Raw genomic sequence first — 72,089 nt, forward strand, 5'->3', positions numbered from 1 at the left:
GCCCACATTTCAGCCTCCAAAAATGTGGCATGTATTCAACCCATTTTTTCAGAATTTACAGTCTTTTTTGCGAGGTAGAATTTACAATCAATTTGATCTCTTTTTTTTGAATACAGTCCATTAGCTGGCCCGGGTGAACAAATAATGTAGCATCCATGCGCCCAATTAAGTTTTTCCTAAAAAATTACAGGCCATTTGCACTTTCTCGAAATACATGATTTTGTTGGGGTGATTCTAATTATAATGTTGGGGTGGGCGCAACAATGTTATCAAAAAATAAATAGGGGCTGAGCATTTTGTTATATATATATTAATAATAAGTGATTTATTATTACATTGTTCTTTAAATTTTACCAAGCTTTTGTACACAATCACCAAGATTTTCGTTGCCAAAAAGTCCACGATTTTATTGTTAAGAAATTATTTTTATAAGTTAATAAGATGTGGGATATTGTTTTCTTACATATGTAAGTATCTGTTAAATATATGAAGACAATAAGAATAATATATAATAACATATAAAATAATTTAAATATATATAATACAGTTAGAAGGGAAACATAAGTTGGACCAGGCGTTCCTATTCTTATATAGAAAAATAGAACATACCTCTGTGTTTTCTTCAAAGAAAATACATAAATTGGGCTGCCGATGTTTCAGGAAAAATAAAACCTTGGATGGGAGGTCCATGGGCCGGTCAATACATGACGGCCGTCAAGAAAATACAAACAGGCCTATGGACCTCCCATCTGAGGTCATGGGCTGCACATGTTAAAAAAGAAAGCCTAGACGGGGCAGCCCAAAACTGATGCGGAGCATCCTACGATCATCCCCATGTACACTTCGACTACTCCCCAAGCACCAAGAGGACATACGATGAGACCTCGACCATACACCATTGGACACAAGGTGAACTCACTCCTCTTCGAACCGTCACTTTCCACATATGAGACATGGCTACTACCTCATTCATGGACCTTGCATATACTCAGGTACAACCGAGACGACCATGGAGGATCCAAGGACCAAGGCCAAGCATGGAAGAGGAGAAGGAAGAAGAAGCAAGGACAAGCTTCTGGAAAGCCCGGAACTTCCGGCCTCTGCCCGGAACTTCCGGCCCCCAGACCTTCCGACCTTCCCGGAACCTCCGGCCCCGGAGTCCAGACCAGCCCCGAGCACACCAACTCTCTGGATAGCCCGGAACCCAGTCGGAACCTTCCCGGAACTTCCAGAGCCCGGAACTTCCGGCCCCACCCGGAACTTCCGGCCTGCCTGCGTGCAAAGACTCGGGCCAAGGGCCCATGTATCCCCCCTCTCACTTACCCCTTCGTGGGCTAGCACTATATATACTCCCCCACCTCCTCCTAGTTAGGGTTAGCGTTGGTTTAGCTCATTTGAGAGATAGACCTACGCTCATCCATATCAGATCTCATCCGTGCGAGAGACTGCGGCCTCTTCGGAGAAGATCCCCTTGGATTCAAGCCCCCTTTCTAAGGGAAGATCCCCCCGTGGATTCAAGACCTCCTCACGAAGAAGAACCGGTTACCTCTTGTATCGTCCGTTGTTGACTTTGGATCTTGTATCTCCCTTTGTGTTCATGGATCTAGCGCATGTGTGATCATTCTTGTTGGTTTGAGTGTTCTCTTGTGTTCCCCTCGTGATTTTCCCCTTGTTTCCCTCCTCGTGTTCTTCGCGGGATCCGCTCCTTTCGTGAAAGATCGGGCCACTAGGGTTCTACCCTACATCATCTTGGTATCATGAGCCGCGTTGAGCACGATTTCAGAGCCTCCCCTCTTTGTTTGCTAGCCTAATTTTTTTGATTTCGTACTAAATTCGAAAATCCCCACCAAAAATAGCCCCAATTTTTTTTGTGATTTGTTGGTTTGATGATGTTTTGTTGATTTTGATCCATGGATTTGCTTGGTTTCAAGTGGATCTAGCATCTCCCCAAGTTTCCCCACTTTCCATACACGAAAACGTCCCAATTTTGACCTTGGAAATCAAGTTTTTCCGCCCCCATTCTCAGATCTGGAATTTAGGGTTCGTCCCGGAAGAAATTCCACGACCCCCGGAACTTCCGGACTCCCCCGGAACTTCCATCCCAGCCCCGGAACTTCTGGGCTAAGCAGAAAGTTTACCCCAAAAATCCCCAGACTCCCCGCAGTTTTTCCGCGACCCCCGGAACTTCCGGCCACCCCCTGGAACTTCCGGCCCTAGGCCCGGAACTTCCGGCCTAACCCGAAACATTACAAAGAATTTCAGCATCAGCCTTCTTCACCGTTTTCATCACAACTTTTCACTCCGAACTTCGATTTGAGTGTTCTTTGGCTTGTTTTGAAGCTATCGACGTGCCCGAGGACCTCACCTTGGTTTCACCACCTTTTTACACCATCAAATTTTTTGCATTTTGGCATCTTTGCCAAGGGCTTCCACCACATCATCCGCTACACCACCGCAGACCTCCGCAACCTAACCAATTTTGTTCCCCATCGCATTAGTGGTTGCTTGAGGAGTGATTTGAGTCTGCTAAGGTGTCTAGGCTACTTAGGGACGATCGCTTCTTCATCGACCATCACCACTACTTCCACATAGGCTTGACCACTATACATTCCCGCCACCCCTACCTAACCCAATTTTGTTTGTGTTGTGAGTTGTGTCTCCTAAGGTGTTTCGGCTACTTAGGGACCGTGCTTCCAACTCCGACTCACATAACCCAATAACCCTCCATTTCCACATTGCCTACTCGCATAACCCATCATTGCATTGCCGCAATCCCATTGAGCTTCCGCAACACCACCACCGCATCCCACTACCACCATTTTGACATTTGAGATTTTGAGTTCACGGTTTTTCCGTTTCCTAAGGTGTTTCGGCTACTTAGGGACGAGTTTACATCATCTTGGTATCTCCATCAAGATCACCGCCACTCATCATCGATACGGACGGTAACCTTCATATCATCTTGGTATCGTGGTATCCCTCCATTGTATATTTCCTTGCCATTGCATTGATAACCCCTAGCCCATTTTGCATCACTTGCCTATTGAGACTAGCCATTTGAGTATTGCCGGCAACGTTACTTGTGCACATTAGTGATCATCGAGCTACACCTCCCGTTGCATACATACCATACAATAGGTACCATCTTGTTATCATATCATCTCGTGTGCCTCAAGTTTGTTCCCGCATATACACAATAGCTATCTTGGTTTGTGCATTGTGCAAAAGTGGCCATACAAAAAAAGAGAATAAAGCTTTTAAGCAAAGAAAAAGAGTGAACAAAGAGCTTGTAAGCAAGTGCCATAGCATCATACCACATTGTCATATAAGATCATCTTGGATCATAACACCGGGAACCATATATACATAGCATACTTGGGATAGAAGTCGTTGCATTTTTGTCTCCTATAGGTTGTGCACAAGTGTCGTATCCGCCTATTGAGCAATCGTTCTAGCGTCTCTCTAGAGTTGTGCAACAAGAGCATTTTCCATGGATTCCACATTTTGAGCTCATTCCTTGGTTGCACGACCCCATTTATCTATCCGTGTGTGTGTTTCCGTGTGCCACATATTTCTATTGGTCTACTTGTTACACTTGCGAATTTGTGAATCTCTTTCAACATTATTGACTCTTGCTAACATTTTGCGTAAAAAATTTTGTGCCACTATCCTCACCGAGCTCCACCATAAGCCTTATTTGTGTAGGTGTGAGAAACCGACAAGAATTGATACCAATTGTGCTATTTCCTTGTCCACATTGGAGTGATCATTGATCCACTTTCAACTTCGGTCAAGGTACATTTGGTATTCGTTCTTCTCTTTCTACCACTCACATTATTCTCTTGGAGTGATGGATAGGCAAGGCATTTCATCTCCGGTCTTCGACAACAACGACGGCGTGAACAACTACATCACCAAAGCTTCAATCTTCGATCTAGAACGACAAATGAAAGGCGCACAATCAATATTGCGAGAGCGCATCGAGAACCTCTCCATCGACATTCGCCACTCCGAAGCGAGGAAACAGGACTACATCAACAACAAGCTTTCCGCGCACAAAGAGGAGCAAGATGAAAGGATGGAGGAGATTCGGACTTTGTTGGCCAAACGTTCTACCCCTTCATCATCCTCAAGGCGGCGACGAGCAAGTCAATCATCTTCGGAGCGCCCAAGCGACACAAGCGCAAGTCGTCCACATGTCACCTCCAAGCATCATGTGCACAACGACGATGAACGACATCTACTACGAGCTCAAGCACGACAACGACATCATCAACATGAAGATGCTCAACAAGCACAAATGCACAAGTCCCAACAAGCCCTACTTCATGCCAAGTCCAAGCTTCATGAGCATAAGAGAAGACCGCGAGACAAGCACCACCAAGATGGAGATACGGCTACAAGAACCACTTCGGCATCTTCGCCAAGTGCTATCAAGGCATCTTCTCCTTTGGACGTACGGCATCTTCGCCTACTTCCCACGAGTACGCCTACATTGACTTCATCAAGTCCAAGGCGACAACCTACAAGTGAGGGCGACACTTCCATCTTCGGAAGCCCCTCAAGGAAGATGGCCGAGCATGGGAATTTTCCTTCGGTCATGGAGACAAGCTACGAGGTGCCACATCATATGGGCCTCCAACAACAAGACGGCGACAAGAAGGTTGAGCAAGGGCCATCCCCTTCGACCATGATGACGCGCACGAATCTCTTCAACAACATGAAGACGGCGCCCATATTGGACTCATATTCCGAGTCAAGCTACGAGACCGCTCATGAGACCTTATCTTTGGTCTTCGAGGAGAGTGATGATGTGCCATCTTCGGCCTTCATCCACGGCTACGACCACGACCACGACATGATTGAGCATGGAGACATTTGCACCAACATCTCTCCGACAACGACATGTGACGAGATGCCCCAATCGCCATGTGAGGAGAGCCACCACCACATGAGTGACATGAGTGACTCCACCACATGTGACATTGAGAGCATTTCCTATGAGAGGATGAGTGTGACCACCACTAGCCCCACACTTGAGAGCATGCCACACATCCTATGTGAGGTTGAGAGCCATTTGAGTGACTCCACCAACCATATGAGTGAGAGCATCCGAGAGGGAGTGAGTGAGCCACAACACTTAGTGAGTGAGGTAGTTGACACGGCACGTGAGGCCACTTTGATTTCTAACGACTTAACCTGTACTCCTAGTGTGTTTTCTTCTTTGGTTCTAGGTCTCCTGCATGACGACACACCTACCCTCGACAAGTACATACCTCCAATGGAGATGATGATGGCCATGGTGTACGATGCTACACCCCCCACATGGTTCCATCACGATGAAGATGACCACGACTTGGTCCTCGACACCTCACCTACAACACATGAGCGATGCTCCAAAGGTAACATAGGTGATGGTGCTTCTCTTGTCCCACTAATGGACTATTTTTCGAATGATTGCTTGCATGATGTTGACACACCTATACCCATGCTTCATGCTAGTGCCACTTCTTCATGTCATAACTTACCTATTTATGATAAATATGATGACGAGCATGTTGATTTGCCTAGTTGTGATGCCATGCTCCATAGGATATCATGTGAAAATTCTATTGGTCACATCATGTTTGACAATCCATTGAACTTGTCATATGCTATGAGTGAGATCTACCATATTGCATCATTTCAATCTAAACATAGTAGCTATGCATGCCCCATTAACATAAATCCCATTTGCACTTATGTCATAGATGACGAGATGATGGTCATTGGCTTTTGTTTTTCATGTATGATATTTCCATGCTTCCTTTACATGATTTGTGCAATTCATCTACTATGCCATGCCATGATCACATTGTTCCAAATATGCATTGTTTTGAATGTTGTCAATATTCTCCAAGTGATATTTCCATTAATGCTTATGAGGAGACCCCCATAGTTTCCTCATACATATTAGGAGATTTTGATGCATTCCATACATTGCATGATTCCCATAACTGCTTGCACCATATGCATTCCATGAATAACAATGCTCTACATATATCCCATGATGCGTTACACAATTTGAGCCTCCATTATTCTATACATAACAACAAACCTATTATGATGGATGACATGTTTCTATATCACGCATCTCGTTTATTTGAGCATTGCCTATTTTGTGCTAACAAACACTTGCATGTGCGCATCATGATGGATGATGTGTACATCTACCACGCACACACAATTTTCCCTTTGTCTTTGTTTTGTGTAGGTACTCACGTATACTCATCAACCTCTCAATCCCAAGAGTTGACGAAACGAGCTCTTGAGAGCAAAGATGACTTGGGATCCCGTGAACTATCCTTTCCACCACTCTCTTCGCGCAACGACTACGCGTATCTCTTTCACTTGGCTCTCACACGGCTATGGGCTATATACCGCTTCTCGCTTCTTGCTCATTTTACTGTGTTCACTTTGCATGCTATGCTTGCTTCTATACCTTTGCCATGCAATTGTGACCCTTGCTTGCATCTACCCATGATTCATCATTATGCTACTCCTATGTGTATTTTCATGCTTGGTGGAGATCCTTGTTGCTATTGCCATGTTTATCATGTGCCTCATGCTATTGATGCTATTTTGCTCATATCTTGCATTCATGCTTGTGCTATGTCATGTGAATTATTCATGGACACTATTTGCACCCATGACATGCTTGCCATGATTCCTTCTAGTATGTTGCATCTTCGCACTACTAGCTTGCTTGACTTGATCACCATGATTTCTTGCTTTGTCGCATCACCCATGTTCAACTCTTACTCGCTTTCTTGGGTTGATGACATATATGCTCGTGCCTCTCACATGATATATTTTGTTCATTGTCGCTTGCCTCCAATTGTTGCATCTAGGATTATTGATCTTGGAGACTTGGACACTTTACTTGTGATGCATGCTTGCTTGATTGCGCCTATTCTATTTGGTTGTTCTCACATCATATGCCTCCATACTATGAAATGCTCCCTTGTCCTTTCTTATGATGAGCATGATGCATCCACTTGTTGGGTATTTTACCACATGAATGATAGGTTTTGCATCTCTGATAACCTCATTTGTTTTTCCGAGTGTTTGTCATGTTCTTTCATTTTGAAGGATTCACAAGGCGATACCGTCATGAGACAATTTGGTCATGTGAAGGCATACACGATGTGCAACACCAACATTTGCGAGAATGTCCTAAAGGTGAACTCCTTACCTTTGAGCCATCCTCAAATATGCATATTGGATGGGTCACTCTTTCATTGTTGTTTCCTTCTTGTTGTCTACATGATACATCTCATGAATGGAGGAGCGACATGGGATATTGGCTCTATGGACCTTCAAGTTGAGGAGAGCTCGGACTTAGTGGATTCACCATCGGACCACCACTTCTACCACAACATTGAGCTATGGTACAAAACCACCCATAACAAATTTGCATCTTATGCATGGATTGACTCACATTATGATTGCCTTGTTGCATCTATGTCCATGTCATCCATGATATATGAGCGTGTGCATTTCCTTAGAAAATTTGTTGTGATCTTTCTTGATGGCATATTCATACATCATGATCATATTGCCCACCATCAATTGCATGATCACATAGTCACATTGAGCACCAATTACCATGTTCATGCTTTTGATACACCGTCTCTCTATGACATCATTTTGCACCGTGGTTGCATTGATCATATTCACAACACATTTGTGTGCACATTGATTGCATTTTCTCCCATGAATGCTTTGCATATCATTCTAGATCATCTTGATAAGCTTCATGTGCTTTGTCACGAACAATCTTGTTGCACGGACTCATTCTTACATGATGGACACTTTGTGTGCTCTAACCATTGTATTTCCGAGTGTCGTTTGTGTTTGCTCTTTTTGCATGTATACCACTCCGGCGACACCTTGGAGTACTTGGATTGCGCAATGTTTTCAACTCCGTCCAACTACAAGTCCATCCACAACAACCGTTTCCATGGTGATGAGGATCACGATCCGAGGTTAGATCTTTCCCAAGGGAGGGGAGATGATGCGGAGCATCCTACGATCATCCCCATGTACACTTCGACTACTCCCCAAGCCCCAAGAGGACATACGATGAGACCTCAACCATACACCATTGGACATAAGGTGAAATCACTCCTCTTCGAACCGTCACTTTCCACATATGAGACATGGCTACTACCTCATGCATGGACCTTGCATATACTCAGGTACAACCGAGACGACCATGGAGGATCCAAGGACCAAGGCCAAGCATGGAAGAGGAGAAGGAACAAGAAGCAAGGACAAGCTTCTGGAAAGCCCGAAACTTCCGGCCTCTGCCCGGAACTTCCGGCCCCCGGACCTTTCGACCTTCCCGGAACCTCCGGCCCCGGAGTCCAGACCAGCCCCGAGCACGCCAACTCTCTGGATAGCCCGAAACCCAGTCGGAACCTGCCCAGAACTTCCAGAGCCCGGAACTTCCGGCCCCACCCGGAACTTCCGGCCTGCCTGCGTGCAAAGACTCGGGCCAAGGGCCCATGTATCCCCCCTCTCACTTACCCCTTCGTGGGCTAGCACTATATATACTCCGCCACCTCCTCCTAGTTAGGGTTAGCGTTGGTTTAGCTCATTTGAGAGATAGAGCTACGCTAATCCATATCAGATCTCCTCCGTGCGAGAGACTGCGGCCTCTTCGGAGAAGATCCCCTTGGATTCAAGCCCCCTTTCTAAGGGAAGATCCCCCCGTGGATTCAAGACCTCCTCACGGAGAAGAACCGGTTACCTCTTGTATCGTCCATTGTTGACTTTGGATCTTGTATCTCCCTTTGTGTTCATGGATCTAGCGCATGTGTGATCATTCTTGTTGGTTTGAGTGTTCTCTTGTGTTCCCCTCGTGATTTTCCCCTCATTTCCCACCTTGTGTTCTTCGCGTTCTTCATGGGATCCGCTCCTTTCGTGAAAGATCAGGCCACTAGGGTTCTACCCTACATCAAAAACCCAGCTGATACTTGTTGCCCCAGTGATAATAAATGATACCTGCCAGCTCCCCGGCTTCATTGTGAATTTATCTCCTATAGTAACTACGTTGAAGCACCTAAAAATGTAACTATGTTGACAAACCCGTGGGCCCCAACATCAGTGTAGCATTAGGAGGAAGTATTTTTTCGATGAGGCACTTGCTTGCGTACGGCCATAGACCTGGTGGGTCCCGACTATCCGCCTCTCCACGTACAGCCCTCTCCAAATTCCTATCGTTTGTTCAACATGTTCACAATGACAGACAGCGGCGTCGCGGCGAGCGCACAAAGGCGCAGGAGGAGATCCGACCACCTGAGGAAGTGTCTTATTAGTAACGAAACAACTGAACTAGCCTAGTGTCCGAGTGACAATACCCGACAGTTGTTTCGCCCGGGTTCGATTCCACCTGTGCAGAGAAAATATCTCCAAAATTTTTGCCTCTGCCTTTATTGACATGTGGATCCCAATTTTCATCTACGCACACCACGTCCAACACTTGCCAAAACTTCGTCCCTCGTTTTCTCTGTTTTTCGCACACTCGACATTGCGTGGGCATTTTGAAAATAGCATATCTTTTTGACTGTGCATCATATGAAGATGTGCTATGCATGAATGTTGATCAGCATGATCTTAACTGGTGGTAGTTCCAGTTTCGACCATGAATAAAACTTCCAAAATGATGTTAACACTGTTTGAAAAGGCCGTGTTCATATAAATGCTATGCCACTGAAAGTGCAGTTTCTTATCTGAAACTAAACTTGGAGTTTCTTATCTGAAACTGAAACTTGTAGCTTCTTCTCTGAGAATCACATTGTCTGCACTTTTATACTCCTATGAAACTACATTTTTTAAGTGCTAAAAATAGATATCTAGAATTCATAAAATACTTCATATGCCAATACTGCAAATCTGAAATTCAAAAGACATTCATATCTGAAAGTACTCTCAAAATACACAACAAAAATCATAATTCACAACCTGCGAATACTAACAACCCTAAGCTCCTCCTGACAATTCACAACCTGCCCGACTATTGGGCTGGGGGGCAGTCCCTCCTATTCCTCGGCAGCAGAGAGCCGCCCCGTGAGACAATGTGAACGGCGAGGGAGAGGACGGCGGGGAAGCATCGTCGGGCCAACTGTTTTTCTCCTTTTGCAGTTGGGTTTGGTCGATGAAGACTCCACCGGCTTGCTCTGGCACGACACCCTCACAAACGGCACCCTGTAGATGCTCGATCCTTCAATCTCTAGTGGTTGCTCCATCTGGGATCGATACTCCCACCACCGCTCCCTCACGATCGGATTCGGTGAATCTGTTTGCTCCATGGCCCATAGGAGCAGCTCTATGTAGTCCCGCACGACTCCCTCCGGGAGTATCGCCGCCTTTTCACTCTGTTGCACATATTTGGCCATGGATGTCGCCATCGCCGCTAGTTCGTCCTTGTTGTCAAACTAAGAGTGTATCTCCAACATCCTAGCTAGCTTCACAGGGTCGCCGTCTGCGATCCTCACGTATCGGTTGTAATCCTCCATCAATCTACTTCTCCACAGCACCTTCACTCACCGGCGGTAGTTTTTGAATGGAAGAGGAGAGGAGCAGCGCTGGTTTTGGATTAGAGCGGGAGAGGAGCGACACTAGTTTTGGATTGGAACAAGAGAGGAGGGGCGGTGGTTTTGAAATGGAAGAGGAGAGGAGCGGCGCTGGATGTAGATTGGAACACGAGAGGAGGGGCGGTGGTTTAAGAGGAGAAGAGTGGAAGAGCGACGCTGGTCTTGGAAGTATTTTTTGTTTTGCGTATTTTGGGTCAAAGTTTGACCACGTAGTGTATTTGACAAGCAAAATGTGAATGCATGTCACTAAAAATTGTATCGTTTGGTTCATATCTGAATGTACTTTCAAATTATATTATTTTTGCAACGTATAACATATATTTTATTTGCGAAAATCATGGTCAATTATGACCCAGAATAAAAGGGAGACTAGTTAATGTGGGGTCTCTTTCGTAATTGAAGGGTAATTGATTTTGATTTTGATCCAGTCACATCGCGCCGGCCCTCTTGTCCAATCCTAAATCGCTGCCGCACGCTCCTCTCCCTCTTCTCCATTGCAAAACCACCTCCTCTCTTCTCCAACATCTCCATTCAAAAACCATCGTCTCGCCTCTCCCTCTTCTCCATTGCAAAACCACCTCCTATCCTCTCCATCATCTCCATTCCAAAACCACCGTGTCGCCTCTCCCTCTTCTCGATTGCAAAACCACCTCCTCTCCTCTCCATCATTTCCATTCCAAAACCACCGTCTCGCCTCTCTCTCTTCTCTATTGCAAGACCACTATCTCTCCTCCCATCTTCCAAACCTAGCACCGGACCACTCAGAAGGACATTTATGGAGAGGATGCTACAACGAATCAGGCAGATCACCAGCGGCGACCAGGAAAAGTTAGCCAGGTTGAAGGAGATCCTTACTTGGTTTGACAATGAGTGGGAGATTTCAAGGACGATGAGGGCCATGTGGCAATGTATGCGAAAGAGCGAGACGGCGGCGATGTACATGTACTCCTCGGCGGCAGTCACGCCGCAGTCCTTCGAGTTCATCGAGTACCTCCTCTGGGCGATGGAGCAGACAGATTCGCCTGAGGCGAAATCCAGGCGGAGGTGGTGGGCGTACAGGTCGATGGTCGAGCACCTAGAGGATAACGAATCGATTGAGTACGGTGTGCCGTTCGTGAGGGTGCAGTGCCAGCCGGAGCCACAGGAGTATTCGTTCTCCCACCGCAAGAGGAGGCCGGATGGCATGACGTCGCTTCCCCGCCATTCTCCACGGTTCCCTTGATGCTCGCCTCATTTCAACGGCGGCGGTAGGGTTTAAGGTAAGCTTCGCACTAACCTAATCTTCCACCTGCTCATGCTTACAATCAGTGTGACAGCTAGTGAAAATCATGCATACAATCAGTCTCCGAGTACTAGGCCAATCACCCTTAAATAGCTCTAGACCTTTGGGTCAAAGTTGTGACACTGTGTACAAATAAAGAAAAATAGATTGGTGCTTCTTTCAGAAAAGAGTACTCCCTAGAAAACTGACAATATAAGCTACTAGTATTTGGTTAGAGGATTTTCTGCCGAGAAAGATCCGTCCAAAGAGAGCGCCACGCATCCCACTGGTGGTGGTGGATGCCAATGCATGCATGGAGCATGGTTGGTGTCGGTAATTTTTACTTGGCACACCTCGCACTCTACATATATGCCGGTTCCATCCGTACATTTGTGTAGTTCCACCAAAATGCAGCTGAATAACCCTGTTTGCACAGATAATGAAAAAGCGGGATGATATTATAGTGGCACTAGTTGATGAAACACACAAAATAAATAGAAGAAAATATTGTGATAGTATCATAGTATGCCATGCTGCGAGGGCGAGATGGGCCCTACGACGCCTCATACAGCATGCCACGCCTCATACTGGAAATCGTCCCAAGTTTCCCCGATACACCTTCTGCCAGTGATGAACATCAGTGTACAGCGGCAGTACAAGGAGGGGCCTTGAGAGATTAAAATCTCTATTTTTGTGCAGATCAACTAAAATTAAGCACCCCGGTTTGCAGAAATGCTTAAACATTAACAATGGAACTAGTTGATGAAACATACATTAACAAAGAGAAGCACTTTCTTTATCTACATTGGACATGAAATGATAGAGAGGACACTCGCTCTATTTGAATTGTATTATTACTTCATTTTATCAGTGATAGTAGGGTCAAGCAGGTGGCCAACGAGGTGTACCGTGCGTCGCAAGGATGAAGGCCGGGGGTGCTTAGAGTGGGATGCTGAAGCTGGCTCTTTCAGTACCTATCTTCCCCCTGATGTTTCTGTGGTAGCATTTGGGTTGTAATCCAAACTTAGTCGAGCTGGTGCTACGTCCCCCTACCTGCCTATCTTATGTGATGAACTTGTCTCCTGCTAGTACTCAGTCCGTTCTAGTAGTAGTTGCATAACTTCCCGTTTACACAGAGATGTTGTCGGATAATGGTTCTCTATGGTTGGGTTTCTTTAATGAAATCAGAGGGAACCCCCTCTTTCGAAATATAATAAAACAGTGGCAATAGCGGTGCCAAAACATTGCCTCAAATTAATAGTCCCACTAGATTAAGGTGCAAAATAATAACATTACTGCTTTATCATGGCAGTGTCAAAATAGTAGCACAAGAGCAGGATCAAATGTAGGATCTTTGGCAAATGGTCAGAACAAAAAGGAACATACCTCGTGATGGGAACCATATCTGCAGTCAACGCCATCGTAGAAGGGATGACACCAGTCACCAACATGGATGATTCAACTCATGGGACCTTTTGGTGCAGTTCACTGCTACATCTTGAGCTTGCGTTGGTTTTCCCCGACGAGGAAGGGATGATGCAGCAGAGTAGCGTAAGTATTTCCCTCAGTTTTTGAGAACCAAGGTATCAATCCAGTAGGAGCCCACGCTCAAGTCCCTCGTACCTGCACAAAACGATACCTACTCGCAACCAACGCGATTAGGGGTTGTCAATCCCTTCACGGTCACTTACGAGAGTGAGATCTGATAGATATAATATTTTTGGTATTTTTGGTATAAAAATGCAAAGTAAAAAGTAAAAGCAAAGTAAAAGGCGAAGCAAGATTAAAGTAATGGAGATTGATATGATGAGAATAGACCCAGGGGCAATAGGTTTCACTAGTGGCTTCTCTCAAGAGCATAAGTATTCTACGGTGGGTGAACAAATTACTGTTGAGCAATTGACAGAATTGAGCATAGTTATGAGAATATCTAGGCATGATCATGTATATAGGCATCACGTCCGTGACAAGTAGACCGAAACGATTCTGCATCTACTACTATTACTCCACTCATCGACCGCTATCCAGCATGCATCTAGAGTATTAAGTTAAAAACAGAGTAACGCCTTAAGCAAGATGACATGATGTAGAGAGATAAATTCATGCAATATGAAATAAACCCCATCTTGTTATCCTCGATGGCAACGATACAATACGTGCCTTGCTGCCCCTTCTGTCACTGGGAAAGGACACCGCAAGATCGAACCCAAAGCTAAGCACTTCTCCCATGGCAAGAACTACCAATCTAGTTGGCCAAACCAAACGGATAATTTGAAGAGACTTGCATAGATAACCAATCATACATAAAAGAATTCAGAGAAGATTCAAAGATTATTCATAGATAGACTTGATCATAAACCCACAATTCATCGGTCTCAACAAACACACCACAAAAAGAAGATTACATCGAATAGATCTCCACAAGAGAGGGGGAGAACGTTGTATTGAGATTCAAAGAGAGAGAATAAGCCATCTAGCTACTAACTATGGACCCGAAGGTCTGAGGTAAATTACTCACACTTCATCGGAGGGGCTATGATGATGTAGAAGCCCTCCGTGATGACGGCCCTCTTCCGGCGGAGCTCTGGAACAGGCCCCAAGATGGGATCTCGTGGACACAGAAAGTTGCGGTAGTGGAATTAGGTTTTTGGCTCCTATTCTGGTCGTTTGGGGGTACGTAGGTATATATAGGAGGAAGGAGTACGTCGGTGGAGCACTAAGGGGCCCACGAGGCAGGGGGCGCGCCCTAGGGGGCGCCCCCCACCCTCATGACCGCCTCTTTTGTTCCTTGGTGTAGGGTCCAAGTCTCCTGGATCACGTTTGGTGAGAAGATCACGTTCCCGAAGATTTTATTCCGTTTGGACTCCGTTAGATATTCTGTGTCTCCAAAACACTAAAATAGGCAAAAAACAGCAATTCTGGGCTGGGCCTCCGGTCAATAAGTTAGTCCCAAAAATAATATAAAAGTGGAAAATAAAGCCCAATATAGTCCAAAACAGTAGATAATATAGCATGGAGCAATCAAAAATTATAGATACGTTGGAGACGTATCAGGCATCCCCAAGCTTAATTCCTCCTCGTCCTTGAGTAGGTAAATGATAAAAAGAGAAATTTTGATGCGAAGTGCTACTTGGCATAATTTCAATGCAAATCTTCTTAATTGTGATATGAATATTCAGATTAGAAAGATTCAAGACAAAAGTTTATATTGACATAAAAATAATAATACTTCAAGAATACTAACAAAGCAATTATGTCCTCTCAAAATAACATGGCCAAAGAAAGTTATCCCTACAAAATCATATAGTCTGGCTATGCTCCATCTTCACCACACAAAGTATTTAAATCATGCACAACCCCGATGACAAGCCAAGCAATTGTTTCATACTCTAACTTTTTCAAAACTTTTTCAATCTTCACGCAATACATGAGCGTGAGCCATGGATATAGCACTATAGGTGGAATAGAATGGTGGTTGTGGAGAAGACAAAAAGGAGGGCAAGATAGTCTCACATCAACTAGGCGTATCAACGGGCTATGGAGATGCCCATCAATAGATATCAATGTGAGTGAGTAGGGATTGCCATGCAACAGATGCACTAGAGATGTAAATGTATGAAAGCTCAAAATGAAACTAAGTGGGTGTGCATCCAACTTGCTTGATCATGAAGACCTAGGGCAATTTGAGGAAGCTCATCATTGGAATATACAAGCCAAGTTCTATAATGTAAAATTCCGACTAGTATATGAAAGTGATAACACGAGAGACTCTCTACTATGAAGATCATGGTGCTACTTTGAAGCACAAGTGTGGTAAAAGGATAGTAGCATTGCCCCTTTTTTGGGCCTTCTTTTTTTCTTTGGCCTTTCTCTTTTTTTATATTGGGACAATGCTCTATTAAATGATGATCATCACACTTTTATTTATTTACAACTCAATGATTACAACTCGATTCTAGAACAAAGTATGACTCTATATGGATGCCTCCGGCGGTGTACCGGGATATGCAACGAATCAAGAGTGACAAGTATGAAAAAATTATGAACGGTGGCTTTGCCACAAATACTATGTCAACTACATGATCATGCTAAGCAATATGACAATGATGAATGTGTCATGATGAACTAGATGGTGGAAAGTTGCATGGCAATATATCTCGGAATGGCTATGGAAATGCCATAATAGGTAGGTATGGTGGCTGTTTTGAGGAAGGTATATGGTAGGTGTATGATACCAGCGAAAGGTGGGTGGTATTAGAGAGGCTAGCAAAGGTGGAAGGGTGAGAGTGCGAATGATCCATGGACTCAACATTAGTCATAAAGAACTCATATACTTATTGCAAAATTCTAGAAGTTATCAAAGCAAAGTATTATGCGCATGCTCCTAGGGGGATAGATTGGTAGGAAAAGACCATCGCTCGTCCCCGACCACCACTCATAAGGAAGACAATCAATAAATAAATCATGCTCCGACTTCATCACATAACGGTTCACCATACGTGCATGCTATGGGAATCACAAACTTTAACACAAGTATTCTTTAAATTCACAACTACTCAACTAGGATGACATTAATATTATCACCTCCATATCTCAAAACAATTATCGTGCTTCAATCTTTTCTTAGTATTCAACACACTCAAAAGAAAGTTTCACAAATCTTGAATACCAAGCATATTATTATTAAGCAAATTACCATGCTATTAAGACTCTCAAAATAATTAAAGTGAAGCATGAGAGATCAATAGTTTCTTTAAAAAAAATCCACCACCGTGCTCTAAAATATCTAAGTGAAGCACATAGAGCAAAATTATAACGCTCAAAAGATATAAGTGAAGTACATAGAGCAAAACTACTTAGCTCAAAAGATATAAGTGAAGCACATAGAGTATTCTATCAAATTTTAATTCATGTATGGCTCTCTCAAAAGGTGTGTACAGCAAGGATGATTGTGACATACTAAGACACAAAGACACAAATAATACAAGACGCTCCAAGCAAAACACATATCATGTTGGTGAATAAAAATATAGCTCCAAGTAAATTACTGATGGAAGTGGACGAAAGAGGGGATGCCTTCCGGGGCATCCCCAAGCTTTGACTTTTTGGTGTGCTTGGATTATCTTGGGGGTGCCATGGGTATCCCCAAGCTTAGGCTCTTGCCACTACTAGTTCCATGATCCATCAAAAGAATTCACCCAAAACTTGAAAACTTCACAACACAAAACTCAAAATAGAAAACTCGTGATCTCCGTTAGCGAAGGAAAACAAAAGACCACTTCAAGGTACTGTAATGAACTCATTCTTTATTTATATTGGTGTTAAACCTACTGTATTCCAACTTCTGTATGGATTATAAACTATTTTACTAACCATAGATTCATCAAAATAAGCAAACAACACACAAAAAACAGAATCTGTCAAAAACAGAACAGTCTGTAGTAATCTGTAGCTAGCACAAGATCTGGAACCCCAAAAATTCTAAAATAAACTGCTGGACGTGAGGAATTTATCTATTAATAATATTCAAAAATAATTAACTAAATAGCACTCTTCAAATAAAATGACATCAGTTCTCGTGAGCGCTAAAGTTTCTGTTTTTTACAGCAAGTTCAACAAGACTTTCCCCAAGTCTTCCCAACGGTTCTACTTGGCACAAACACTAATTAAACACAAAAAACACAACCAAAACAGAGGCTAAATAATTTATTTATTACTAAGCAGGAGCAAAAAGCAAGGAATAAAAATAAAATTGGGTTGCCTCCCAACAAGCGCTATCGTTTAACGCCCCTAGCTAGGCATAGAAGCGAGGATAGATCTAGGTTGTGCCGTAGTAATAAGATAGATCGGTGAAGCTCATTTCATATTCTCTACGTTCAGCAGCAAGTTTTATTTAAGCAAAAGTAATCAAAAGGGCTAAATTTAATAGGACAGAAGTCCCCAAGATCAATTTTAGGAGGTATAGGTTCCTCTTTCGGCCCTTCGTATTGTACAACCAATTCACCATTATAAGCATTCTTTTGACAGAACTTTGTGAGTCTAGACTCAAGAGAGTATCCTATCTCATTATTTCGAATAGCCAAATCATCATTATGTTTAGAGATTCTATCAATTAAAATATTGGTTGGCACCTTTTTTCTGAGGTTTTCATTAAAAGCAAGATAGTCAGGAGATTGAAAGCGCATAATTTCTTCTTGATCGAAGAGGATAGATTCTATGGGAGGACGACCAGCGTCCACCCTATAGTGCGCAAAGATTTCTTTGGCTTCTTTTATTATAAATATGAATTCATGAGCCAAAAAGATAGTAGCGGCATGCTTAACAAAGGAATGCTCAATATTAGAAAATTCTAGGAAAACTCTTTGTATAGATGGGTGCATATGCATAAATTGCCTTTCAAGTTCAACGATAAGCATGGCAATAGCGTCCGCAAGACTACTAGTTCTATGGAGAATAGAACCGCCCATAGAGGGAAAAGCACCAACATAAGTAAATAAATCTTGAATAACTCCTTTTCTAATAATATTACCACTACCAATTCAAAATCTTTTTGTATGGTAGGTAGGGGGTTCTTCAGCAGGAGCATCAGAATTTTCCATGATATTGTTATCGCCCATATTGGCGATAACTTCCCCAATTTCAGACATAACGACAAGCAAGCAAAGTAGCAACAAGCAAACAAGAGCAAACGGGAAAAGAGGCAAATAGAGAGGGAGGATAGAGAGAGAGAGGGCGAATAAAACAGCAAGGGTGAAGTGGGGGAGAGGAAAACGAGAGGCAAATGGCAAATAATATAATGCGAGAGATAGGGATTGTGATGGGTACTTGGTATGTTGACTTTTGCATAGACTCCCCGGCAACGGTGCCAGAAATCCTTCTTGCTACGTCTTGAGCTTGCGTTGGTTTTCCCCGAAGAGGAAGGGATGTTGTAACAGAGTAGCGTAAGTATTTCCCTCAGTTTTTGAGAACCAATGTATCAATCCAGTAGGAGGCCACACTCAAGTCCCTCGTACCTGCACAAAATGATAGCTACTCACAACCAACGCGATTAGGGGTTGTCAATCCCTTCACGGTCACTTACGAGAGTGAGATCTGATAGATATAATATTTTTGGTATTTTTGGTATAAAGATGCAAAGTAAAAAGTAAAAGCAAAGTAAAAGGCAAAGCAAGATTAAAGTAATGGAGATTGATATGATGAGAATAGACCCGGGGGCCATATGTTTCACTAGTGGCTTCTCTCAAGAGCATAAGTATTCTACGGTGGGTGAACAAATTACTGTTGAGCAATTGACAGAATTGAGCATAGTTATGAGAATATCTAGGCATGATCATCTATATAGGCATCACGTCCGTGCCAAGTAGACCGAAACGATTCTGCATCTACTACTGTTACTCCACTCACCGACCACTATCCAGCATGCATCTAGAGTACTAAGTTAAAAACAGAGTAACACCTTAAGCAAGATGACATGATGTAGAGAGATAAATTCATGCAATATGAAATAAAACCCATCTTGTTATCCTCGATGGCAACGATACAATACATGCCTTGCTGCCCCTTCTGTCACTGGGAAAGGACACTGCAAGATCGAACCCAAAGCTAAGCACTTCTCCCATGGCAAGAACTACCAATCTAGTTGGCCAAACCAAACGGATAATTCGAAGAGACTTGCAAAGATAACCAATCATACATAAAAGAATTCAGAGAAGATTCAAATATTATTCATAGATAGACTTGATCATAAACCCACAATTCATCGGTCTCAACAAACACACCGCAAAAAGAAGATTACATCGAATAGATCTCCACAAGAGAGGGGGAGAACGTTGTATTGAGATTCAAAGAGAGAGAAGAAGCCATCTAGCTACTAACTATGGACCCGAAGGTCTGAGATAAATTACTCACACTTCATTGGAGGGGCTATGATGATGTAGAAGCCCTCCGTGATGACAGCCCTCTTCTGGCGGAGCTCCAGAACAGGCCCCAAGATGGGATCTCGTGGATACAGAAAGTTGCGGCGCTGGAATTAGGTTTTTGGCTCCTGTTCTGATTGTTTGGGGGTACGTAGGTATATATAGGAGGAAGGAGTACGTCGGTGGAGCACCGAGGGGCCCACGAGGCAGGGGGCACGCCCTAGGGAGGGCGCCCCCCACCCTCGTGACCGCCTCTTTTGTTCCTTGGCGTAGGGTCCAAGTCTCCTGGATCACGTTGGGTGAGAAAATCATGTTCCCGAAGATTTTATTCCGTTTGGACTCCGTTTGATATTCTGTTTCCCCGAAACACTAAAATAGGCAAAAAAAACAGCAATTCTTGGCTGGGCCTCCAGTTAATAAGTTAGTCCCAAAAATAATATAAAAGTGGAAAATAAAGTCCAATATAGTCCAAAACAGTAGATAATATAGCATGGAGCAATCAAAAATTATAGATACGTTGGAGACGTATCATTCACCGAAAATGAATCAATGTCCCATGAGCTAGCAGCTGCTTCTTCTTTTTTAAAGAAAAGGGCTCCAGCCCCGGTTCCATTTCCATCAGAAAATGAAACCCACAGATGTTCTTCTTCATTAGTTGCAATAAAATTGAGCAACATCAATGTTGGTCGTGAAGCTCCTAGAATGTTCAACTATAATTTGGATATCATTTGTGCATTTCAACTAAGATCAAGCGTGAAATGTATATCTTTGTTTGCACAAAAAAAAGTGGAAAGGAGGGTGACTAACAAGTGACGAATCATGCATCAAATGAAAAAAAGCATGTTCCTTATCTGAATGGCAATCATGCAAGGACAGTAGCAATTTCTAGCAGTATTGCTAGATATTAGTGTGGGCATTAGGATTAACTATGACAACCGTTAAATATGATATTACTTTAATGGTGCCATTGCTTCATTTTACCAGCAACATTACATTAACAGCTGCTACAGAGTCGCTATTTGGGCACGGGAGAGTAGGCGGACCAGGACAGTTGCATCTCTAACGAAAAGAAGCAACTTATCTTAATGGGAAATTTAGCAGGACATGAAAAAAAGTGCCATCGATTCATATTACTGGAGGCATTACATTGAAAACAACATTGGTTTAACGTGTCCTTACTTTTAATAGTTCGACTGCTACATTTTACCAGTGGCATTACATAAGAGCGGCTCGGGGCAACAAACATCAGAAGAAGATATCTGGGTTAGTCCCATTTTTGTTTGGTATATAGCCAACTTATATTGTGTGAGGCTAGCAAATCTAGTGTTGGACTTACACTGTTGACTTGTCCTCCAGTCCCCACTTTCTTTCCTTTTTCAACCAATGGATCGGGTTTATATTGAGTTTGTAATGCGTTTCCTTTATTTCCCTATTAGACCTAGAGACCAGTTGGATAGCCAGTCTCTGCTACTTTTCGCCCCCATTATTTCCTCTTTCGACCAAGTCCTAGATTCAGGTAACAAATCTTCCCCCACCCACCCCCTTTCTTCCTTGTTTGAACGAAGTACTACTAGATTCGATGCATGAACTAGTTTTACCTATTAATAGTAAAAAATTAAGGTGGTTTTCGAATAGCCGATCGATCCTATCTACGAGGGGGCCTGAGAAATAGTAAAAGATACAAATGCAGCGACAAAAGGAGCTCAGGAAGTAGAGGAAGACCGATTTTGAAGGAAGTTATACCTCAGGGTCACCGGGATGTCGCTAGGTGGGCGGCGGGAGGCCAGATCTGCCCACACTACGGCAGTGAGGAAGAAGGGGTGGGAGGCCCTCCCTCGCCAGCAATGCTTGGGAGAGAACGACAAGGCATGCTCATCGGGACGCGCCGGCAGTGGGTAAGAGCCATTGCCGAGGACGACCGCGTGAACGTTGCACCTTCTCACCTTCCCCGACAGAGAGGATCCGGCTGGATCTGTGACCAGCGGTGAGTAGAGAGAGAGTGTGTGTGGCCACCGCTGTCGTGTTTAGATCTGGAGAGGACGAGACAGTGTGAAGAGAGCAACACTAGCAAGCAAGCGCGGATGCTCCTACCTATATAGTGGAGTACTAGTTTTCTTTTGTCTACCGGCCAGAGCCGGCTTGACCTCGGCAATGACTGCCGAGAAGTCTTCATGCACGTGCCCCGGAGGCGCAGTTGTCGTCATTTTGATCTGAAGCACCAGATTATAACATATAACATGAAAAAATGCCACATGACAAGAAATCATAACCTCACTACCCAAAGGAGACAAGATGAATCCCGACGGACAAACCAGACGAGGATCAAAGCTCAAATTAAAGATAAACTCGTAGAAAAGGGGTCCGTCGATAGATGTCCTAATTAACATAGACGGCTTGACCTAGATGGCAGCCGAGTAGTCTTCGTGCATGTGCCCCCAATGACTAGCCCAACTCAGTTGTCGCTGTTTAACCCTCGCAGTGATCCAAAGCACATGACACCTAATTTTGTGTGAAGACAAGAAACCTTTTTTAGATTTCTCACCAGAACTACAGCCCTGTACAACACTGCCGGCACGATATGTAGACGATAGCCAATCCAGGCGTGTCTGCTGGAGTCTGGTCACATGCATGGACGAACTGATCTTCCGTGTCTTGCAGGGATCGTACAGGTACCAACGTATGTACTCCTACAACACTTCTCTAGTAGTATTATCGCTCGTCTCTCTCTTCTATTAACTCACCCGACATGTGTGTGCAAATGGTCGGTTCTCAATTGCAGTCCCACATGTGTGTGCAAACGCAATATGACGCGCGTTCCATTCAGAGAGCGGCGTGCCAGACGGACAGACCGTCTGGGGTGCGACGCGAACGCGACGAGCGTGCTGTATACTCCGTACATGTGTACCGCCGTTTTCTTGAGGCTTTGCTCCATGGCGCAATCCATGGATACAAAATTAGTATATTATACTATTTAAAAGTCGAGGGCGGGGCTTTTCCCGCGCGGTAGGCGGGGCAGTTCCGCCTAGTCGGTTCGACAGAGACGCGAGACGATGAGGGAGTAGGCTGCTGCAAACGTAGGGCTGTGTGATCTGACAGTGAGTTACTGCTGGACTGGTGGGGCCCGGTGATTTGACTTGCCATTGTCATTTTAACTGCGGCGCTACAACCGGCGTGAGTCTCCTGATTCCTGACCACATCCATATAGGTGCCTCTCCTGATGCTCCACCATGTAGAGGCTGGCTCTTGCTTGAGAGCCCACTCCTCCACTTTTTCCTTGCCTCTCTCTGCCACATATGCAAAAAAACTCCATGTAAAGCGGGCTTATAGCCCACTATTATACTTGATCCTACAGGTGGTAAGCCTGCCACATAGGCATAAAGTCTGATGTGGCAAGTTAATTAAGAAGAGAGAGAGACTAGTTTGGTGACCCCAGGAAGAAACAGTGATAAGCGCGTGTACCTAGATGAAGCAAACTTAGCAACAAAAAACAAAGCACCTATGCATTGGGGACTTGAGTTGCTAAGCCATTTAATGCCCATACCACCTAATCTAAGAAACATTTCATTGGAAGAGGTCACTCCTTGGCAAATGCAATAAATACTACCGAGAAAGAGATAGAGAGAAGTAAACAAAAAATACTCTTATAGCCAACCTTATAGCTAACCTTGTTGTATGAGTGACTAAGTGATGACTATGTATGACATGCCAACATCACATAGCCTAACGCGCCGTGTTAAATCTCCAAGGGCGCGACCGCGCGAGCGAGGCGACGGTCGTGGTAGGCGCGACCATGATACGGGCTGCTGGCAGCCCTTGGATCTGAGATCGAATGGTCGCATGCTAAGTTGCTGAAAATTTGCAGAATAACCCTCCAGGATATGATATTCACCCATAGGTCTAGAATCACACCATGCAACCGTTTGATCACAGATCCTAGGGCTCTTGGAAGCCTGTATCATGGGAGAATGGAAAGCTTCGTATCACCTGTAATTTTCCCGACGCTTGACATGGCATGGAAAGCCATTTATTTGGGCGTCGAGTACACATGACATCTAATTGGGCCCCCATAGTACTATGCATGAATCCATTTATCCACCAGGCAAGCCGCTACCCTGCCATTCGCACACACCCCCCACTCGACATTTTTACAATCGATAAACCACTCCTAGTCGTCTCGTCCTTTCACATTACGACAGTTCCACTAATCCTAACCCTCCTCCCAAATCCATGGCGTCCCAAATCTCCATGATCGGTGGTGAGTACAAGGTTAGAACCATCACCGGCGATGAGTTTGATGTCATCTACGCATGTTCTTCCACAACGGTGAAAGAATGCCTTGCTCGCTTCAAACGCATGTTCGAAAACTCAAATGATGAGTGGGTCGCTGGGCTAGATGTTGAATACACCATAGTCCTGGGAAGCGAGAAGAATCTAAAGGAGGTAGAGAAGAAGAAGGCCATCGTGATCCAGGTTTGCGTGCATGACTTATGCTTGGTCTACCACATATGCCATGCCGACGTTGAGTGCAGGGAATTTAAGAAGTTCCTGAAGGGCGGATGAGTCAAAATCGTTACTGTAGACTTTAGGAACGACAAGTAAATCCTGGGTCAGATAGGCCTCATTGTAGACGACCCCTTCGACCTCCAGAAGGAAGGGCTGGTGCCCTCCCTTGATCAGCCTTCAATGTTGACCCTGGCAGGAGCCATGGTCCATCCTTCGTACGATGAACTGAAGAAACCTCCACATACATTTCATCATGCATGGCAGTGGACTATACTAGATATAGACCACATCCACTACGCTGCAATGGATGGCTACCTTTGTTTCAATATCTACAAGGATTAGATGAAGAGCAATAGCCAAGTGTGCGGTTCAAGCAAAGAAGTATCACCCAAGAGGAAGAGAGACAAGGACGAAGTCGAGGACGTGGACGAGGACTCCGAGTAAGGTGGCAGTGTCATTCCTCATGGTGGTTCTAACGCAGTGTCTACCAGATTAGTTGCTTAGTTTAATTTCTGGTGTGCTTAGTTTTATTTGAAGGGTGTGTTGTGCTGAGCCCCTAGTAGAACTATGTTATGTGAAGGTTGTGTCGTTGCTCGTTATATTTCGTACATTTCATCTTTTAGTTGGTATAGTACTACCACTCGTTTCTTCACATTATATACATACAATATATATGGCCAACATCATATAGCCAAAAGTTTAGTTGTCAAAGAATTTCAAGGTGCTTAGTTTTGTCAAAGAATTCCAGGGTGCTTAGTTTTATTTGAGGGGTGTGTTGTGCTGGACACCATTAACTTATCATTGTGAGAATCGGCTTATTTTTGTCATGTAACATGGTCAACGGGTTTGACGTGAAAATAACAATGTCTAATGGCATTTCTGAGCAAACATCTAACTTAACGATGGCATTTTTTTAGATATCTAATTGCATTTTTGAGCAGGCATCTCACGGATCGATTGCATTTTTTGAGTATTTGTAACTTCTAATGGCAAAACTGAGTAGTGATACACAACTAGTGGCATAAATAATAAGAACGCAAGAAGTAAATAGGTATGCTAATTTCTTTATTTCTTTATACCTTTGTATGCGAAACAATATACGCTGCCTCCCGCCCAGATTTTCTTTATAGAGGCAACATAGAACTATATGAGTGCCCTGTTAAATTTTGGAATTATTTCGGGTTCGTTTGGCCTTTTTTATACATTAATTGAGTTTCTGGTCATTTAATGTGCATAGTTCAAATTTGAACTACAAGCACATGCTCTCGTGCACCAAAGTTGATTGAAAAATCACATGTGTGTCCTCGGGTGAATTTCTAGGTCCCATGCAAGAAATGGGAATGAAATTCAAATATCTGGGCATCGTGGTTCGGCCGAGAACATTGAGAAGGTTGGTTTTAAAATTCTTGTAAATCCAAAACACACCTGAAAATCATGAAACTTGGCATGGTGTCATGTCATGGTACTACCATGTTGTGGTAAAAAAAATTGCAGAATAGGAACAAGTTTTGGTATAAGTTTCTTGCAAACCATAGCTTCTCTCAAGAAGGCTCGTGGTTCTGAGAGGGAACGTGTCACCTTTGTGTGCATAATTCAAATTTCAAATACAAGCACATGCCCCAGTGCACCAAAGATGGTTGAAAAACACATGTGTGTCCTCGGGTAAATTTCTAGGTCCAATGCCAGAAATGGGAATGAAATTCAAACATCTGGGCGTCATGGCTTGACTGGAAACATTAAGAAACTAGGTTTTTTAATTCCTGTAAATCCGAAACACACATGAAAATCATGAAACTTGGCTTGGTGTCATGACATGGCACCAACATGTTGTGGTAATTTTGTTGTCGGATTTGCGAAGGTGCACACATTAATAATCAACAAACTCATTTTGGAACAAGTGCTATCACGTTACAATCGGAAACACAAGTATTAGTGAAACCGTGGGCGTTCTATTTACTATTTACGTGCCGCCACGCGTCCCCTTTTTATTAGCTAGGAGGCACCGTGCAGGGTAGCTATTTGAGTACGGGAGGCGTGTGAGCCCTTTGACCTCCATCTGTCGTCCACCTCTCTCCCAAGGTCTCCATTAATGGTGCCCGAGCTTCTGTTTAATGGTGTGGCAATGTCTCACTCGACTGAGATTTAAGAGAGAGAAAAGAAAATCTGAAAAGAAAATTTTGCCTGGATCTAGATGTAAGATCCGACGGACCTATATAGCATCTACTGCGACTTATAGCAAGACTGATGAATATATATAAGGACGAAGAGAGTGGATAATATTGTATTACATAATTAGGAACATAATTAAAAAAGCCACATGCGGCTACGCCCGAAATACACAAGGGCAAAAGGAGAAGGAAGACGCATACAACGATCTGACTCGCTGATCTCTACTTTCTGTATGCGCTCCAGGTCACGGAGACTAGTTCTTGTGGCGGGCGATGATCTCTTTCATCAATTTCATGTCCTTAATATGCTGCTTGGCAGCATCCATGGATTCCTCCAACAGCCTGTTGCGCTCGATGCGGAGCATGGCATTCTCGTCCATAAGTTTCTTGATGATGACACCCGTCCTCTACAACAAGGCAGCGGTCTCCTCCTGCTGCTTCGCCCTTCCAGCTATCTTCGCCCTCAGCAGGTTGCGCTTGCCCCGGAGCTTCGCATTGCCCTCCATTAGTTGTCAGATGACGCCGGTAGCCTCGTCCTGCAACCTCGCCCAGTCGGAGATCTGATCCATCTGGCTATGGACCATCGCATGCATGCTCCTGTAAGAGTCCTCGCCTACCCGCGAGAAATTTTCCCAGGCCGCCGCGGCCCGGCGGGACCTCCATGCTGCTTCGGCGGCGCGGCGGGACATCTCTGCTGCTTCCGAGGCGTGGCCGGACCAGTCTACTACATCGACGACGCGGCGGGACCTCTGTGCTGCTACTGCTACGCGGCTAGACATGTTGGCTGCTTTCGCGGTGCGGCGGGACATCTCTCATGCTTCCTCTTCCATGCTCACCTCTCCCTGGTAAAAATCTCTCGACCGAGAACTCACGCTAGCTATGGCTTGATTGACTTGATTGATTTTTGTGGATGAGGAGTTCAGGAGGAATGTGTAGTCATCTTAGAATAGTAGTATTTATAACCGAGTACTACTAATACGCTCCTAAGTGGGAAACCGTTTAGGTTGTGATCGGTGTGAACAGGTTTGCAATTAAATATAGTGTGGTAGTAGTAGTAATTTGGAATGCGACGAGACGCGCTCAAAATTTATTGACGGTTGTAGTTTCAAAGTGCGGCACTATTCATGGATGGCGTAACATCGACACGTTTTCTCGGTCGTGGTGTAGCATATGCCATGGTACTAGTTCTTTTTCTACTGCTGTGTACGTGCAAAAACTAGCACCATCAGATACATATCTTACGCTTGGCGTTCGACAGGAATATCCTCGTGGCAAGCTATAGACTAGTCTTTTTTCAGACGCATTACACCTATCTCTCGGGACTTCTCGCACGCACCATCACTGCTCCCTAGATCGATGCCACCCACATACACTTGTACTCTGAGAAGAGGTGCACGCACGCACTCGTCCTCTGTCACACATGCATCTATAGCTACGAATTGTAGTGTTCTCAACCATCCGATTGGCTCTATCATAGGTTTCACATTGCTCCTTGGCCTTGAGATTGAGAGGGTGCTTGGATACGTTTTAGTATCATGACTAAAAGTAGTGGGACTAAAACTTGGTAGCCTCACCCATGCTTGGATCCAAATACTAAAGAGACTAAAATCAAGTTAATGAGCATTTATTATCCTCCCAACCCTCCAATCCAGAACTCACCTGTGTTAAAGGAGAGGAATTAAATGAGGAGAGAGAGGACTAATCCACATTTTAGTAGGGGGTACCCCTGACTAAAAAAATTTAGTCTCAAGACTAGTTTTAGCCCCTCTTTAGTCACGGGTGCTTGGAACTTTAGCCTCTTAAAGAGACTATTTTTAGTCAAACTAAAATAAGTCCCTTGGATCCAAGAACCCTCTGAGAAGTTTAAAACTCGGAGGCAAAGATGGAGGCGTGAGGTTTTGGTTAATGTGCGGGCCGCACACAGCACCAACACGACAAGGGCTTCTTCTGCCTAGTACGCATGCAGTCGGGTGAGTTGTCCAAGTATAGACACAACCAAGCCCTCGTCGGTATCCGCGCCTCGACTTTGGATGGTCATAGTGGAGAGTAACATAGACTAGTTACTAGTCTATGTTACTAGTACCTTCATAGTGGGTAGTGTCATATTGTATATGCATAATTTGGCAACGAGCGCTCTCTATATGTACCACCTTTTTTCTTTAATTTCATATTGTTAGTTTTGCTCCATGGCGCAATCCATCGATACTACTACTGTACAAATGTATACATTTTTTAAAACGCTAGAGGGCGGGGCAGTCTAGCTTGGTCCTTTTCACGAGAGGCTAGGGCCTTTGTGATTTGACGGCTCATTACTGCTGGAAGGCGGGGCCTTGTGATTTGACTTCTCGTATAAATGTGCCGACGACCTAAGGAGGAGCAAAGAACCGTGCGGTATACTCAAGTTTTCCATTGGAGTAGTACTATGACGGAGGAGCACGAAACACGGCAGCCCAATGCCGTATGGCAATAAAAAATGATCTAATTTGCTAGCCATCTCATTGTTAGCATTGTTCTATTCATGCCTCGCAGAGAACATGACACGTGCGGCGAAACACCCGAAGCAAAAGAAGAAACACAGGAGCAAAAGAAGAAGGAAGATTATCACCCCAAATGATCTAATTTGCCACGGAGTCATAATTGCTTCTTCATCGCCTCCACGACCTCCATCTCCCTGCGCGTATCCTCTGCCATCTTCTTCATTATGTCCATGACGCGGGATTTCTTGAAGCGAGCCTTCATCATCTGTTCCACGGCCGCATTACGTACCTTAACAGCAGCCGGGTGCTCGATGCGAAGCTTCGCCAACTCCTCCTTCTGTTCCATGACGAGGGCATGTAGCATCTTCATCGAGGAACTACTACTCTCATGCAGCTTCTTCCAACCGGCGTTCTTATCCTTCAGTAGGTCGAGCTCCTGGCAGAGCTTCGCATTGTCCTCCTGAAGTTGCAGGATTTCGCCGGTCGCCTTCTTCTCTGAGGCAATGCTCTTCTTCAGCAGCATCACCAAGCTAGCGGTCAACTCCCCCTGCTTATTGAGCTCAGTGGGCATGTCGTTGAGGCTCTCCTTCAGCAGCTCCACCAAGCCATGGATGAACTCCTTCTGCTTATTGAGGTGCTTATTGAGCTGATCGGGCATGTAGTCGAGGGATAACGACTCCAGCGCCGCCAGCTCGGCATGTTCGCCTCCGTGGCTAGGGCGCTCCTGGGAGCCATCGCCAGCCCGTGAGAGATCTTTTGAGGTCTCTACATGGAGGCGAGCCCTCTCTTTTTTTCCGCAGCCTTGGTTGTCGCGCCCTTGTTATGAGTAGTTCTCGACCTAGAGCTCTGCGCACCGGACATGGCAATGATGGACGAAGAAGAAGCACTTATGCGGAGGAAAGGTAGAGTAATTTCGGTTAGGTAGTTCCCCTTTTTATAACCTAAGTGCTAGCACTAGTACTAATACCTGCATAGTGCGAACTTGTTCAGGTTTGGTACGTACTAGTAGGTGTGAGCAGGCTTGCACTTAATTGTAGCACTAGTACTTTCGAATGTGATGGTAACTACACTTCTTAGATGCGTAAATATTATGTTCCTGTCAAAAATTGGCACAAAATACGAAGGAGACCAATGGAAGTACTACCAGCAACCCATGATTTAACTACTCGCATGCGCGCAGTGGAGTAGTAATATCTTTCTTCCGCCCTCACGACCACTCAATTTGCATGCGCTGTATTAATTGACCATCAATGAAGTGAAGGACTTTACACACGTCAAATTATCACATGGGGTTGATCTTGGCACAAAATTGCATCCGCCTGTGTACCCGCGTGTGCGTGCGAGGGAATGCGTGCGTGTGTGGCGTGCGTGCACATCTTCGCTTCGTGCATGTACCGCCAGTGTGGCTCAGGGAGGACGAGTATATTCTTCTAGAACCAGCAGCACGTCACTGTGATCAATCCACACAAGGATGTCGTGACAACGCCTCCACATGTGCCACGTGGCTTCATGAACTGTAAGAGAGATGATGTGTAGCGTGCCATTGTGTTTTGCGCATACTCGAAGTACTAGTAAGGTACACGTGCATTGCACGCGTCAGATTTTGCAACCAAATTATGAATAAATACTAAACTATAGGATGTAAGCTCTGAGTCATATATGCCTGATGTAGACCTTCATTTAATTCTTATAGTTCATCTCATTCAAAATCAATTAGTTTTTATAAAAAACCTAGCGCCTCTTTGATTCGTAGGATTTCCAAAACGCGGGAATAGGAAGAACATGGGATTAGAGTGGAATGTCGTCTTGAATCCTACAGGATTGTACGAGTGTTTGATTGTGCATAGAAAAAATGCAGAATTCTTCCAAAGAGGTTTGAGTGGATGGGATGTTTCCTATGAAATCTAGTGCAAATGAATCATATGGAAAAATTCCTATGGTTTACAATCCTACGAATCAAACAACCAAGATAGGAAAAATTTCTAAGGATTAGAATCCTCCAAAATTCCTTTGAGAATCCTTTGAATAAAAGAAGCCCTTAATCTATTTTATGATTCATGGAATTGTGCATTGTAAAGCATAAAGTAAAAACAAATAATGGCAATTCAACTAGAGAAAAAGTTTGGGCAGTTATGATACGGAATATTCTAGAACAAAGGAGAACCACTGTTGTTTTGAGATTTGTGCATTATGCTTAAGTTCAACCATGGAGTCTGCTAGATTGTACATGTGGCAAAATCCGGTGGGGGGCTATAAGATGGTGCGAGGGGCCGAGTGGAGGAGACTATGAAGGAGTGCACAACTGCGAGATCGATATTGTAACGCCCTTGATGCGGCTATATCTCCTACGTGTTGAAGCACGACTTAGAGGCATAACCGCATTAAAAGCAATGTCGCAAGTAAGCTAATCTTCACAACAACCCATGTAATATAGATAATAGGGGAAAAGATACATAGTTGGCTTACACTCGCCACGTCACACAAAGTACATAAATAGCATTACATCAACCAATACAATCATGGTCCGACTACGGTAATAAAATAAAAGATCAACCCCAACATGAGACATGGTCCCGATCACCCCAACTGGGCACCACTACTAATCATCAGGGAAAGACACATAGTAACGGCATGAGTCTTCGTCGAACTCCCACTTGAGCTCAAGCGCATCATCTGGAACTGAGTCATCGGGCCCTGCATCTGGTTTGGAAGTAATATGTGAGCCACGGGGACTCAGCAATCTCGAACCCTCGTGATCAAGACTATTTAAGCTTATAGGTAAGATAAGGTAATATGTGGAGCTGCAGCGAGCGACTAGCATATTTGGTGGCTAACCTGTTCGCACAAGAGAGCGAGAAGAGAAGGCAAAGCACGAACGAAGAACTAGAGAACAACCTATGGCAAACATTACTCCAACACTGTGTTCACTTCCTGGACTCCGCCGAGAAGAGACCATCATGGTTACACACGCAGTTGATTCGTTTTAATTAAGTTAAGGTTCAAGTTATCTACAACCGGACATTAACAAATTCCCATCTGCCCATAACCGCGGGCACGGCTTTCGGAAGTTCAAATCCCTACAGGGGAGTCCCAACTTAGCCCATGACAAGCTCTCATGGTCAACGAAGGATATACCTTCTCCCGAGACATTCCGATCAGACTCGGTATCCCGATTCTACAAGACAACTTCGACAAGTTAAAAAAAATCCAGCAACACCGCCCGAATGTGCCGACAAATCCCGATAGGAGCTGCACATATCTCGTTCTCAGGGCATACTCAGATGAGCTCTCCATACAACTAAAACCAAACCTCGAGTTTCCCCGAGGGGGCGCTGCACAGGACTCTAGTTCGGACCAACACTCAGAGGAGCACTGGCCCGGGGGGTTTAAATAAGATGACCCTTGGGCTCCGGAAACCCAAGGGGAAACGCTAGGTGGCAAATGGTAAAACCAAGGTTGGGCATTGCTGGAGGAGTTTTAATCAAGGCGAACTGTCAAGGGGTTCCCATTATCATCCAACCGCGTAAAGAACGCAAAATCCGAGAACATAACACCGATATGACGGAAACTAGGGCGACAAGAGTGGAACAAAACACTAGGCGAAAGGCCGAGCCTTCCACCCTTTACCAAGTATATAGATGCATTAACGTAACAAGATAATATAGTGATATCCCAACAAGAAAAATAATGTTCCAACAAGGAACGATCTCCAATCTTCACCTGCAACTAGCAACGCTATAAGAGGGGCTGAGCAAAGCGGTAACATAGCCAATCAACGGTTTGCTAGGACATGGTGGGTAAGAGGTTTGACATGGCAATTTGGGAGGCATGATAAGCAAGTGGTAGGCATCGTAGCATAGGCATAGCAAAAGAGCGAGCATCTAGCAAGCAAAGATAGAAGTGATTTCGAGGGTATGATCATCTTGCCTGCAAAGTTGTTAGAGTTGACTTGATCCTCGTAAGCAAACTCAACGGGCTCCTCGTTAGCGAACTCGTCTCCCGGCTCTACCCAAACAAGACAAACAAGCAAAAGGAACACAATCAACCACGTGCAACGCTCAAACAAACATGATGCAAACATGGTATGCTAAGCGGGATGCGGTATGTGATGCATATGCAAGATTTGACAAGGAATGATTGAACCTGGCCTCAACTTGGAAATTCAAGTGTGCCACTGGAAAGTTGAGGTGATTTCGGTTGAAATCGACATAAAGAACACCAGAATCAGATGCACGGTTTGGAAATGGCAAGCAAAACAAATATGGCAACGGTCTGCGATAAACAGCAAGTAACCATCTAAATGCATCAAGTTAATTATGCTACATCACTCAAACATGGCAACAAAATACATGGCAGGGATCCACTCATAATGCTTGACAAAAGATGAACTCTGAGCTACGGCCAATTCGTCCATTAATAGGTTCAAACAAGCATGGCAAAAGTGCAATTGGTAAACAGGTTCCAGACTTAGTGAAATTAACACAAGCCTGGAATTTCAGATCAGGCAGCACACTTTGGAGCACGAAAACTACATGCTACAGGAACTTAACATGGCAAAGTAAGGCATGACATGAAGCTACCCAAAGAGCTTAACAAAAGTCCCTTAGTGACCTTGAGCCAAAAGGGATCAGAAAATACAATTGCAAGCATGTGAACATGGCAAAAACATAATCAGGTTACAGACTTGGTGAAATTCCAGGGCGTGACAAAAACAGATTCAACATGGCATGTTTACAAGCTTGATTAACTCACCACAAGGCATGTCATGGCATGGAACAAACTCTAGCATGAAGTAGACATGAAAATGAAGCTAACCATGTGCTAAACCACCTCATAGCATGTTTCAAATAAATCACACAAAAATGCCAAAACAGCACTATGATGTAAAATGACATTTATGCAAACTTGCTTAAATGCAGAAAATAATGCCACCACTGGATTGGCGGGATTTTTCTACCCCAAAAACATATATAATATGCTGGGGTTGCTGTAGAGAAATCATCACAAGTGCAATAAGTTAGAAACTGCCTTAAATGGAATATGACAGAAATGACATTTTCCTTATTTGGAAACATCCAGATATGGACTTGCCCGAAATGGAAAATGAGGACTTGCCATAAATGGAAAATGCGGGGATAAGGGAAAAAAGAAAGAGGAGGGTGCTGAGAGGCTGACTGGTGGGACACTTCTGTCATCCTCACGCATATAGCAAAAAGAAAAAAGAAGGGAATCAAACCGCGCCCGCAGGGGATCGGACCCGAGTATCCCCGGTGCGGGCATGCGTGGTCAACCACTGCGCTAAGGAGGGCGGGTGTGTATGGAGTGGGCGCCTGGTTCCTTTTGAACCAGAGCCAGAAGGCCGAGCCTTTTGCCATGACAACATAGAAAATCACCGGCGCCGGCAGAGACGAGCTAGACGGCGACGGCTTGCAATGCAGAACCACGGCGGGCGTGCGGAAAGGGGTATAGATGTGTGTGTGTGTGTGTGTGTGTGTGTGTGTGCATGCGGACCAACTGCGGGGTGTGCGCGCGCGAGTTCTCTCGAGGACGAGCTCATGCTCGCCTCGGGCGATGGCGAGGTTTCGGGTAGGAGTTGGCGAGGCCCTGAGCATGTGCGCGAATGGAGGCGAGGCTCATTAGGAAGCTCTAGGGGAATCAGTTCACGTACTTTTCTCACCCTCTCTTTGCCTTCCTCAAGTGTGTGTGAGAGAGAGAGTTTTCCTTGCCTCTTCCCCTCTTTTCTTTTCTGCTCACTGTTTCTGCCCAGCGGTTGTACCGCTCTCTGGAGCGGTTGTACCGATGGGTCTTGTCGCTCACCAGCTGTGCTCGAGCGGTTGTACCGCTGCCTCTGGGCGGTGGTACCGCCACCATGCTCTGCAACAGCTGGGGCGGTGGTTCCGTCCATGCACCGCTCAAGTACCGCTCTCGCTTCTGGTTTGATGCGATTCTTGGGCAGTAGTGGCCCGGTTGGTCCGGTCGTTCCACGATGACCGGTACCACCGGTGGTCCGAGCGGTTCTTCCGCTCAGGACTTAGCCACCCAAGAGCTCAAGGCCATACGATTGTTCCGGCCAGGCACCGCCCAAGTACCAGTCAAGCTCCTGTTTTGATCCGGTGTTTGTGCAGTGGCCAGGCGGTTAGTCCGGTTATTTTTCTTAGCCGGTACTACCGCCCCCCTGGTCCGGTTGTACCGCTTGGTAGGGTTCTGCAGATACACCGTGAGTCCCGGTTGTACCGGGACGAGGACCGGTTGTACCGCTGCAGTGCTAAAATCACAGTAACGGTTGGAAATTGAGGGTGACTATATAAGGGAGCTTCTCCCACCTACCACTCCCACCTTTGACCTCTCTCACTCCACCATTGATGCCCTTCAAGCTCTCTTGCCCGATCTCTCTCTCTCTCTAGCCACTCAAACATGTTGATTTGCTAGGGATTGAAGGAGGAGACCTAGATCTACACTTCCACCAAAGGATATTTGGTTCCGCCATACTTTCTTGTTGTGATTTTGTTACTCTTGGGTGTTTGAGCACCCTAGACGGTTGAGGTCACCTCGGAGCCATATTCCATTGTGGTGAAGCTTCGTGGTTTTGTTGGGAGCCTCCAATTAAGTTGTGGAGAGAGCCCCAACCTTGTTTGTGAAGGTTCGGTAGCCGCCTTCAAGGGCACCAATAGTGGAATCACGGCATCTCGCATTGTGTGAGGGCGTGAGGATAATACGGTGGCCCTAGTGCCTTCTTCAGGAGCATTGTGCCTCCACACCGCTCCAACGGAGATGTACTTCCTCTCAAAGGGAAGGAACTTCGGCAACACATCCTCGTCTCCACCGTCTCCACTCTTGGTTATCTCGTGCCTTTATTTAAGCAAGCTTACGTGTTTTATATCTCTTGCTTGCTTGTGTACCTATCCTCGTTGCATCATATAGGTTGCTCACCTAGTTGCATTTCTAGACAACCTATTTTGATGCAAACTTTAACTTGTTAAAGAAAAGCTAAAAATTGTTAGTTGCCTATTCACCTCCCCCTCTGGTCAACTATATCGATCCTTTCAATTGGTACCAGAGCCTCATCTCTTTATTAAGGACTTTACCGTCCAAAGAGTATGGTTGATACCGTAGATGGTGTGGAGGAACACTTCGGTGTGAATCCGATCTCGTCTACGGGAGATGGGGGAACTTCGGTCTCTCGTGAGGAGTTCAATGTGGCCTTGGAGACATTGAAAACCTCCATGACGACTGAAGTAGAAAGCATGTTTACTAAATTTCTTGAGGGGCTTAAACTATCCACCGCACCGTTGAAAGTGGGTGATCCCGCCAACAAGGTGACAGATGCTATCCCCGACAAGGGGGAAGCTAGTAGTGAAAAGGCTCCTTCTTCTGGTGGCAAGAATGGCACCGGCATCTTTTCCCATGTGGAACCACCACTTGTTTATGGTGGACCGGTTCCTTCCACTCATTTGAATCATGCCGGTCCTCCCCCTAAGATTGTGAAAAATGAGGATTTTAACTCTTGGGTTTACCGCTTTAAACGTCATTTAAATCATGTGAACACTAACCTTTGGAGAATCATTGAAGAAGGTTTCTATCCACATGATCCAAGCAACTTCACTCCTCGAGAAGCCGCGGACAATCAATTCAATGAGAATGCTCTCTTAATCATTCAAGATGCTATTCCACCCGAAGACCTACCTCATCTTCGTCCTTTCGCCTTGGCCAAAGATGCATGGCATTGTGTCGTGTCTCTCTACCGGGGAAGCGCAAGCATTCAATGCTCCAACTATGAAGTGGTACAAGATGAGGCCGATGAGTTTGCAATGAAGGACGATGAAGAACCTCGTGAGCTCTATCGGAGAGTAACCAAACTCGAGGTCTCACTACGAGATCACGGGAGCAAGGACACGGATGACAATTGGATCAAGCTTAAATTCCTCAAGGCAATGATGCCCTATCACAAGGCCATGTCCTCCGTCATTCGTCAAAGACCGGACTTCCACACTTTGACCTCAAGCGAAGTGTTGGATGAGTTTGTGGCCATGAACATTTTGGACAAGACCGCCGACAATGCGGTGCTCCATTCTCAACGGGCAAAGAAGCCTAACCTTGCATTGAAGGCCAAGCTCATAGTGGAAGACGAAGAATAGGAAGAAGAGGAGAGCAACCCCGATGATACGAAGTATGCATATCATGAACACATGGCACTTGCTTCAAGGCAATTTTGGAGCAAGAAAAACTCAAGGCCAAACTTTAGCAAAAACAACTTGAGTGGTACAAGGGGCAAGCAACGTGTAAGGACTTGCTACAATTGCGGAAACGTGAGTCATTTCGTTGCGGAATGCCCATATGAGAAGAGGGAAGACAATGGTGGCAAACTCATCCGAAAGGACAAGGCCAAGTTGTTCCCCAACAAGAACAACTTCACCAAGAAGACTCATCCCAAGGCCTTGGTTGTCCAAGAAGAGTACAATGAGGACGATGACGATGATGAAGATGATGAGTTGGTTGCCATGGCCTCCGTTGCCATTGCAACAACGTCACGGGTGTCTCTCTTCGACTCACCCAACGAGAGCATCACCGCCAAGTTCCTCATGGCTAAAGCCACCAACAAGGTAACCTCCAACATCAAAACTACCATCATTAATCATCCTTCCCAAACGGATAGCATTAATGAATTTGAGGGAGCTAATGTGGAGGCTAACGAGTTTGAGGCCTTTATGGGCAAACTCAAGGGAAAAATCCAAGAAGCACTTTATTGCTCTCTTGGAACAACTTGGTGAGTCCAATGACATGATCGAGGCTCACGAAGACACCATCTCTAAGATGGAAGGAGATAGTCGTGACTATGCCGATGAGATTTCGGATCTTTCCAATGCTCTTGAGGAAGAGTGTGGTCTTTGTTTGGCTCTTGAGGAGTCACACAACGTAGATCATGCTAAGTTAGAGAAAGATTATGATCATGCCCTCGTTGTTTCTCGTGTGCAAAATTCCGAGAAGGCCAAACTCGGGGTTGATCTTGCTAGACTCAAAGAGGAGTTTGATATACTTGACAAGGCCCACAAGGCCTTGAAGGGTATTCACGCTAGTCTCAAGGAGTCTCATGATCAACTCGAAGTGAAGCTAACTAAGGAGAAAGCAACTTTTCCTCATATGGTTTTAATTGATAATGCAAATGCTACTAACCCGTGTTGTGAGCATATACATCTTGTTGAGGAAAATGCTAAGTTGAAGGAGCAACTTGAGAGAGGTCTTGCAACTTGCATACAAGGCAAGAAGAACCACAACGATCTCTTGACCAACCAAAAGGGAGGTGTGGCCAAGGAAGGGGTTGGGTACGTCCCCGACTCCAAGAACAAGAAGAAGAATGACAAGACCAAACGGCCTCCTCCTCTCATGCAAACCTTTGTGAGGGAGGGAGAGAGTGCCCCCGAGGAGAAGAAGAAGAATAATGTCAAGAAGGGCAATGTCACCCCTCCCGACAAAGCCCGCGATTTTAATCCTTCTTATGTGTTATGTCGTGCTAGTGATGGGCATGTTTATGCCAAATTTGTTGGTTCTCTTCATGAATACATTGAATGGTCTATTTGGGTTCCTAAGACCCTTGTTACTAACATCAAAGGACCCATTACAAAATGGGTACCTAAAACCAAGCATTGATCTCTTGTAGGTGTTTACTTCCGGTGGTGGATCATGGTTGCTTGATAGCGGAGCTACAAATCATATGACCGGAAGCAAGGACTTGGTGGTGGACGTGCACAAGGTTCCATCTATGCCCACCAATGTCGAGTGGGGTGACACCTGATCTTCTAAGGTATTGGGACTTGGCAAGGTGGTCATCTCTCATGATCTCACGATCGAGAAGGTCATGCTTGTTGAGTCCCTTGCATACAATTTACTTTCCGTTCGTCAACTTGCAATCATGGGCTTTGCCACTTTCTTTGATATCGATACCGTGGCCCTCTTGTGGAGCAAGACTCTTAAAGTAGCCTTTGTTGGGCATGTCGAGAATGGTCTATATGTGATTAACTTTTTGGAGCGACCTACTAAGACCGCGACATGCCTAATGGCTAAAGTTGATGTGGGATGGCTTTGGCATCGCCATTTAGCCCATGTCAATATGAGATCTTTGCAAAGTCTCCTCAAGAGGGACCATGTCCGTGGACTAACGAATGTTAGTTTTGCTAAATATCGTGCTTGCAGTGCCTGTATCGAAGGAAAGCTACATGAGAAGGCTCACCCTCCCACGACTATCATTTATTCAAAGAGGCCTTTGGAGCTCCTTCACATGGATCTCTTTGGGCCTCCATCCTTCGATAGTCTTGGAGGTAGGAAGTATTGCTTGGTGATTGTGGATGACTACTCAAGGTACACGTGGGTGTATTTCTTCAAGAGTAAGAGCGAGACCCAACAAACCGTCATTGACTTTGCAAATGAAGCACAACGTCAACACAATGCAAAGACCTTGACAATAAGAAGTGACAAAGGCACCGAGTTCAAGAACTACACCTTGGATGAATTTCTTAGTGATGAGGGAATCAAGCATCAATATTCCGCACCATACACCCCTCAACAAAATGGTGTTGCAGAAAGGAAGAACCGGACGTTGATGGATGCGGCAAGGACCATGATGGCGGAGTTCAAGTCTCCGTACAACTTTTGGGCCGAAGCCATCAACACCGCGTGTCATGCATCCAATCGGCTCTACCTCCGCAAGGGCTTGAACAAGACTCCATATGAGATACTCACCGGTAACAAGCCCAACCTCAAGTACTTCCGAGTGTTCGGGTGTAAGTGTTTCATTCTCAGGAAAGGTGTTCGGTTGTCTAAATTTGAGGCTAGAGCTCATGAGGGCATGTTTGTTGGTTATGCTACAAACTCTCATGCTTACCGTGTCCTTAATAAATCCACGGGACTTATTGAGGAGATGCGTAACGTGGAGTTTGATGAGAATAATGGCTCCCAAGTGGAGCAAAGTGGCACTTGTGATGTAGGTGATGAAATTCCTCCTCAAGCCAGAAGAAGAATGGCTGTTGGTTTTATCCACTTTACTTGGGCTACAAGTAAAGTGGATAAAAGTAAAGCTGACTTTACTTGGCCTACAAGTAACGATCGAATTTTGAACTCACACGGCAACTTTACTTGGGCTACAAGTAAAGCTGACTTGTCTGGCTCTGGACAAGATTTTCTCTCAAAGTCTTCGCTCGAAGACATAGGATTTGAATTAGGCATCACTACAGTCATTCTGACTGGTTCTTTTGGACCCCACTTAACAGTACGGTGATTCCTATGACACTTCATAAATGAAATAAAACTACGAAGGATCTAAGTCTTCGAGTTCCATAAGCTTCATAGGGAGTCTTCTCATGTCATTGTCTTCAATATGAATATCTTCATAAACCACCATTGTCTTCAATGTCTTCGTACATTTTTAGGGGTCATCTCTGGTAATAAAACCGAATCAATGAGGGACTTCTACCTGTGTTTTCCTGCAATTCTCACAAACACGTTAGTCCCTCAACTAGGTTTGTCGTCAATACTCCAAAACCAACTAGGGGTGGCACTAGATGCACTTACAATCTCCCCCTTTTTGGTGATTGATGACAAACTAGTTGAAGTTTTCAACGGGGAACATAATTTGTGAAATAGTAAAGGAATTTGTCTTCATAAGTTGCAAGGGCTCCCCCTGAAGATGTGCATATAAGTAATTTGCCTTTTGAATGCAAATGCACATGGCAGGTTGTACTTGTGGAGATCCACTTCAACTTATGATGACAATCCACTATGCATGTGAAAGTATATGAAGATAATGACATGCATAATGGAAAATGGACGTCTGCAGTAAGAGATGAGTGCGGAATTTATCGTCGCACATGCGGAATTTATCTTCGCATAACGGAGTGACAAGCAGGTAGCAGACGACCATCAAGGCTAAGTGTTACAACTCAAAGAAGCAAATGTAGCAAAAACGGGAGTTGTAAGCACGAAGCAAAATGTAGCAAAATATAGTGGCACCCGCCCAAAGTGACCCGCTTGAAGACTATAAACATCATGCTTCTCCCCCTTTTGTCAGTGATGACCAAAAAGGTTTGAAGACATAGAGTTTTCCTACGCGTTCCCAGGCGCAGCAGGGTCGGTGGAGTTGTTTGGTGGCGGTGCAGATGAGCTTAGTGCAGATTCGACGTGTGTTGAAGCAGGTGGAGATGATGTCGCATCGTCGTCTTCTTCAATAATCCGGGCAGACACGGTGGCAGCAGAAGAAGAGAATTCTGACTCTTCAAGTGATGGTGTGCTTCGCATCACAGCTCTTCTTGGAGGCGTGGAGTCAAAATGGAATCTCTCTCTGAAGCCATCCTCTTGCAGTTCAGCTTCATTGCTCATCATGGTGAGGCCTTTCCAAGTGCGGCGACAGGTCTCGTGTGCGACAAACGCATTCTTGGTTGCCAGATTTCTGATGCGATTGACGTCTTGCATGATGCTTCTCATCTGCCGTTTGAGCCAGTTGTGATGCCTATCTTGCTTTTGGTGAAGAGCCACAAGAAGCTCTCGGTCATTAAGTGTTCGAACGCGCTTCTTGGGTCTCTTGGCAGCTGTGCTGTCAGTGGCTTCAGTTGATGCAGGGGCACGTGTGGTGCCAGCCATTGGATACACTCGGGAGAGAGCTTCAACACCTTCAATATTTTGAGTGAAGCTCTGGTGTTCTGCATTTTGAAGACTTAATGGTTGCTTGCCAGGCTCTGGATATATTGCTTCAGCAGATGTGTCCACATCTGGCAAAAATATCCTATGGTTGCGGGCTGAGGGTTGATAGGAGATTGCAGAGTGAAGCTTGATCAGCCTCATAACCCAAGGAGCATAGAACTTTAATCCAAACAGTTCTGAGGCAGACGCTGCAAAGTGACGGATGAAGAGATCCTGTGCATTGAAGCATTTGCCATGTAGAATGCAGAAGATGAGAGTCTTCATTGCACCATCAATTGTAGCATATCGAGAGTGTCCCTTTACAGGCCATAGAGTCCGCCTTATGATATGATATATTGTTCTGGGCAGGTACTCTAAGTCTTCAACGAAGAACCTAGTTGGATAGGGTGCATTCGGAGGCAGTGGCTTCATCATTGAGAGCATCTGACTCATATCTGGCTCAGGATGCTGAAATATGCTCTCAATTGCTTCAGCATGGAGTTGGCACCCTTCTTCAAAGAATTCGCCAAGAGTGGGAAGGCCGGTAAGCTCAATTAGGTCGAAAGCATTGGCTTCATGATGGATATTGCCTGTCATCCACTCCAGAATCCATGTCTTCGGATCTCTGTTATAGCCTTTGATATGCACAGTGGCATAGAACTGGAGCAGAAGCTCTTCGTTCCAGTGCTCTTCATCAGTGATAAATGGCAGCAAACCCACTTGCTTGAAGCAATCCAGTGCTTCTTCCAGACCAGGCAGACCAGCAACAGCTTCAACCTCAAGGCGCTTGTGAGGAAAGATGCGGCCTTGGTTGTAAAGGATGCATGAATAATAGCTGCGCTGTTGATGGCTCCAGAACCTATCTGATACAATCCGTTCCCTTGAATAAGGGTTCTTGAAGCGGTCGAAAAACGTGTTATCTGCCCTGAAGCCGTTGATGTTGAAGGAACCAGGAGCTGATGCAGGACCTGGGAACCTTGGCAGTCGTGGGGTCGGCTTCTGGACCTGGGGTCTGTATGCAATATGATAGTTGAATTATGGTCTTGCAGCAGACTCAGGCACAGAATGTTCAGGAGCAGTAGCGTCATTGTCTTCTGAAGCTATTGTTGGGTTGGGCTCCACATTTGCTTCGGCGTTGTTTGTGGCAGCCACAACATTTGTAGACTCAGGCACGTTCTCCTGGAGAACTGCTTCTTGTTGGTGTGGGGGAGTTGGAGCTTGTGGTATCTCTGCATGCTCTTCGGCTGATGCAGCCGGAATGTCGTCAGCAGCCTGAGCCCTTGGCCCTTTGCGAAGCCTACGGAATTTGGGCGGCGCTTGTGGAGTTGCAGTGGGCTGTGGCTCATCTTCCTCCTGTGGGCGATCTGCCCATGATGCTGCTTGTGTGATTGGCATCAAGGGACGACCAATACTGATCAGTTCGCTTGTCTCAAGCTGAGGAAGGGCTGCATCACCTTGCACATTGTCTTGGAAACCAATGTCTTCAGCAGCGTAGGGTTCGTCTGCTGGAATGTCTTCAGTGTTGGGTTCATGCACAGTCAACTGACGATCTATGTCAGGATAGCGGACGCAGAGGGGTTCAACTATCAGGGGCTCTGTGGGAGCAGCCCGAGATTTCTTGGTCTTGCGCTTCTTGATGATGGGTTCAGAAGGAGAGGCTTCAGAATGTTTTCTCTTCTTAGCTTCAGCCTCTGCAGTCCGTGTCTTCTTGTGCTGTGAGGCGGTTGATCGACTCTTTGGCTTCGAGCCAGTCGTTGCAGCGGGGAAGACAATCGGAGCAGTTTCTGACCTTGGCGCTTCAGGTTCGGGCACAGCCGCCTTCTTTTTCTTCTTCGCGGCCATCCTGGGGTCAATGCCGGGACGCCCAAGTGCCTTGCGCTTTTCTGCCTCATTGTAGGCTTGCACGCAGCGATCAGCCAAAGTCTTCATGCGTTCTCGCAAGCCTTGAGCTTTGGCACGCGTCTTCAGGAAGTTCTCTTTCAGCTCGTGCAACATGATCTTGAAGTTTTTCACTTCTTGCACACTGAGCTTGGCCACGTGCTTCTTGAACTGAGCCTTTTCATGATCAATTTTCTGCTTCAGTTCTACAATTCGCTGGGCTATTGCAAGTTCTGAAGCAATTGCACCTTGAAAGGCAACGCTGAGGCCTATGGGTAGCTGCAGATCATTGAAGCTTATGTCTGGTGTGTCAAACCATTCATCGATGAAGTTGTGGATGATGGCGACATCAAACAGAGGCAGATTGTTGAAGATTTCAGCCTCCTCCTTGCTCTTGATGAGCTGCTCAAGAGCATCATCTCCAAGATCCTCATCGCTTGAGAGATCAATGGCTTCGCAGCGCAGAATGTCAGCAGCTGTGAGCTCTTTGCCTGTGTGTGGCTGAGGCTTCTTGGCTTCTTGGGGCTTGGACACTCGTGATAAGCCTTCTGACTGCACACTGGCTTCAGGAGGTGCAGTTGCTAAAGGCTTCACTCTTGCGATCTTGGGAGAAGCGGCTGGCTTTGAAGCTTTTGGAGCTTTTGGCTTCTTCTGCTTTGGCTTCGGAGCAGCAGGGGCGTCATCTGACTCAGTATCTGCTGGAGGGTCATTCACAGCAGTCCCTTGGACTAGGATGCGAGTGATGAGGCCTGCAAGATTGGCATACGGCCCGATGATATTGGGATCGGCGTTGCGTGTGCCATCTGTCCTTGGTGAGGAGGGACCAGGATTGAAGTCAAGCCCAAATTTCTTCTTGTTAATCTTCGCTGACTGTTGTGCAAACTGAAAGTTGCGCTTGAAGAGATTATCATCGCGGCACCAGAGAAGTGATGACGGATGTGCCTCAGCTGGCTTTGGTCCTCTCACCATGCATGGATAGAAGCCTTGAGCAATGGCTTCGACTCTGGACCTGGGTACAAGATTTTTGTATAGTACGTCTCCCCACGGTCTTTTGATGGCGCACTTCTCCGCATATTCCTGAGTGACGAAGCGGTAGTGGAACCATTGCTCTGCCCAATATCTTCGAATCCATTGGATTTGTGTCTTGCGCTGACCATAGCTTTCTTCAGGATCAGTTTTGTACATTTCTGCCAATTCATCAGGCAGATCTTTGGACGTTTCACCACGTCGCTGTCTGCCTCCCTTCCTTGCTGCTGTTTCTGAAGCCATGAATAACTTGGAAGGCTTAAAGATGTTCAAAGGCTTCAAAGGCTTCCTTTTGCAAGAACTGGCTTCAGGAGAGTTGATGTGATGCTGCAAGTACTCTGCAAATGAATGCAGACTATGAGAACCAAAGGATTCTCCCACGGACATGTACCTGTGACAGCATTAAGGTGCGAGGGAAGGGGAAGAGGTCATATGCATTCTCAGAAGATTTTGAAGATAAATCGGTTTTGAAGACATAGACCTCATTGTGCGAAGACATTCACTCACAGATAAGAAGTTGGTTCCAGATTTGTACGAACCCACAGATCAGTACAAGTGAGGAATCTAACTACCTTATGAAGCACAAGTGAATATACTAGGCATGTCATGAGATGTAGCGAGATAACTAACTGATGTGAAGAGAAACTCCTTATGGCAGAAAGTGACTGAACTATGGGATCAACAGAGGCTGTAAAAAGAGGTTTTATTTACCACACTTGGAACTGCTAGACGAAGTGAGAGTTGAGGCCGAGCAGTTCGATCCTCCGTGCCCTAACTTGGCGACGAAAGACACCTACGGCGACGGCAGAGAGAGCGATGTCCGCTGTCGGCGTGAAAACGGCGTCGGAGAGGTTGCGGCAGTGAAGCGCTTCGTCGCCGGCGTCGTCGAGTGCTAGCGGTGGCGCTAGGGTTCGTGCGAGGGTGGAAGAAGGAGATAATGACCGCAGTGAATCGTATATTTATAGGGATAGAGGCGGCACTGCGCTATTACGCAGGTACCCCTGGCGGTTCGCATTTGAGGCACGCGTGGCCAGTTAGAGGACGATTGGGATCTGTTCCACGTCCCACGCACGCCTAAATTGTCGGGCGGTCGTTCCTGCTTCTTCGGATCTTATGTGGAGGAATGAGCATTAAAAACGGACTTTTATGGTTGTCACTATGTCTTCAGCTGACAAGGACACAGTGAAGACATTTGACAGTTACAACAGAATGCATATGACTTGGAGAGATAGAGTTTGAGATAGAAAGCATAGATAGGTTAGGGTCCTATCACATTCACTTAGTTCAAATGATTCAACCAAGAAGACATAGCTATAAGTGAATGCTGTAGAGGACAGAACATCAGTACATATATATCCATATAATCAACACAGTGAAGATAATCATGAAGACATATTGAGAATGAAACCAAACCAATTGTGAAGACATTGAGAGGTAACGCCATGAGAGAAACACTTCAAAATGGAACGTTTGGTGGTGGCGTTACCCACCGTATAGGAAGTATTAGACCCAGACACGGCACACAATTATCGTGGCACTCCGAAGTCAAATTCCACATCAATGTATTCACACTTAGAATGTATGTCTTCATTGTTTGAAGATATACGCTACTTCGTGTGTTGCACATCTAAGTCATCAATATGCTTAAGTGTTAGGATGTGTGCCTGATCACAGGACATTTGAGGATTCCAAGATATTTAGCTCACACCGTAACTTGCAAAATCTCTTCTCATCCAAGGGCTTTGTGAAGATATCTGCCAATTGCTCTTCAGTGTTGACGTGTATGATATCAATGTCTTCCTTCACAACATGATCTCTGAGAAAGTGATGATGAATTTCAATGTGCTTTGTCTTTGAGTGCTGAACTGGGTTGTTGGCAATCTTGATGGCGCTTTCGTTGTCGCAGTAAAGTGGCACTTGCTTCAGATGAATGCCATAATCCTTGAGTGTTTGCTTCATCCACAGAAGCTGAGCGCAGCAAGATCTAGCAGCAATGTATTCAGATTCAGCAGTGGAGAGTGATACACACTTCTGCTTCTTTAAAGACCAACATACAAGTGATCGTCCCAGAAAGTGACATGTGCCTGATGTAGACTTGCGATCAACTTTGTCACCAGCATAATCAGCATCCGAAAATCCAACTAAATCAAACTCTGAGCCCTTTTTATACCATAATCCTAGAGTTGGGGTGTGAGCCAAATATCGAAGAATTCGCTTCACAGCTAAGTGATGCGACTCCTTTGGTGTCGCTTGAAATCGAGCACACATGCAAACACTAAGCATGATATCTGGCCTAGATGCACATAAATAAAGCAAAGACCCAATCATGGAGCGGTATACCTTTTGATCGAACTCTTTACCATTGTCGTCGGGACCCAGATGATGCTTGGCTGGCATTGGTGTTGTGAAGCCTTTGCAGTCTTGCATACCAAACTTCTTCAGGCACTCTAAGATATTTCTCTTGAGATATGAAGATGCCGTTGCGTTGTTGCCGTATTTGAAGACCGAGAAAGAACTTCAGCTCCCCCATCATGGACATCTGATATTGCTCTTGCATCATATATCCAAACTCTTCACTATACTTCTGATTGGTGCAGCCGAAGATAATGTCATCCACATATATTTGGCACACAAACAGTTCACCATCATATGTCTTCGTGAAAAGAGTGGGATCCAGGGAACCAGGTATGAAGCCTTTGCTTTTCAGAAAGTACTTGAGTGTATCATACCAGGCCCTAGGGGCTTGTTTGAGGCCATACAGTGCCTTGTTGAGCTTGTATACCATATCAGGATGTTTTGGATTTTCAAAGCCAGGTGGTTGTGCAACATACACTTCTTCTTCAATCTTGCCATTGAGAAAGGCACTTTTCACATCCATCTAATAGAGAAGTATGTTATGATGATTTGCATAGGCCAGCAGTATGCGTATGGCTTCAAGCCTAGCCACAGGAGCAAATGTTTCATCGAAGTCAATGCCCTCCACTTGAGTATATCCTTGAGCAACGAGATGAGCTTTGTTTCTGACAACTTGACCATGCTCATCTTGCTTGTTGCGGTATATCCATTTGGTGCCTATTATGTTGTGCTTCCGTGGATCAGGACGCTTAACCAGTTCCCATACATTATTCAGCTCAAACTGTTGAAGCTCTTCTTGCATAGCTTGAATCCATTCAGGTTCCATGAAGGCTTCTTCAACTTTCTTGGGTTCTGATATTGAGACGAATGCGAAATGCCCACAGAAGTTTGTTAGCTGAGTTGCCCTTGAATGAGTGAGTGGACCAGGTGCATTGATGTTGTCCAGTATTTTGTCAATTTGTACTTCATTTGCAACACGAGGGTGTGTGGGGCGAAGACTTTGCTCTTGCTGATCTATGTGGTCATTTGAAGGTATATCGTCAGGCTGAGCATTGTCTTCATGTGGATCAGGTGCTGAGATGATAAGTTCTTCTTCAGGATGAGCTTCAGAAGGTACAATTTCTCCAGTTCCCATAAGCTTGATTGATTCATTTGCTGGAACTTCATCTAGCACATTTGGCAATTGCTCTCTTTGTGATCCATTGGTTTCATCAAATCGCACATCCACTGTTTCAACCACTTTGTAGTGGAAGAGATTGAAGACTCTGTAGGAGTGCAAATCCTTTCCATATCCAAGCATGAAGCCTTCATGTGCTTTTGGTGCAAACTTTGAGGTGTGGTCTGGGTCCTTGATCCAGCATTTTGCGCCAAATACTCTGAAATAACTGACATTTGGCTTCTTGCCAGTTAGGAGTTCATAGGATGTCCTATTCAGAAGCTTGTGAAGATAAACACGATGGATTGTATGGCATGCAGTATCAATGGCTTCAGTCCAGAACTTTCTTGGAGTCTTGTATTCATCTAGCATTGTTCTGGCCATCTCAATGAGTGTTCTGTTCTTGCGTTCGACGACGCCATTCTGCTGTGGCGTGTATGGAGCTGAGAATTCATGTGTGATGCCCAAGGTATCCAGATATGTATCAAGGTCAGTGTTCTTGAATTCAGTGCCATTGTCACTTCTGATGTGCTTTATCTTGGCGCCAAAATTGTTCATAGCTCGATTTGCGAAGCGTCTGAAGACATCCTGCACTTCAGTCTTGTAAAGGATTATGTGCACCCAAGTATATCTAGAATAATCATCAACAATTACGAAGCCATAGAGGCATGCAGAAGTAGTAAAAGTTGAGTAGTGAGTGGGACCGAAAAGATCCATGTGGAGCAGTTCGAAGGGTTGAGTAGTGGTCATGATTGTCTTCGAAGGATGTTTTGCCCTTGTCATCTTCCCTGCTTCACAGGCACCGCATAAGTGATCTTTCTTGAACTTGACGCCCTCGATGCCTATGACGTGCTTTTTCTTCGCAAGGGTGTGGAGGTTCCTCATGCCAGCATGCCCAAGCCTTCGATGCCAAAGCCAGCATTCTGAAGCTTTTGCAAGAAGACATACTGCAAGTTGTGGTCCTGCTGAGAAATCTACCACATACAAATCACCTTTCCTATACCCTTCAAACACTAGAGATTTGTCAGATTCCATTAGTACCAGGCAGCGATATTTGCCAAACATTACAATCATATTCAAATCGCAAAGCATTGAGACAGACATTAAGTTGAAGCCAAGGGATTCAACAAGCATGACTTTATCCATGTGTTGATCCTTTGAGATTGCAACTCTACCTAGACCCAATACCTTACTTTTACCAGTGTCAGCGAATGTAATGTGGCTCTTGTCAGATGGACGTAAAGTTGAGTCCATAAGAAGGCTTCTTCTGCCAGTCATGTGATTTGTACACCCACTGTCAATAATCCATTCTGAAGACTTTGAAGTCGCTGGTGTCGTACCCTACAGTGCAGTTAGGGGGATAGGCTTCACGAAGAGTGTTGTGAAGCATAAACATTTGACGAACCAGTGGGTTATGAAAACTTAGATCCAGATTAGGACTAATGGGGAGAATAGCATGCGATTCAGGAACGAAGTACATAATGATGCCATTTGGGCAGTTTATCTTGCGCCCCACAAGATTTTTATGGTCCCCAGCAATAGCATCAGACGATTTTGTTTTTGTGCTGGAGACCTTTCCCTGCAAAAGAGAGTTAAGCTTTCTTAACCACCCACATCTTCAAGGGTGGCTTAGAAGCTATGAGTCTAAGTGCAGCATCTGAGAATTTTGGCTTTGAAGCCTTAGCAAACAGTCTAGCAGGGGGACAATAATACTCATAGGCATAAGCAGAATAATTTTTGGTCATATGAACATGACGGTTCGATGAACCGCTCTCATATTCATATGCCTGAGTGTGGTTTCCCTGCAAAACATTTGCGTTAGTGTGACTCAGGTGAGTCCTCTGTCTGTATGAAGCCTTTGGACCGAGATTTGTCTTCTTCAAGTGAGGTGTCATGAAGACATTCATAGGAAGATTTTCCAGACATGTTTTCGGAACCCAGATCTTCTTCATAGGCGGTCCATTCCTGCAGTTAGTACCAATGTACCTGGCAAACACTTCACCATTCTGATTCTTAAACAGTTTATAGTTTGCATCAAAGGATTCATCAATGATAATTGGGTTAGCACAAGTGAAGCCAGATAAATTGGATGGATCTGCTGAAAGTTCCTTTGCAGCAACCCATGTAGTTTTGGGGTACTGCTCAGGTTTCCAGTAAGAGCCATCTGCATTGATTTTCCTCACGAACCCAACACCCTCTTTCCTAGGGTTTCGGTTCAGAATCTGCTTCTTAAGGACATCACATAATGTTTGATGCCCTTTCAGACTTTTGTACATCCCTGTTTCAAGCAATGTCTTCAACCTAGCATTCTCATCAGCAATAGCAGTGGTATCCTCAGCAGAGGGGTTAGTTGCCACATCAACAGTTGAAGATATTGGAACAGTAGTAGCAGTGGAACATTCAGCAACAGAATTAGCATTATTACGCTCAATGCATTTAAGACATGGTGGTTCAAATCCTTCCTGAGCGGGACTGATCTGTTCGGCGCGAAGTGACTCGTTTTCCTTTTGAAGATCTTCATGAGCCACCCTCAATTTCTCAAGTTCTTGCTTCCTTTGAAGATAGTCATAGGAAAGCTTTTCATGAGTTGTTGAGAGAGTATCATGACGATTTTCAAGTTCCTGATACTTAACGTGAAGGTTTTTTATGTCTTCAATTAAGGATTCAGATCGAGTCATTTCAGCACCCAACAGATCATCGCTTCTGTCTAACAGTTTTTGAATGTGTTCCATAGCTTTCTATTGTTCAGTTGCAATTTTAGCAAGTGTTTTGTAGCTAGGTTTTGAATCACATTCAGAGTCATTGTCACTGGATGTTTCATAGCAAGTGGTGCGTGTGTTTACCTTGGCACCGCGTGCCATGAAGCAGTAGGTAGGAGTGGAGTCGTTCTTGTCATTTGCGTCGGTGTCGGTGATGCAATTATTGTCTTCAGTGTTGAAGATGGACTTGGCGACGTATGCTGTAGCCAGACTCGCAATGCCAGAATCAGACTCCTCCTCAGATTCCACCTCTGCCTCCTCAGATGCGGATTCCTCCTCTGAATCCATCTCCTTGCCTACAAATGCACGCGCCTTGCCAGATGAGCTCTTCTTGTGTGATGAAGACTTTGATGAAGACTTGGAAGAAGACTTTGAGTTTTTCTTCTTTTTCTTGTCGTCAGAATCATATTCCTTGCTCTTCTTCTTCCTTCTATTCTCATTGTCCCACTGTGGACACTCAGAGATGAAGTGCCCAGTTTTCTTGCACTTGTGACATGTTTTCTTCTTGTAGTCATGAGCAGAAGCTTCATCATTCCTTGAGCTTGATCGTGAAGATTTTCTGAAGCCTTTCTTCTTGGTGAATTTTTGAAACTTCTTCACTAGCATTGCAAGTTCTCTTCCAATGTCTTCAGGATCATCAGAACTGCAGTCAGATTCTTCTTCAGATGAGGAATTAGCTTTTGCCTTCAAGGCACGAGTTCGCCCATAGTTTGGACCGTAGATATCTCTTTTCTCAGAAAGCTGAAACTCATGTGTGTTGAGCCTCTCAAGTATGTCAGACGGATCGAGTGTCTTGAAATCAGGACGTTCTTGAATCATCAGGGCCAGATTGTCAAACGAACTATCAAGTGATCTCAACAGCGTCTTGACGATTTCATGTTTGGTGATCTCAGTAGCGCCGAGGGCTTGAAGCTCATTTGTGATGTCAGTGAGCCGATCAAAGGTGTGCTGGACATTCTCATTGTCATTTCGTTTGAAGCGGTTGAAGAGATTGCGAAGGACACTGATTCTTTGATCTCTCTGGGTTGATATGCCTTCATTAACTTTGGAGAGCCAATCCCAGACCAGTTTGGATGTCTTCAAGGCACTCACACGGCCATACTGTCCTTTGGTCAGATGACCACAGATGATATTCTTGGCAGTAGAGTCCAGTTGAACGAACTTCTTGACATCAGCAGCAGTGACACCTTCTCCAGCCTTGGGAACGCCGTTTTCGACGACATACCATAGGTCGACGTCAATGGCTTCAAGATGCATGCGCATCTTATTCTTCCAGTAGGGATATTCAGTTCCATCGAAGACGGGACAAGCAGCGGAGACTTTGATTATCCCTGCAGTCGACATAGCTAAAACTCCAGGTGGTTAAACCGAATCACACAGAACAAGGGAGCACCTTGCTCTGATACCAATTTAAAGTGCGTTATATCGACTAGAGGGGGGGTGAATAGGCGATTTTTATGAAAGTCTTCAAAACATGAGAGTTGTGAAGACAAACAGTGAAGATCATGCCTATTACTATGCAGCGGAAGTTAGATTACACTAGGCCAGCCATGGTCATGTATTCAATAGAGTGAAAGCGCAATGACAAACAGCTTCAGTGTAATAAGGATCAGGTAGGAAGAAGTTATGAAGCCGAACAGATCATACATTCATGTTGTGAAGACAAAAGATAAAGCAAGCATGCAATGGCTTCACAATGAATAACTGTAAGTGAAAGGAAATGAAGATGAAACCAGTGACACGTTGAAGACAATGATTTGTTGGACCAGTTCCAGTTGCTGTGACAACTGTACGTCTGGTTGGAGCGGCTAGGTATTTAAACCAAAGGACACACAGTCCCGGACACCCAGTCAAGGACACTTAGTCCAAGACACCCAGTCCTCACCGTTTTCTCCTTGAGCTAAGGTCACACAGACCTCGCCCAATCACTCAGGTAAGTCTTCAAGGTAGACTCCCAAACCTTCACAGACTTTGTTCACTGGCAATCCACAATTTCTCTTGGATGCTCAGAACGCGACGCCTAACCGTCTGGAGGATGCACAGTCCTCAAGTGTAATAAGTCTTCAAATCACACAGACACGAAGACTTAAGTGATGCCCAATTTACTCTGGCTCTGGGTGGTTAGGGCTTTTCTCCTCACTGGGAATTTTTCTTTCAAAGGCTTCGAGGTGGGTTGCTCTCAAACGACAAAAGCCGTGCACTAAAATCTGAGCAGCCCCCCGTTTATGGTTGTGGGGGTGGACTATTTATAGCCACTTGGCAACCCGACCTGATCTGTCCAAAATGACCCTGGGTCACTAAGGAACTGACATGTGTACCAATGGTCGAATTTTGAACTCACACGGCAACTTTACTTGGGCTACAAGTAAAGCTGACTTGTCTGGCTCTGGACAAGATTTTCTCTCAAAGTCTTCGCTCGAAGACATAGGATTTGAATTAGGCATCACTACAGTCATTCTAACTGGTTCTTTTGGACCCCACTTAACAGTACGGTGATTCCTATGACACTTCATAAATGAAATAAAACTACGAAGGATCTAAGTCTTCGAGTTCCATAAGCTTCATAGGGAGTCTTCTCATGTCATTGTCTTCAATATGAATATCTTCATAAACCACCATTGTCTTCAATGTCTTCGTACATTTTTAGGGGTCATCTCTGGTAATAAAACCGAATCAATGAGGGACTTCTACCTGTGTTTGTCGTCAATACTCCAAAACCAACTAGGGGTGGCACTAGATGCACTTACAGACCGCGACATGCCTAATGGCTAAAGTTGATGTGGGATGGCTTTGGCATCGCCGTTTAGCCCATGTCAATATGAGATCTTTGCAAAGTCTCCTCAAGAGGGACCATGTCCGTGGACTAACGAATGTTAGTTTTGCTAAAGATCGTGCTTGCAGTGCCTGTATCGAAGGAAAGCTACATGAGAAGGCTCACCCTCCCACGACTATCATTTATTCAAAGAGGCCTTTGGAGCTCCTTCACATGGATCTCTTTGGGCCTCCATCCTTCGATAGTCTTGGAGGTAGGAAGTATTGCTTGGTGATTGTGGATGACTACTCAAGGTACACGTGGGTGTATTTCTTCAAGAGTAAGAGCGAGACCCAACAAACCGTCATTGACTTTGCAAATGAAGCACAACGTCAACACAATGCAAAGACCTTGACAATAAGAAGTGACAATGGCACTGAGTTCAAGAACTACACCTTGGATGAATTTCTTAGTGATGAGGGAATCAAGCATCAATATTCCGCACCATACACCCCTCAACAAAATGGTGTTGCGGAAAGGAAGAACCGGACGTTGATGGATGCGGCAAGGACCATGATGGCGGAGTTCAAGTCTCCGTACAACTTTTGGGCCGAAGCCATCAACACCGCGTGTCATGCATCCAATCGGCTCTACCTCCGCAAGGGCTTGAACAAGACTCCATATGAGATACTCACCGGTAACAAGCCCAACCTCAAGTACTTCCGGGTGTTCGGGTGTAAGTGTTTCATTCTCAGGAAAGGTGTTCGGTTGTCTAAATTTGAGGCTAGAGCTCATGAGGGCATGTTTGTTGGTTATGCTACAAACTCTCATGCTTACCGTGTCCTTAATAAATCCACGGGACTTATTGAGGAGATGTGTAACGTGGAGTTTGATGAGAATAATGGCTCCCAAGTGGAGCAAAGTGGCACTTGTGATGTAGGTGATGAAATTCCTCCTCAAGCCAGAAGAAGAATGGGTGTTGGTTTTATCCTACCCGTTGCTCGTCTTGAATCCATTCGCTTGTTAATTGCATATGCTTCTCATCATAATTTTAAGTTACAACAAATGGATGTGAAGAATGATTTTCTTAATGGTCCCATTAATGAATTGGTTTACGTCAAGCAACCCCCCGGGTTAGAGGATCCCTACTTTCCCGATCATGTGTATCAACTCGATAAGGCGCTCTATGGCCTTAAACAAGCCCCACGTGCGTGGTATGACCACCTTACTGAGTTGTTACAAGAACGTGGTTTTGAAGTTGGGCTAATCGACCCCACTCTTTTTACTAAGAAGGTCAAAGGGGAGTTGTTTGTGTGCCAATTATATGTTGATGATATTATCTTTGGTTCTCCTAACAAAGCTTTCAATGAGGAATTTGCCGCTCTCATGACCTCAAAGTTCGAGATGTCCTCCATGGGAAAGTTGAAGTTCTTTCTAGGGTTCGAAGTGAACCAAATAAGAGAAGGAACTTTCATCAATCAATCCAAATACACTCAAGACATGCTCAAGAGATTCAAGCTAAGTGACGTCAAGCCGGCTTCCACTCCAATGCCCACCAAGTGCCAACTTGACTTAGATCCCAATGGTAAAGTGGTGGATCAAAAGGTATATCGTTCCATGATTGGATCCTTGCTTTACCTTTGTGCATCTAGACCGGACATCTTGTTGAGTGTGGGAATTTGTGCACGGTTTCAAGCCGCACCTAAGGAAAGTCACTATGTGGCGGTCAAATGAATCTTTCGATATTTGGCTCATACCCCAAACTTTGGCCTATGGTACCCCAGAGGATCAAACTTCAAGCTTGTAGGGTACTCGGATTCCGATTGGGCGGGAGACAAAGTGGATAGGAAGTCCACTTACGGAGGGTGCCAATTCCTTGGTTTCTCTTTGGTAAGTTGGTCTTCCAAAAAGCAAAGTTATGTGTCTCTCTCGTCCACCGAGGCAGAGTATGGTGCCGCCGGTAGTTGTTGTGCTCAACTCCTATGGATGGGGCAAACTTTAAAGGATTACGGTGTCACTTGTGACAAAGTGCCTCTTTGGTGCGACAATGAAAGTGCCATCAAGATCTCTCTCAATCCGGTGCAACATTTCAAGACGAAGCATATTGATATCCGGTATCACTTCATCCGGGATCACATTAGACGAGGAGAGATCGAGCTCAACTATGTCAACACTAATGCCAACCTTGCAGATATTTTCACGAAGCCCTTGGATGAAGCAAGATTTCGCGAGTTAAGGCATGAGCTAAATATCATTGATTCGAGCAATGTGGCTTGAACCCTTGCACACCCTACCACGCTCAACTTGTTGTCTAGTTTAGGTGTAGGCATGGACATAGGGGGAGTGTTGTTCTCTCAATGAACTCTCCCTCCCCCCATTATGCATAAATTGATTGTGTCTTTCACATTAGCCATATTTGATGGTACTTGTGCTTCAAAGACGAGTTTTGGTCATGGACCCAAGGATAATTCTTCGCGGTGCCATACCAATTGACTCAAACATAGGTGGCCTCGGCCACCGTCCTCTCTTCGGGGAGTTGAAGTTACCCTTGCTGCTCTCATGTTGTTTTCTCTCTTTCTCTCTTTGCTCTTTGTGTTAGGTTCTCCTAAGGTGTTGTTTCTCTCCTGTTTTTGTGCCCCTTCTTCCTCCCTTCGGATTGCACTCATTTGATCTTGGCTTGGGCTTAGGTGGTCGGGCGGTACAACCGGTACCACGAGCGGTTCTACCGCTGGTACCGGGTTGTGCTGTCCCAAGGGTTTCCGCTCGGTGCCTGGGCGGTTCCACCGCACACTCCCACGGTAACCCACGTCCGGTACTACCGGTTGTTGTCGTGCGGTACTACCGCTGCCTTCCAGGCACCGGAAGTACCGCCTCCATCCACCGGTCTGTACCAGACGAGCGGTACAACCACTCCCCTAAGCGGTTCTATCGGGGCGTGCGTACAGGCCTATATATACTCGACGGGGCTAAAGGGCTGTCTTTTTTCCCTTCGTCCTCGTTCCTCTTTTTCTTGCCCTAGCCGCCGGCCATCTCTACCCCTGCCCCGGAGTGCGTCTCGCGCTTCGGATCCTTGGCTCTCCGTGGAGGCCTTCCGATCTCTTCCCATGGATGGTGGTATTGCCTCGTGCTCTTTGCCTCTAGTTTTTTGTTTAGGGTTATTCCTTGCCTAGGGCTTTTCCCATCTTTCCGCGTTTAGTGTCGTTCTATGGCTTGGAAGAGTTCTTTGTTAGCCTCCTGTCTTGTTTGCAGCACTTAGAATTCGGAATATTACTTGTGTGATTCGTATGACTCGGTTAGATCTATCTTCCCTGGTAGTGCCACTGTCAGCGGTTCTACCGCCCCTACGGGCGGTACAACCGCTGGAGCGGTACTACTGGCGGAAGATCCGGTACAACCGGAGTATATCAACCACTAAGCACTGTTCTATCTTCTCTGTTGTTGCAACTTGTTCCTTTTGTGCTAGTGGGTGCAATCCTCTCATCCTTATTGGGTTTTTGTGTGTTCTTTTCGTGTGTGTGTGTTCAGGTGGCTCTAGTTCTCGCTCTGCTCCTCGCGAGACCAAGAAGAGGGCACGAAGGACCTTGCGACCGGTTGTGTCAGATGATGAAGAAGTTGTGAATCCCACCAAGCCCACTCGCCGTGAAAAGTCTGCAGCTGCTAAGCAATGTGTTGTCATGCCGTTGCATCATTGGAAAGCCAAGGATTGGGAAGCCTACCGCTCAAAGAATCCGTATGAGGTTCCCATTGCTCCCCGTTGGACCACTTTTCAGTTCCGTAATGAGATGCAAGTGCGGATTGTTCATGAACTCTTTGAGCGCAACAAGAACAGATATGCCAAGCAGTGGACAATTGATTTTGATCATTGGAGAAACAACATGGAGTATTTTGGTGAGGCACTAGCTCTCTGCGAGGAGTTTGATCTTGTCAAGATCATGTCAGTCAACTGTGACTTTGATGTTCAACTTATCCATCAGTTCTATGCCACGGTTCATTTTGGAGAAGATGATGCGCGCACTCTCACCTTCATGTGTCGCGATGAATTGTTTCACGTTCCCTGGAGGGCTTTCTGCAATGCTATTGGGTACGAGGATACCGGTTTGCAAGGAAGGTGTGGCATTCGCCCTCATGATTTTCCTGAGTCCATGCCTAAGGAGAAGCTTGCCCCTCTGTACATTAGGGGCCGTGGGATTATTGGAGAATCCAAGGATTTGGAGAAGGTCTATGACATCATGCACCGAGTGTTCTGCAATGTGCTCTTGCCCAAGGTGGGCAATCAAGATGAGACTCATGGCTATCTGGTTGATTTGATGGTTTCTATGAAGATCTTGGTGGGGACAGGGGCAACATTTGATGTGTCCAATTGGCTGTGGCATGAGATGTACAACATGGTCATCTACCGTAAAGTCCCAATCTACGCTCCGTTTGTCATGTGCTTTCTGAACTCTGTGTGGGCTGTTCGTCGTCCTGGAGAGCTCCTCACTTCTCCAGACAACCTCACTGTTCATGAGGTCAAGCTCCTTAAGAAGAAGAAGCATGCCGAGCCTCGCTTCCTTGAACATGCTCCTGAGGATGTCTATGCTACTTCTGACGATGAGGACTTTGAGCTGGAGCTAGGGGCCAAGCCTTCATGGGTGGCCAAACTTACTGCCAAGGTGAAGAAGACCTTTTGTCTCCAGGCTGACATCTAGAAGAAGATGTATGAGGCACATGTCAATGAGAAGCTTGCACGGCGTCGCCAAATTGCAATGATGAAGCACCTCAACATGCAGGTTCAGAGTGGCTCTGAGAAGAGCATCACCCCAGAGGAGCGTTGGATCTCTACCCATAGCACCTGGACTGATGATGAAGCCCCTCCCCAGCCATCATCCTTGTTTGCAGCAGCGGACAATGCCATGGAAGAATCTGATCACGACGACGATGACGACTCTGATGATGAAGATCCAGATGCGACTGAGGAGTCAGAGGAGGACGCCTGAGCTTTGGGTCGCTAGCTTCACTCTTTTCCTTTTTGATGTATTGATGCCAAAGGGGGAGAGGGTTCTATAGGTCTCGGGGATTTGCTTGGGTTGTTTTCCCTTGTTCTCGTGTTTTGTGTTTGTTTTTTTAAGACTTGCCACTCCGTTTAAATTCTGTTCGTAGGTCTTTTTCATTATTATTGCCTCTAAGTATTATATTGTCGATCCTTTTGAGCTCAGAGTGATGAGTCTATAAAATCTAGGGGGAGTCTAGTCCTGAAAGTGTGCTCGTACTTTCTAACAGCTAGTACTTGTTGGGGCACACATTCAGGGGGAGTTCCATCTAGATTTCATTGACTTATCTCTTGCAAATCGTGTTGTTGTCATCATCCACCAAAAAGGGGGAGATTGAAAGGGCATTTCCCTAATTTATGTTTTGTATGATGATGACAACCCTTGGTGGTCTCAACGTGTGCTTTATGTTTCAGGTTCTCGATGCTTAGGCTTACATCGGATTGCTATTACCTCTCGAAGGAAAAGATCGAAGACGTGTCCTCTACGGTTTTATTTTCTTTGGTCGTAGAGTACCCGTACTATCAAGAGGGAATCCTCATTAGGAAGCTCTGGGGAAATCAGTTCACGTACACTTTTCTCACCCTCTCTTTGCCTTCCTCAGGTGCATGTGTGTGAGAGAGAGTTTTCCTTGCCTCTTCCCCTCTTTTCTTTTCTGCTCACTGTTTCTGCCCAGCGGTTGTACCGCTCTCTGGAGCGGTTGTACCGCTGGGTCTTGTCGCTCACCAGCTGTGCTCGAGCGGTTGTACCGCTGCCTCCGAGCGGTGGTACCGCCACCATGCTCTGCAACAGCTGGGGCGGTGGTTCCGTCCATGCACCGCTCAAGTACCGCTCTCGCTTCTGGTTTGATGCGGTTCTTGGGCGGTAGTGGCCCGGTTGGTCCGGTCGTTCCACGATGACCAGTACCACCGGTGGTCCGAGAGGTTCTTCCGCTCAGGACTTAGCCACCCAAGAGCTCAAGGCCATACGGTTGTTCCGGCCAGGCACCGCCCAAGTACCGGTCAAGCTCCTGTTTTGATGCGATGTTTGTGCGGTGGCCAGGCGGTTAGTCCGGTTATTTTTCTTAGCCGGTACTACCGCCCCCCTGGTCCGGTTGTACCGCTTGGTAGGGTTCTGCAGATACACCGTGAGTCCCGGTTGTACCGGGACGAGGACCGGTTTTACCGCTGCAGTGCTAAAATCACAGAAATGGTTGGAAATTGAGGGTGACTATATAAGGGAGCTTCTCCCACCTACCACTCCCACCTTTCACCTCTCTCACTCCACCATTGATGCCCTTCAAGCTCTCTTGCCCAATCTCTCTCTCTAGCCACTCAAACTTGTTGATTTGCTAGGGATTGAAGGAGGAGACCTAGATCTACACTTCCACCAAAGGATATTTGGTTCCCCCATACTTTCTTGTGTGGATTTTCTTACTCTTGGGTGTTTGAGCACCCTAGATGGTTGAGGTCACCTCGGAGCCATATTCCATTGTGGGGAAGCTTCGTGGTTTCATTGGGAGCCTCCAATTAAGTTGTGGAGAGAGCCCCAACCTTGTTTGTAAAGGTTCGGTAGCCGCCTTCAAGGGCACCAATAGTGGAATCACGGCATCTCGCATTGTGTGAGGGCGTGAGGAGAATACGGTGGCCCTAGTGGCTTCTTGGGGAGCATTGTGCCTCCACACCGCTCCAACGGAGACGTACTTCCTCTCAAAGGGAAGGAACTTCGGCAACACATCATCGTCTCCACCGTCTCCACTCTTAGTTATCTCGTGCCTTTATTTAAGCAAGCTTACTTGTTTTATATCTCTTGCTTGCTTGTGTACCTATCCTCGTTGCATCATATAGGTTGCTCACCTAGTTGCATTTCTAGACAACCTATTTTGATGCAAACTTTAACTTGTTAAAGAAAAGCTAAAAATTGTTAGTTGCCTATTCACCCCCCCCCCTCTAGTCAACTATATCGATCCTTTCACCGGAGCAACGAGAACACGCGAAAAACAGGGAAGGAGTGGCCCCTTCGTTGAACTAGACGACGCGAGAACAATCAGGGACAGAACGGAGGTTACGTATCTCACCTAGGACAAGAATACGACGCCGGGGACTCGACGGAGACGACACGCGGCAGTACTGAACATGGCGAGGCTTCGGGTCCGAGAAGAAGATGCAACAGAGGAAGAAGACGGGGTTGGGGAGGTTGATCCAGGGGCCGTGGCGTCGCATGCAATGAGGAAGGGGACGGAGAGGAACTTAACGGCCCACTCCATGGCAGCAGGCGGGTCAGAGACGACGTGGACGGCTACCCCGAGCTCGAGCTCTTGCTCGGCAAGGCCATGGCGGGCAGGGCGAGGGCACGACGCGTGGCGCTAAACTAGGCGGCGGTGAGGCAGGTAGAGGAGGGGGATCGGTCAAGGAGGAACCCTAGGACGCGGGGGACAAGCTTATATGGGGGCTAGGGAGCTTCTCCGGCCGTCAAATCGGCCGGACGCCGACGTGGCTCCTGTGGATGAGCTGCCGTACAGGGGTGACGACACTCCTATCACAAGCAGGCTAGATGGGCTGCGCTGGTGCCTAGGTGGTCTGCTGGCTGCGGGAGGCCCAGGTAAGGCCTTCTCCCTTTCCCTTTATTTGCTGTTTAACTAATAAGCAGCTGCAAGGAAAAATAAAAGGGCCAGGGGCTAGGAGAGGAGTTTTGCAGATATAAAAATATCCTCAAGATCCTGGAATTATGGGCCATTTGATTAAATTGCTTTGGGGATTTTTAAAGGAAGAAAATTAAATCAAGTTTGAATTAAATTCAAACTTGAGTCAATTTTTAACCTAACCAAAACATATTCAAATGAGTTGAAAATTGGCAGAGAGGATTACACATGGTGCAAGATTTACAGGGAGAAGATGAACATTAAAAGAGAAGGGAAAGTGACACTTGTGAAAAGAAAGGAATAGAAGGAGAGGTGGTGATGCATGGAGGTGGTGATGCATGGAACACACATAGAACATGCAACAACATATCATGCATGAATGTCATGGAAAAGCAAGTTGAGATAAGCCCAACACAAACATAGATATGCACATGGTGCAAACATATGATGAGGGCATAGTGCAACAATGGATGACAAAAGAGATATGACAAAACAAAGACAAGAAAAGCAAAGACAAACAAAACAAACCCAAAAAGAAACCCACATAGAGGAAAACCACTTAGAATAGATGAAGAACAAGATGGATATATTGCCAAAATGGGAAGTTTTACATCTGGGGTGTTACAACACTCCACCACTACGAAAGGATCTCGTCCCGAGATCTAGGACTGGAAAAACTCCTGGTACTCAGAACGGAGGTGATCCTCGCGTTCCCAGGTGGCTTCACGGTCGGACTGGTGTGACCACTTGACTTTGAGGTATTTGATTGACTTATTGCGAGTCTTGCGTTCAGTCTCTTCGAGAATAGCAATGGGGTGCTCATGATAAGAGAGATCTTCTTGGAGATCAATGTCTTCGAAGTTGACGGTGCGGTCAGGAGTCTTGAAGCACTTGCGGAGCTGAGAGACATGGAACACGTCGTGCACATTTGCAAAGTTTGAAGGAAGCTCGAGTTGATATGCGAGATCGCCTCTCTTGCTGACGATCTTGAAAAGACCCACGTATCTAGGGGCGAGCTTCCCTTTGATACCGAAGTGACGAGTACCTTTCATGGGAGAGACGCGGAGGTAAACATGGTCTCCGATATCGAAAGCCAACTCACGGTGCTTACTATCATAGTAGCTCTTCTGGCGCGATTGCGCTGCTTTGAGGTTATCTCGAATGACTTTGCACATCTCCTCTGCCTCTGTGATCAAGTCGTTTCCAAGAAGTTGACGTTCACCGGTTTCTGACCAGTTGAGAGGAGTACGACACTTCCTGCCATACAGAATTTCGAATGGGGCCTTACCCGAACTTGCTTGAAAACTGTTGTTGTAGGAGAATTCGGCGTATGGAAGACAATCTTCCCACTTCATACCGAAGGAGATAACGCAAGCCCTGAGCATATCTTCAAGAATCTGATTGACACGCTCGACTTGACCGCTAGTTTGAGGATGGAAAGCTGTGCTGAAGCGGATGTTGGTGCCCATGGCCTTCTGAAAAGAATCCCAAAACTTGGAGGTACAGATGCTGCCACGGTATGAAGAGATCACTTGTGGAATGCCGTGCAGAGAGACAATCCGAGAGGTATAGAGCTCTGCCAATTGAGCTGCAGTGATAGACTCTTTGATAGGCAGAAAGTGAGCCACTTTAGTGAGTTTGTCGATGACAATGAATATAGCATCATTGCCATGCTTGGACTTTGGAAACCCAGTCATGAAGTCCATCTCAATGTGGTCAAACTTCCATTATGGAATGGCAAGAGGTTGGAGGAGACCAGCTGGCCTTTGGTGTTCTGCCTTCACTCTTCTGCAGACATCACATTCATTCACGAACTTAGCAATCTCTCGCTTCATTCGAGTCCACCAATAAGCCTGCTTGAGGTCCTGATACATCTTCGTACTCCCAGGGTGGATGGAGAGGAGTGAATTGTGAGCCTCATTCATGATAACTTTACGAAGGTCACCTTTAGGCACAACAATACGATCCTCGAAGAAGAGAGTACCCTTGTCATCAAGGCTGTAGCACTTGTACTTGGGTTGACTCTTGGCAATCCCAATCTTCACCTTCTTCATCATAGCATCAAGAAGTTGAGCCTCACAAATCTGATCTTCCAAAGTAGGAGAGACTTGAAGGTTGGCGAGGAAACCTTGAGGAACAACTTGCAGATTGAGTTTGCGGAAATCTTCATAAAGCTCAGGTTGGTAAGGCTTGATAATCAGGCTGTTGTAGTAAGCCTTCCTGCTCAAAGCGTCAGCAATCACATTGCCCTTGCCTGGAGTATACTCGATACTCGGATTATACTCTTGAATCATTTCGACCCAACGAGTCTGCCTGAGGTTGAGATTAGGCTGAGTGAAGATGTACATGAGACTCTTGTGGTCAGTGAAGATGTCCACTTTTCTTCCCAATAAGAGATGTCTCCAAGTCAAAAGAGCATGCACAACTGCCGCCAACTCGAGGTCATGAGTGGGGTAGTTCTTCTCGTTGGGCTTCAGCTGGCGAGAGGTATAAGCCACAACTTTGTTCTCTTGCATCAACACTGCACCAAGACCTTGAAGAGAGGCATCGCAGAAGACCTCGAACGGTTTGGATTCATCAGGAGGAGTCAGAACTGGAGCAGTGACCAATTTCTCTTTCAAGGTGTTGAAAGCGATGTCACATTCCGGAGACCAAACGTACTTGATGTGCTTCTAGAGAAGGTTTGAAAGAGGCTTCACGATCTTTGAAAAGTTCTCAACGAACCTTCGACAATAGCTTGCGAGACCGAGGAAGCTGCGGAGTTGCTTCACGTTCTGAGGTGGTTCCCAATTCACAATTGCAGACACCTTCTCAGGATTCACCGCTATGCCCTTGGCAGAGATGATATGCCCAAGATAGAGAACCTCATCGAGCCAAAATTCGCACTTTGAGAACTTGGCGTAGAACTAATGTTCCCTGAGCTTATCGAGCACCAAACGCAAGTGCTTGGCATGATCTTCCTTGTTCTTCGAAAAGACCAGAATGTCGTCGAGATAGACCAAAACGAAGTCATGTGTGTAGGCATTGAAGATGAAGTTCATCATACGAGAGAAAGTCGGAGGAGCGTTGACGAGGCCAAAAGACATGATAGTGTATTCATATGAACCATAACTTGTTCTGAAAGCTGTCTTGGGAATATCTTGCTCACGGATTCGAATCTGGTGATAACCCATACGGAGATCAAGCTTGGAGAATACTTGGGCACCTTTGAGTTGTTCGAACAGCTCATTGATGTTGGGAAGTGGGTACTTGTTCTTGATAGTCTTCTTGTTCAATGGACGGTAGTCAACACAAAGTCAGTCCGTTCCATCCTTCTTCTTCACAAAAAGAACTCCACAACCCCACGGAGAAGAACTAGGTCGGATGAGACCCATTCGCTCTTGAATATCGAGTTGCTTCTTCAGCTCCTTCAACTCTTCAGGTCCGAGCTTGTAAGGACGCTTGCAAACCGGTTCCATGCCAGGCTCAAGATCGATGACGAATTCAACTGGCTGGTGCGGAGGCATTCCTGGAAGCTCTTCTGGAAAGACATCTTGATGTTCGCAAACGACTGGAATAAGAGAGATAGCATCCAGTTCACCCTTCTCATTGAGAGAAAACAGGCGGATGGTATTATCCTGAGCGGCAAAGACAATTACATCCTCAGACGAATGAGTCAATTGAATCTGCCTGGCTGCACAATCAAGATGCGCCTTATGCTTAGAAAGCCAATCCATTCCGAGAATAAGATCAATATCTGAGTTGCCTAGAACAATAGGAGAAGCTAGAAATTTGTAGTCGCCCAACGTGATAGAAATATCCGGGACGCGGAAATTAGCTGTCATTTGCTTGCCCGGTGACACGATTTGCAAAGAATTTGGCAGATACTGATAATCGCAATCATACTTTGATGCAAATGGTTTGGAAATGAAACAATGCGATGCACCCGTGTCAAAAAGAACTTTTGCAGGAACATCGTTAACAGGAAGGTTACCCATGATGACATCTGACGAGTCCTCTGCCTGAGCTGCATTCACCATGTTGACCTTGGCGTACTTGGGGTTATGCTTGACCAGAGCTGTACTTGCCGATCTCACAGGAGGAGGAGGAGGGAGACGCCTCTAACTGAAGCATTTGTTGGCATAGTGACCCTTCTGTTGGCACTTGTTGCACGTGACCTCTGAAAGCGGACGATGATACGGAGCACTCGATCTTGGAGCTTGAGACGAAGTCTTGTTCTGAAAGCCAGGGTTGGGTGGGTGGGAAGATCCACTGCCGCCTTTGCTCTTCTGTTGATACGACTGACGGAACGGAGGAGGAGGAAGCCAATACTTCTGCTGCTTAGCCACTTGAGTAGAGGAAGAAGGAGTAGCATCTCTGACTCGCTTCTTGGAAGCATCACACTTCAGTTGAGCAGCCTCTTGCTTCAATGCCATGTTGTAAAACTCATCGTACCTCCTGGGCTCAAAGAGAACGAGAGCTAGCTGGATTTCTTCTCTGAGACCACCCCTGAACTGGTATATCATGCTCTTCTCGTCAGGGACGTCCTGCTTAGCAAAGTGGGCGAGCTTCTGAAACATCTTGTTGTAGTCATAGACAGACATAGAGCCTTGCTTCAGGTTGCGGAATTCCTCACGCTTGCTTTCAACCATGCTCTGAGGAATATGATGAGCTTTGAAGTCTTGACGGAATTCATCCCAGGTAATCTCACGGCCTCCTCTGGAATCTTTGTACTGCTGAAACCATTCTGCAGCTTGGTCTTTGAGTTGGAAGGAAGCGAACTTGACAAAGACCTCAGGCCTGACGTTACTGCACTCGAAATGCTTGCACAAGTCCACGAGCCAATCGTCAGCGTCAGTTGCCTCAACACAATTGCTGAAAGTCTTTGGCTGGTTAGCAAGGAACTGGTTCAGTGTAGCAAAGTGATTCTGATTGTTGCCCTGGTTGCCTTGGTTCGCTTGGTTGCGCTCTTGAAGAATTTTCATGATCAACTGCGTGTTTGCATTGGTAGAGGCCATCACAGCTTGCCATGCCTCCGGAGGTGGAGGTGGTGGTGGCGGATCAGGATTCGGAGTCATGCGCGTTGGAGGAGCCATCCTAAACAGGTTGACATCCATTAGCACACTGACAGACAAATATTGTAGCTGAACCAAACAGATTGAAATTGCAACATATAGTCTTCACATCCGAACAAAATGAACGAATGCATTCCAATAGAAATGGTCACATATCCATAAATTGAGAAGCCACTTAGAATTTAGGTAGAGGAATAAAGTCAACAGGGTACGGAGCAAGAACGAATACTCGGTAAGGATCACCCAATCTCAAACCAAATATCCGTGGAAGAAGAACTAAAGCTACAAGAATTCCCACCTATGAAACTCCCGAACCTTTCCGGTTATGCAATCAGGTATTGGGGATACAGGGGAAGCATAATATCTCACCCAAATCTAGCAAATCCTACATCCAGTTGTATCCATCCTTCAACACATAACCGAGAAAAACTTCGGAAATCGTCTACCTCAACCTTCGAAAAGCATCTGTTATACAAGTTATGGCAATACTCCCGAACTCCCGCCCCAGTACTAGGTGGCGTCGAGGTTATCTCACCAACAACTGCATAAAAGAGATTTTCGATGTCGGCGAAACTAAACTCAGGTATTCTAGTACTGCAACGATAAAATTGTGACAACAACACCTCGGTGCTCAACTCCCCGGGACACTGCCACAATCCCTAAATGACAGGAGGCAACAAGAACAATGTTCTCGTCACAAATCGATCGGAACGATTCCAAGATACCCACGTGATCCTAAATTTTTTTTAGTGAAATTTGAGAAGAGAAGAGTCAAAACTCTACGTCAGGATGCCTTACCAGAGCGACAAGGGGACTGGGGAGTAAAAATAATTCCTAAACTCTCCGATATATAATTCCTAAATGACTCAAAACATTTTCTAGACTCAACTCGTCCGCTAATTCGATCAAGCAATGGGGCTCGTAAGGTCGGGGAAGGCTCTGATTACCAACTTGTAATGCCCTCGATGCGGCTATATCTCCTACGTGTTGAAGCACGACTTAGAGGCATAACCGCATTGAAAGCAATGTCGCAAGTAAGGTAATCTTCACAACAACCCATGTAATATAGATAATAGGGGAAAAGATACATAGTTGGCTTACACTCGCCACGTCACACAAAGTACATAAATAGCATTACATCAACCAATACAATCATGGTCCGAGTACGGTACCAAAATAAAAGATCAACCCCAACATGCGACATGGTCCCGATCACCCCAACTAGGCACCACTACTGATCATCAGGGAAAGACACATAGTAACGGCGTGAGTCTTCGTCGAACTCCCACTTGAGCTCAAGCGCATCATCTGGAACGGAGTCATCGGGCCCTGCATCTGGTTTGGAAGTAATATGTGAGCCACGGGGACTCAGCAATCTCGAACCCTCGCGATTAAGACTATTTATGCTTATAGGTAAGATAAGGTAATATGTGGAGCTGCAGCGAGCGACTAGCATATTTGGTGGCTAACCTGTTCGCACAAGAGAGCGAGAAGAGAAGGCAAAGCACGAACGAAGAACTAGAGAACAACCTACGGCAAACATTACTCCAACACCGTGTTCACTTCCCGGACTCCGCCGAGAAGAGACCATCATGGTTACACACACAGTTGATTCGTTTTAATTAAGTTAAGGTTCAAGTTATCTACAACCGGACATTAACAAATTCCCATTTGCCCATAACCGCGGGCACGGCTTTCGAAAGTTCAAATCCCTGCAAGGGAGTCCCAACTTAGCCCATGACAAGATCTCATGGTCAACCAAGGATATACCTTCTCCTGAGACATTCCTATCAGACTCGGTATCCCGGTTCTACAAGACAACTTCGACAAGTTAAAACAAATCCAGCAACACCGCTCGAATGTGCCGACAAATCCCGATAGGAGCTGCACATATCTCGTTCTTAGGGCATACTCAGATGAGCTCTCCATACAACTAAAACCAAACCTCGAGTTTCCCCGAGGGGGCGCTGCACATGACTCTAGTTCGGACCAACACTCAGAGGAGCACTCGCCCGGGGGGTTTAAATAAGATGACCCTTGGGCTCCGGAAACCCAAGGGGAAACGCTAGGTGGCAAATGGTAAAACCAAGGTTGGGCATTGCTGGAGGAGTTTTAATCAAGGCGAACTGTCAAGGGGTTCCCATTATCATCCAACCGCGTAAAGAACGCAAAATCCGAGAACATAACACCGATATGACGGAAACTAGGGCGACAAGAGTGGAACAAAACACTAGGCGAAAGGCCGTGCCTTCCACCCTTTACCAAGTATATAGATGCATTAACGTAACAAGATAATATAGTGATATCCCAACAAGAAAAATAATGTTCCAACAAGGAACGATCTCCAATCTTCACCTGCAACTAGCAACGCTATAAGAGGGGCTGAGCAAAGCGGTAACATAGCCAATCAACGGTTTGCTAGGACATGGTGGGTAAGAGGTTTGACATGGCAATTTGGGAGGCATGATAAGCAAGTGGTAGGCATCGTAGCATAGGCATAGCAAAAGAGCGAGCATCTAGCAAGCAAAGATAGAAGTGATTTCGAGGGTATGATCATCTTGCCTGCAAAGTTGTTAGAGTTGACTTGATCCTCGTAAGCAAACTCAACAGGCTCCTCGTTAGTGAACTCGTCTCCCGGATCTACCCAAACAAGACAAAAAAGAAAAAGGAACACAATCAACCACGTGCAACGCTCAAACAAACATGATGCAAACATGGTATGCTAAGCGGGATGCGGTATGTGATGCATATGCAAGATTTGACAAGCAATGATTGAACCTGCCCTCAACTTGGAAATTCAAGTGTGCCACTGGAAAGTTGAGGTGATTTCGGTTGAAATCGACATAAAGAACACCAGAATCGGATGCACGGTTTGGAAATGGCGAGCAAAACAAATATGGCAACGGTCTGCGATAAACAGCAAGTAGCCATCTGAATGCATCAAGTTAATTATGCTACATCACTCAAACATGGCAACAAAATACATGGCAGGGATCCACTCATAATGCTTTACAAAAGATGAACTCTGAGCTACGGCCAATTCGTCCATTCATAGGTTCAAACAAGCATGGCAAAAGTGCAATTGGTAAACAGGTTTCAGACTTGGTGAAATTAACACAAGCCTGGAATTTTAGATCAGGTAGCACACTTTGGAGCACGAAAACTACATGCTACAGGAACTTAACATGGCAAAGTAAGGCATGACATGAAGCTACCCAAAGAGCTTAACAAAAGTCCCTTAGTGACCTTGAGCCAAAAGGGATCAGAAAATACAATTGCAAGCATGTGAACATGGCAAAAACATAATCAGGTTACAGACTTGGTGAAATTCCAGGGCGTGACAAAAACAGATTCAACATGGCATGTTTACAAGCTTGATTAACTCACCACAAGGCATTTCATGGCATGGAACAAACTCTAGCATGAAGTAGACATGAAAATGAAGCTAACCATGTGCTAAACCACCTCATAGCATGTTTCAAATAAATCACACAAAAATGCCAAAACAGCACTATGATGTAAAATGACATTTATGCAAACTTGCTTAAATGCAGAAAATAATGCCACCACTAGATTGGTGGGATTTTTCTACCCCAAAAACATATATAATATGCTGGGGTTGCTGTAGAGAAATCATCACAAGTGCAATAAGTTAGAAACTGCCTTAAATGGAATATGACAGAAATGACATTTTCCTTATTTGGAAACATCCAGATATGGACTTGCCCGAAATGGAAAATGAGGACTTGCCATAAATGGAAAATGCGGGGATAAGGCAAAAAAGAAAGAGGAGGGCGCTGAGAGGCTGACTGGTGGGACCCTTCTGTCATCCTCACGCATATAGCAAAAAGAAAAAAGAAGGGAATCAAACCATGCCCGTGGGGGATCGGACCCGAGTATCCCCGGTGCGGGCATGCGTGGTCAACCACTGCGCTAAGGAGGGCGGGTGTGTATGGAGTGGGCGCCTGGTTCCTTTTGAACCAGAGCCAGAAGGCCGATCCTTTTGCCATGACAACACAGAAAATCACCGGCGCCGGCAGAGACGAGCTAGACGGCGACGGCTTGCAATGCAGAACCACGGCGGGCCTGCAGAAAGGGGTATAGATGTGTGTGTGTGTGTGCATGCGGACCAACTGCGGGGTGTGCGCGCGCGAGTTCTCTCGAGGACGAGCTCGTGCTCGCCTCGGGCGATGGCGAGGTTTCGGGTAGGAGTTGGCGAGGCCCTGAGCATGTGCGCGAATGGAGGCGAGGCACACTAAGCAGAACAAAGGTGGGCGTGCGGGAACCTGTGGGGACTCCAGCGAGCGAGTGGAGGTGGCTCACGAGTGTGCAGGCACTCGGGCACGAGCTCGCGCTCGGCTCGGGGCCATGACAAGCCACGGTAAGTAGGGAAGAAAAAGGCCCACGGCAAGGAGCGTTTGCGTGCGGATGAGTGCGCGAACGCGTGCCCTAACGCAGGGAAGCAGTGCGGCGAGACGATCCGGGGCGGAGGGCATGGACACACTACGGCAGCAACATCAACTACAATAAAGCTACTGGTCTCGCCGAATGAAAGGGCATTTCCCTACTTTATGTTTTGGATGATGATGACAACCCTTGGTGGTCTCAACGTGTGCTTTATGTTTCAGGTTCTCGATGTTTAGGCTTACATCGGATTGCTATTACCTCTCGAAGGAAAAGATCGAAGACGTGTCCTCTACGGTTTTATTTTCTTTGGTCGTAGAGTACCCGTACTATCAAGAGGGGATCCTCATTAGGAAGCTCTGGGGGAATCAGTTCACATACACTTTTCTCACCCTCTCTTTGCCTTCCTCAGGTGTGTGTGTGAGAGAGAGAGTTTTCCTTGCCTCTTCCCCTCTTTTCTTTTCTGCTCACTGTTTCTGCCCAGCGGTTGTACCGCTCTCTGGAGCGGTTGTACCGATGGGTCTTGTCGCTCACCAGCTGTGCTCGAGCGGTTGTACCGCTGCCTCTGGGCGGTGGTACCGCCACCATGCTCTGCAACAGCTGGGCGGTGGTTCCGTCCATTCACCGCTCAAGTACCGCTCTCGCTTCTGGTTTGATGCGGTTCTTGGGCAGTAGTGGCCCAGTTGGTCCGGTCGTTCCACGATGACCGGTACCACCGCTGGTCCGAGCGGTTCTTCCGCTCAGGACTTAGCCACCCAAGAGCTCAAGGCCATACGGTTGTTCCGGCCAGGCACCGCCCAAGTACCAGTCAAGCTCCTGTTTTGATGCGGTGTTTGTGCGGTGGCCAGGCGGTTAGTCCGGTTATTTTTCTTAGCCGGTACTACCGCCCCCCTGGTCCGGTTGTACCGCTTGGTAGGGTTCCGCAGATACACCGTCAGTCCCGGTTGTACCGGCACGAGAACCGGTTGTACCGCTGCAGTGCTAAAATCACAGTAACGGTTGGAAATTGAGGCTGACTATATAAGGGAGCTTCTCCCACCTACCACTCCCACCTTTGACCTCTCTCACTCCACCATTGATGCCCTTCAAGCTCTCTTGCCCGATCTCTCTCTCTAGCCACTCAAACATGTTGATTTGCTAGGGATTGAAGGAGGAGACCTAGATCTACACTTCCACCAAAGGATATTTGGTTCCCCCATACTTTCTTGTTTGGATTTTGTTACTCTTGGGTGTTTGAGCACCCTAGACGGTTGAGGTCACATCGGAGCCATATTCCATTGTGGTGAAGCTTCGTGGTTTTGTCGGGAGCCTCCAATTAAGTTGTGGAGAGAGCCCCAACCTTGTTTGTAAAGGTTCGGTAGCCACCTTCAAGGGCACCAATAGTGGAATCACGACATCTCGCATTGTGTGAGGGCGTGAGGAGAATA

General features: G+C 45.8%; 1 protein-coding gene across 1 annotated transcript; it reads left to right on the top strand.

Moving 5' to 3' along the window:
• Nucleotides 1-4,300: 4,300 nt before the first annotated feature.
• On the top strand, nt 4,301-58,245 carry LOC147959573 (uncharacterized). The gene is made up of 4 exons (XM_087532747.1): nt 4,301-4,690; nt 4,847-5,660; nt 57,083-57,450; nt 57,532-58,245. Exons 1-4 carry the CDS (start codon nt 4,301-4,303, stop codon nt 58,243-58,245), a joined length of 2,286 nt encoding a protein of 761 aa, XP_087388873.1.
• Nucleotides 58,246-72,089: the final 13,844 nt, after the last annotated feature.

The sequence above is a fragment of the Triticum urartu genome, chromosome 7A, assembly GCF_056163025.1.
Source record: "Triticum urartu cultivar PI428250 chromosome 7A, HENAU_Tu73, whole genome shotgun sequence".
Lineage (NCBI taxonomy): Eukaryota > Viridiplantae > Streptophyta > Magnoliopsida > Poales > Poaceae > Triticum > Triticum urartu.

Excerpts from the sequence above, each read along its gene's own strand:
- LOC147959573 (XM_087532747.1), top strand. The coding sequence starts at position 4,301 with ATGCACAAGTCCCAACAAGCCCTACTTCATGCCAAGTCCAAGCTTCAT. Across the intron at positions 5,661-57,082 it reads GAACTTGTCATATGCTATGA|GTGGCTCTAGTTCTCGCTCT; the intron begins GTGAGATCTACC and ends GTGTGTGTTCAG. Across the intron at positions 57,451-57,531 it reads ACATGGAGTATTTTGGTGAG|TTCTATGCCACGGTTCATTT; the intron begins GCACTAGCTCTC and ends CTTATCCATCAG.